Below are 70475 nucleotides of genomic sequence, written 5' to 3' on the forward strand. Positions count from 1 at the left end.
GGAGACTTACCCACCAGGCTGGAGTGTTGCCATCACTGTCCACCCCCACAACCCAGTCACCACATGCTCTCCCCTGCAGGGTCATCCTTCCTGCCTTTCCTGTCCCCGACCCGGTGCAGACATCACCAAGTTGTCTCCTGTTTGAACCCCCAGGCCCGTACTCACCAGTTTATTGGAAAACCAGCGCTCTGCTGCCCTGCACCTCGCTGGCTCCTCCAGCACTGGGCGGTGAGCTAGTTGTCCAGCGAGATGATAAAGATTTAGTGGTGCCTATGACGTCACTCATTGCAGAACTGCACAAAAGATGCTTTGAGCTCTGCTAGCTGGGCTGCGTCCATATGCAAAAAAAAAAAAAAAAAAGAAAGAAAGAAAGAAAAAAGAAAAACAGAAGAAGAACAAATTCCAAGGTTGTGTGTATGGCTGCATGTATACAGTCTCCTTTCTTCCTCCTACTTTGACTTCATCTCCTCTACTTGGGCTTTGTTATGCTTCTTTAGAATGGGCATAGCGAGGGCTCATCGGAGTGGGAAGTAGGCTGCACGGAGTGACGGCTGGCTCTGCAGCTGGCTATTTCTTGCTAACTCTGGGACTCCTACTCTATAAAACAGAGGTAACAACACAGATTCACAGATGAAAACCTACACACTGGTCCAGTTAGGTAGCTCAGTAGCAGGAACACTTAGACTGAGCCGTATCTCAGTTGGTAGAGCACTTGCCTTTTACGCATGAAGCCAAGAGTTTGAGCCCCAGCACACAAAACAGGTGTGGTGGTGCATACCTGTAATCAGGAACAAGAATCAGCAGGATCAAGAGTTCAAGGTCATCATCAACTCCTGGCTACACACACTTTGAGGCTAACCTGGACTTAATGAAGCCCTGTCTCAAATAAACTATAACATGCTAAGCACATAGAATAGAGCCTGGCCCAACCTTGCACCTTGTGGTACAGGCAAGGATCCAGGATGATGGGTGAATGTGATGGGGAGGCAGCTAGGATTGCAGCATAACCCACAGCATGCCCTCAGGGGACCACTGTTGACATCCAACATCCTTTCTATTCACAACAGGAAAGTGACTCTCCAGGTCTCCCTCCTTGTTAGGCTTCACCATGGGGTGGAGGTGGGAGGGGTGTGGGGATGTGGGGTGTGTCGTGTTTCACATCCAGCCCTTTTCATCCTCAGAGGCAGCACACCTCTTCTCTCGAATATTTATGGAGCAGAGCACAAAACCAATGCCCACCCACCAGAATGGCTATAGCACCAAACCAGACAGAACCAAGTGCTGACAAAGATGGAGACACACCGAAGCCGTTGTTGACCGCTGAGGAGAAGGCACCATGGGGTAGCCCCTCTGGAAAGCTATTTGGTGGTTTCTCTACAAGCTTAAACATACGTTTACACAATACCAGTAATTCCACGCTGAGTACTTGTTGCAGAGACATGAACAGATAGATGCGTGATCACGAATGTTGGCTCATATATCTTCTTCATCACAGCACTAGCGACCATGGCTCAGAAGTGAAAATATCAGGCCACGACCCCTCAGATAGACAGACACACGCGAGGCATCAGGATACCAGCTTAACGCACCACATGGATGAACCCTAAAACACATGCTGAGTAAAGCAAGTTAGATACAACAGCACCAACTTCACATGGTTTCATCTGCATGAAATGTCCAGAAGAGGCAACTATTTTAAAACACAAAGTAGATTAATGATGGGAGCTAAGGCTGGGGCAGGGATGAGAAATAGGGACACATTGAAAACAAAATAATCTTTCTGGGGTGGTGAAAATGGCATCCATCCCTGTGAATTTACTTTAAAAACTGACTTGTGAACTTAGTGTGTATGGATTTTGTGGTGTGTGAATTATATTGGTTAGTTCGTTAACAGGTTGCTGTGAGTGAGCCAAGTAGTTTTTATTGCTTCCGGGTTTGCATTTAATGAGAGATAAATAAAGACATCAATACTAAAAAGGAAGCTCCAGCCGGGCGATGGTGGCGCACGCCTTTAATCCCAGCACTCGGGAGGCAGAGGCAGGCGGATCTCTGTGAGTTCGAGACCAGCCTGGTCTACAGAGCTAGTTCCAGGACAGGCTCCAAAGCCACAGAGAAACCCTGTCTCGAAAAACCAAAAAAAAAATAAAAAAATAAAAAATAAATAAATAAATAAAAAGGAAGCTCCATCTCCTGGGGGCATTGGATGACCAAGAGATCTAGTTGGGAGTCAGGGTGGTGGGCCTGGTGGAGGAAGCCAGAGCCAGTGGATCTCGAGGGCCTCGTGGGCCCAGGGAAGGAACTGGATTGACCCCTGAGTGGAAGAAAGAACAGGCAACTGGGGACAGTGGCCCCACCCCCAGCAGATACTCCAGGGCAGTGGGAACACAGGTTCCAAACACTGGGGGGAGGGGAAGGCTGGGAGGGGCAGGCAGTAGGGCAGCACTCATGAACTGTCACTAAAATTCTCTGGTTTCCCCACTGCCCAGGGTCATGTCTATTTCTGGCTTGCATGGTGAATGAAGAAATGAAATAAAAGGGGGAGGATGTGACTACTCCTAAAGCATAGCGAGGGTTTTTATTGTCGAGGTAAAGGAGAAAGCAGGCAGGTGTGTGTGGGGGGGGGGGGGGGGGAATCCTGGTTGAACATGGCTTGGTAGACTAAACCAGACCACGAGAGGAGGGGTGGGGAGACAGAGAAAGAGAGGAGCCGCTGACCAAGAGACTGATGTAGCCAAAATGACTGCCTTATTCAGGAATCATGATGGGGAGAAGGGAAGCAGAAGCCCAGCCCCAGGTAGTGAGGTTTATGTTGGAGACCAGGCCAGGTGAGAAGAGCTGGGAGCAGCCACAAGTACTGAGGGATGATGGGAGAGCTGGGAGCAGCCACAAGTACTGAGATGCTGGGAGAGCTGAGAAGAGCCACAGGTACCAAGGGATACTGGGAGATCTTTTACTTTTTTTCTTTTTTCTTTTGAGACGGGGGTCTCACTATGTAACCCTACCTGTCCTGGAATTCACTGTATAGAGCAGGCTTGCTCTGAACACTCAGAGATCCACTCGCCCAAAGAGATAATTTGTGTGAACCAGTTCGTGCGCTCTGACCACTATGCTGTTGCTCATTGGAAGTTCTACTGTCTTGAGAAGAAGCTTGATTCTGACACCTGGCCCCATCAGAGATGCCCAGTGCCTGTCTTCTTCATGAAGTTCTCCTCTGTCCTCTCTCTTGTGGACTGGGGTGTACTTCTTCTCTTTCTCCAAATGAACCACAAGGTTTTCAAGATGTCCACTAAGCCGTAGGGGTCCTGCTTGGAAGGACCCCGCCCCACCCCATCTTTTCTGGGGGTCATCAAGAAAGCTTCTTGACCTCCCCCAAAATGAAGGTGGTCATCACTGCAGTATGGGGTGACTAGGGAAGACATTCCTCGTCCACCACAGAGCTGCAGGGGGAGTCTGTGATGGAGACTGCTCAAATCAGAATAGAGGTTCCCCAGGGCTGAAAGAGCAAACAGGCCACAGACTCTCATTGCTTTTGGCTCCCTCTGTTGCCATTGTGTCTGTGCAACCTGTCCTTTGGACAACAGACACCTGGCTGGATCAACAGCTTGTGTGAGCTGGGCAACTGTAACCTGTGCCAACAGCCTCACCTTCTCTGGAGGCTGAGGCAGGGTAATCACTTGAGTCCAGGAGTTCAAGCCCAACCTGGCTACTACCACACCTACTGTTAAAACATAAGGGAAAGGGGTTACCTGGGGACATAGCTCAACCATAGAGCACTAGCCTAGCAGGTGCAAAGCTCTGACACACACACACACACACACACACACACACACACACGCACCCGCGCACGCGCGCGCACACACACACACATACAGACACACGCGCGCACACACACACACACAGACACACACACACACAGGGGTGAGGCTACTCTTCTCGGGAGGGTTGTAGGAGTATGAAATGAGACAACTGGAAAGACGAGACACAGTTTGAAGCTGCATGCAGGTCAGTCCACAAAAGCCCTGCAACTCTCCAGCCTGCTTTCCGCCGTCAACTTGAATGCTGCCCTCTAGTGGTTCCAAAGAATGTTGGCAGGATCATGATGTCTCCTTCAGAAATGAAAATGCTCTTCCCTCAGAAGTTATTTCAGAGAAATACTCCAAAATCAGATCAGGATGGTGGTGATGCTCCTGAGCAGAAGCAAGCCTCTTCCTCATCTCCAGGAGTGTGGGGTTGCGCACAGCCTAGGCGGGCAGGTAGTTAGGACATAAGTGTCAGAAGCAGTAGGAGGCAAGCTGGGATGTATCAGGCAGGTATACTGGCCCCTAGTTCTTGACCTTCACTCTCTTCTTTGTACAAGGACACTGTTCTCTCCAGGTGCGGTCCTTCCCATGAGTGGTTTCTGTGATGGCTTTAGACCCGGATGCTCCTTGGGGGCATGGCAGACATATTCAATTCTACTCAATGGCCCTTGCCCCCAGAGGTGGATGCTACTTCTGAATTGTTCCTCCGTGAGTCCTTGAAATACGGACTGTCCCCCGGCCAGGACCTTTTCCCAAGTAGCCGGTGACCAGTGGGTTGAGCACCACACTCCAGGCCCCTGTGATGAGCCCCAACTTCCTCCAGGAGCCTCCTAAGTCTGGGTTTATGAAACTAGCCACATTGGAGGCATTGTAGGGCCCCAAGCAGAGCAGCAGTGTGAGAAGGGCTCCCCCAGCCACCCAAGCTGCCCTGAGCTTCCGCTTGTGGCTCAGGCCTGAGTGGGCCAGGGCCCGGAGGCAGCCCACGTAACAGAAGGCAGTGATGACCAAGGGCAGAAAGAAGAGCAGGATGGAGAAACTGAGGCGGGCAGGGCGGGCCGAGTTGGGATCCCAGGCTTCCAGGCAGACCGGGGAACCATTCACGGCTATGTTAATTCCCAGAGAACCGGTGGCATTGTTCAGCCAGCCTCCAGGAGCCTCCAAGCCAAAGACCAGGCCCAGGTGGCAGAGGACAAGGGCCCATATAGCCACACACACACCCCAGGAATAGCGGGGCCTCCGAATAGCTTGGTACCCGAAGGGGAAGGCAGCCCCCAGGTAGCGACCAGCACTGAGAGCTGCCAGGAAGCCTCCACCCGCATAGAGTGGAGCAAAGTGGGCCACGACAAAGACAGGGCAGAGGGGGAGTGGCAGTGGCCAGGCCCCAGAAGCCAGGGCCTCCACAGCCTTCAGGGGTAGAGTGATGGCCAGGAGGAGGTCAGAGCAGCTCAGGTGGAGCGCATAGACCAGGCTGGGGGTGAGACGCAGTCTTGCGTGGGCCACTGCACCTCGGATGGCCAACAAATTCAGCGGGAAGCCCAGAGCAAAAGCAGACACATAGAGGACAAAGGAGAGCTGTGGGGGCAGGGCCATGGAGCACGGTGCGATGGGTGCTGGCCTCTGTTGCTCCTGCTTACTGTTCTCAGTTCATCAGCAGAGGAAAGAAGGTTCTTGAACCTCACACTGGTGTCCCTACTGCCCAGAGCACCAGAAGTCAGTCCCAACGCCATTGATGATGCCAAGGACCACAAGAGGAAATGGGGGCTGGAGAGCCACAGCCCTAAGCAGAATCGAGGAGTCCTCTCAGTCCCCAGCTGTCCTCCACAGTACCGTCTCTTAAGGGGAAGATAATGATTCGGTGTAATAGGAAAAGATAGAAGGTTCCAGAGCTGAGGTGACTTCTGTTCTCATAGACTCTGGGAAGAGAGGAGCAGAAAGAGGTCAGAACCAGGCTGAATGCATGTCTACCTGAGTTGGAAAAAGGGGCAACAGAAAGAAGGGGCTGGAGAGATGGCTCAGTGGTTAAGAACATTGTCTGCTCTTCCAAACATCCTGTTTTCAATTCCTGGCAACCACATAATGACTCACAACCATCTGTAATGAAGTCTGGTGCCCTCTTCTGGCAACAGGAAGAAGGAGCTGGAGAGATGGTTCAGTGGTTAAGAGCATTGCCTGCCCTTCCAAAGGTCCTGAGTTCGATTCCTGACTACCACATAATGGCTCACAACCATCTGTAATGAGGTCTAGTGCAGACAAACACACAGAGAGAAATCAAAGAAACATCAGCTGCCATAGGGCTATAGGGCCATAAGGTGACTGAGTCCACAGAAAGCCTGAGAAAGCTTGGGAAAGAATAGAGTAAAGCATGTTTTCTTGGTAGCAGCAATTTCTCGGGTCTGCTCTGCTTGCCTGAGGCAAGCAAGTGCTCTCATCTAAGAGAGGCTTCCTGACTCAGCTTCAGCTGCAAAACCCTGCAGCTCTTAAGAGGTCCTGCCACGAAACACTTAAATGGTGTTGATAAAAGCTGCCTGAATGCTTGTTCGTTTTCAGCTGTAGCTGGAAAAAAAGTTGTGCTGTTTTAAAATGCCGGTTTTCTGGGCCATCCGGCCAGGGCAAACTCTGACTCTTTCAAGCAGGCAGTCCTGACTACAGAGCTTTTGAGTGTTGCTGAACACTGTTGCAGCGTGCTTGCTGGCAAGGACCCTGAAACACCATAGAGTTGTGGCAATAAAAATGGCTACAGCTGGTATCTCTGCAATGAGGCTGGAAAGCTAAGGAATGGGCTGGATCCAGCCGCCAAAGCCACAGCTTTAGTCCTACCATTAATGCTTGGTAAATTAAAGACTCATGTGGTCAAAAAAGAGACATATACAGTAAAAGAAAGATTCAAAGTTGAAGAAAACCTCTAAATGATTTACAGTGTGTTAAAAATATATGCAGGCGGGGCTGGAGAGATGGCTCAGAGGTTAAGAGCATTGCCTGCTCTTCCAAAGGTCCTGAGTTCAATTCCCAGCAACCACATGGTGGCTCACAACCATCTGTAATGAGGTCTGGTGCCCTCTTCTAGCCTGCAGACATACAAGCAAACAGAATATTGTATACATAATAAATAAATAAATATTTAAAAAAATATATGCAGGTTAAAAGTTAGTTTTTAAAGTAAAAAAACAAAAAAAAAAGGAAGAAAGAGAGTAGTTGGGTGTGGTAGTACACACCTTTAATCCCAACCTTTGGGAGGCAGAGGGAGATTGACCTCTGTGACTTCAAGATGTGGTAGCACACGCCTTTAATCCCAATGCCTGGGAGGCAGAGACAGACAGATCTCTGAGAGTTCAAGGACAGCCTGGTCTACAGAGTTATTCCAGGACAAAGATATACAGAGAACCTGTCTCAAAAAGTCAAAAAGTAAAAATAAACGAAATAGAGGTTAAAATAAAGCTGCACAAAAATGGAAAATTCACAGAGAGTCTGGATTATGTACATTGTGTTTTCTTTAAAATTTTTGAGTGTGAAGGAGCTAAGTACAGAGAGACATTTCATTATATGGGCTGCCAAGCTAGACCAGAATGGATATCGTAAGGGTATGATTTCAGAATTTGGATATAAGAACATGATGATTTGGAAAAGAGTTTCTTCTTTTGTTTTCACAGAGGATGAGATCCTGTGGATTGCTTCTATCCCAATATGGTATGATGGACCACACCCTCCTGAAGGGTTGCTGTGAACACCCTCAAAAAAATCACTTCACTTAACTGCCAACTGACATGAATCTAGCACACAGGTTACATCATAAAAGACCTGATTAACAATGCTCCCATACAGCAGGAAGCAGTTTCAAGAGGAAAAAACTGCGCCCATGTTCCCAAATATTGTTTATAAATGTTCTTTTACATTTAAAGGGGGATATGATAGAGATATGAATAATTTGCATTGATATGGCTTTGACTTTATTGATATAAATTTAAGGTCAATCTTGTTATATGTATTTGTATTTCTGACCTTGGCGAAGGTATTGTGATTGTGTAGTTCATTTAAAAATGTAATGTATATAGGTTGTTAATGGATAATCATTAATAATAGTCAACTTTGTAGTCATGTTAGTTAGATTTTCTAGATGTACGTAGATATATTTTAGATAGACATTTTTCATATCTTTCAAAGACTACAAAATATGGCATTTTTAAATGTTTTAATAACTTAGGGCTTTTCATGACAATGAGACACTCTGCTCCTGGCAGCACCAATCTACTTCAAGAGGAAGATGGGCATCGAAGAGGATCCTTATGGAGTTTGATAGCCATTTGGGCAAGAAACTGCTCTTGCCTGGACTATTGCATAAACTGGACACAGAGAACCCGCAGAGAGAGGACTGCTGAACTTGCCTAAAGGTGAGATGATCTATCGGGATTCCTGATTCATGAAAGAGTCTGCGAGACACTCTGCAGGACACAGCAGATAGTGACTGAACTGCCTTTGAAATTTCCTGCTTCATGGAAAAAGTCTGCTGGATACTATGGGCCTGTAGGTCGAAGATGGATACAGAGGAACTTTGGGTGACTGTCCAGGCAGCAAGATGTCTCTGTCATTTCTAGAGTTTTGAAAGTTGCTTACTTCTTGTTTACTTAGGTAATACTATATCCTTTTGGAGTCTTTGATGCAGTTGAAGAATAGATAGATAGTTATAGTTGTTTTCCTTTGTTATGATAAAAGATTAAATAGATATAAACATTGTAACTGTAAATACTGCTTGATAACTGTTTTGTTATATGTAATTTTGCTATGTTAAAGTTAAAGCCTTCCTTCCTTTTTGTTTAAACAGAAAAAGGGGAAATGATGGAGGAAGGTCATTGGTTAAATAAAGAAACTGCCTTGGCACTGATAGGACAGCAAATTAGGTAGGCGGAGTAAATAGAATAGAATGCTGGGAGGAAGAGGAAGTGAGCTCAGACTCAATAGCTCTTCTCTCTGGGGCAGACACGATGAAGCTCCAACCCAGGATGGATGTAGGCTAGAATCTTCCTGGTAAGTGCACCTTGGGGTGCTACACACATTAATAGACATGGGTAATTGAGATGTAAGAATTAGCCAGTAAGAAGCCAGAGCTAATGGACCAGGCAGTGTTTAAATGAATACAATTTGTGTGTTGTTATTTCGGGGCATAAGTTAGCCAGGCGGCCAGGAGACAGGCTGTGGGAAGAAGCCCGCAGCTCCCTCAACAGGGCCATAGGGCCTATGCCCAGCAGTGTATAACACCTCAGGGAACATCCTGGCACAGTCTCCCAGAGAAGAGAGTAGCCTTCAATAACAGGACTCACCTCTTGGTGCTGCCGAATTTCTCTGAGGCTCATGAGGTCCCTTGTAGGGCTATTAGATGATGCCCAGGATGGGCAGTGAGCTGGAAGGCAGAGAAGGGCGGGGCGGTCATTAGCAGGAGATCCTAGCAGCTTGGATGAGCAGCTGATGGAGCATCCTATGATGGTCTGCAGGAGGTGAGGGTGTCCAGAGGAGGGATGGGAGTATGACTGGCTTGGTTGAAGACCTTAAAGAGGCAGGGTTCATGAGGCACAACATTGTGCCCTTCTGACTCATTCACTGCCTGTTCAAACCCACCCACGCAGAGCGGGATCTGCCCCAGTGCCAGATGAACTGAGCTTTATAAATTCGCTCCTAGGTAAAATTAATTAATTAATTAAAAAGGCATTCTGATGACTTCAGTAACCAAAACAGGTGCAAGCTGTCATTCATAGGTTGACAGTAAAAGAATCACTTAGTGGCCTAAGCCTGGGCCTGGTGCTGTAACCTGTAATTCCAGTTGTTCTGGAAGTTGATGTAGGAGCATCACAAGTTCAAGACCAACCTGGGCTGCTGAGTGAGTTCAGGTTCAGCCTCGGGAACTTAATGACACTGTCTCTAAATAAAAACTGATGACAGAACTGGAGATATGGCTCTGTGGTTCACCACCTGCCTAGAATCCCCCAGTGAGGGGCTGGGGTGAGGCTCAGTGGTAGAGCCCCTGCCTAGAATCCCCCAGTGAGGGACTAGGAATGCGCTTCAGTGGTTGAGTACTTCCCTAGCTTACACAAGACCCAGTTTCCATCCACAAATCCATAATTTATTTTTAATTTCTGTTTCACCTATATACACACCTGGCAGTTCTGGTCTAAATTCTATGCAGCAACATTTTCAATGAGGGTTCACAATATTCCCCAAGCATCTCACTTGGTGGTCATTCAAGGTTCCTCTGGCTGTGTGACCCCATGTCTGCTATCTCTGCTAAAAGGCTGGCCTCATGAGTGCCAAGGTCTGCCTTGCCCAGGGCATGGTGCCCCATAGGTGCTCTGGCCTCAGGAGAATTGCTTGCTCTCAGGTGGAAGGCTGTAGTGTTCTGGAGTCCAGGCCTCTGGGCCTCCCGGCCACCTGCTCTTCACGCCTCAGCGGGGCTGTTGACGGCCACATCTCGTGGTCAATGGGTCATGAAGTAGCTTCATATCAGCAGCTGGGCTTGGGGACAGGATAAGCAGGTACCTGGTGGTTGCCGGGAAGCCTGATCCTGACCTCCTCAGCCTCAGGGCTGCCTTCTGCTCCTTAGAGAAGACCTTGCCCCAGGAGATCTTTGGAGACTCCTGGTTTGACTGACGTCCTCATGAGACTGGTTCTGGGTTATAATTCTTGCACCCCAACAATGATTTCTGCCAGATGTGGGTTTCTGCTTTATTGTTGTTGTTTTGTATTTTGAGATGAGGTCTCAAGCAGCCCAGGCTTGTCTCAGACTAGCTTTGCAGTGGAGGACGACCTTGAACTTCTGACCCTATGCCCTCTACCTCCTCTATGCTAAGATAGGATGGAGACACCCCAACACTTATGTAGAGTTGGGCATAGAACCCAGTAATTCATGCATAGGAGCAAACACTCTAACCTACTGAGCCAAATTTCCACACACCCCCAATTGCAAATTTAAATTCACCAAATGCTTGTCATACATATGAATAAATGGATTAGCTAGACTATTGCTGGAATTCACTGTGAGTGTAAGAGCCTCTAAAACTTTATTTCATTCATTTAAGGTTTTTTTTATTTAAATGTAAAAAAAAGTAAAAAAAAAAAATGGGGACATCCGGAGAAATAGCCTTGAAAAACATCAAGTATTCTTAATTGCTGAGATACCTCTCCAGTTCTCCCCTCAAATATTTATTTTACATTTGTGTGTGTGTGAGTGTGTGTGTGTGTGTGTGTGTGTGTGTGTGTGAGAAAGAGAGAGAGAGAGAGAGAGAGAGAGAGAGAGAGAGAGAGAGAGCCATAGTGTGCACATAAAGCTCTGAGGACAGCTTTTGGTGGAGTTGATGCTCTCTTTCCACCATGTGGGTCCTGGGAATCAAACTCAGGTTATCAGGTTCAGAGGCAGGTGCCTGTGACCACCGAGCCATCTACTCAGCCCTCCATTTAAATGGCATTTAAAGTTCCACTAGCCCCCCAAAGAAGTTAATGGTACTCACAGGAAGTCAGTTGAGGACTAGAGGAAACAAGTGCCATGCTCTGGCACTTGGAAGGATGAGAAGGGAGAAAGGAAAGGAACAGAACCCTTCCCTCAGTGACCACAGAGGGAAGCAATGTGCAACTCAGGGCACACCGGAGGGTCCCCCAAAGTGTGCTCAGTGACCACAGAGGGAAGCAATGTGCAACTCAGGGCACACCAGAGGGTCCCCCAAAGTGTGCTCAGTGACCACAGAGGGAAGCAATGTGCAACTCAGGGCACACCGGAGGGTCCCCCAAAGTGTGCTCAGAGCCTGCAGTGAACTGGGGAGGTCTGCGCTGTTCCTCTGGGTGGACTTGGGCTGTGGAAGAGTCTGACCGGCCCCCTGTTGAGAATGAATCCATTTCCTCTCATTTCTTCGTTGCTGTTTTTGAGGTTGCATCTATGTAGCCCGGCTGGCTCCTGTCTCCGTGTCTCTGCCCTCCCAGCTCTGGTTTACAGGACTGTAGCTCAGCACCTAATTCTTTCCCTTTTATCCACTCTTCAAGAAATGTAAAAGGTGGAATTTAAGGTTGAGGTTTTGGGAGATTTGCCTTCTACACTTGGCTTTAGTTTGTTGTTGTTATTTTTCAAGACAGGGTTTCTCTGTGTCAACAGTCTTGCCTGTCCTGGAATTTGCTCTGTAGCACAGGCTGGCCTCAAACTCCCAGGGATCCCCCTGCCTCTGCCTCCCAAGGGTTGGGATTAAAGCTGTGTGCCAGCATGGCCATCTGCCCATGACTTCAAAATGTTACTCCATCGAATATGAGACTGAACTTTCCTTCCTTGAGCCACATGTGTAGTAGAGGGTGACAGACATCTCTGTCATGGAGAAACTGAAGTGGTGGTAACGTTTATTGGTTTTTGTTAGAGTCTGCGAGAAGCCCCCAGAGAAGCCTAACATCCACGTTTGCAATATCAAGAGTGCTTTGTTGATTCCAACATTGGGCTGGCAATTCGCGACCCCTAAAGAAGATCATAAGCTCCTTTTAAGTGGAGTTAGGGGAATTCCAGAGAGGAGGGATTAATCTTGGGCTGATTGGTGGAGGAAAGATTAGTATGGGGGCTGATTGGTGGAAGGTCCTAGTGGTTAGGGACCTCCCAATGACAAGGTAGGGAAAGCTATCTTTAGCCTGCAGAAGTCTGGGGCGTGTCTGCTGAGCTAGCGGAGGGGCTTTGGGGGTGTTTGCTGACGGTCACCCATAAGTTGCAGTTTTTATGAGACCTGCTTGCTCAGCTCTGTCCCATTTTAGTGAGTGAAACTAAGATCTGGTCTGTACCAGGACTCTGCTCTACTGCCCCTCCTTCCACCCTTTTCATCCCCCTCCCCTCGAGTAGTGGGTCATCTCAAATCTTGGAGATGCTTTCTCTGGATCTGTAGGCTTGTACGGCTGTCTCAGAACCATCGGCGGAGCCATAGAGATCTGTGACGATCATCAGGTCCCCTGACCAGAAGAACCTGTGGGGCACAAGAGTTGATGTCTTCTCACAGACTGCACACAGCTGAGGCCAGAGTTGTTTCCACACCTGAGACAGAACTTGTAGGGAGGAAAGAAATCATTGGTCATCAAAGTCAGCCAGTAATTCTGCCCTAAGATTAGGCTGAGTGGGTGGTGACCTGATGTACGTGACCTCAAATGGGGTCAGGTCTAGGGTATAAGAAGAACCGCAAACCTTGTAGAGAGCAAAGGGGAGGAGAAACACCCAGTCACTGCCGGTCTCAGGGGTTAATTTGGTTAAGGTCTCCTTTAGCATCCAGTTTATCCGTTTTACCTGGCCTGAACATTGGGGACGATGAGCACAATGAAATTTCAGTTTAGTCCCCATAGCCTTTCCTAGTGTTTGTGTTACCTGGGAGATGAATGCAGGTCTGTTACCTGAGCCCTAGAGCACAGGAAGGCCCCACCTCGGAATAATCTCTTACAATAGCTTCTTGATCATCATGGCAGTGTCTTGTGCTTAGCTGAGAAAGTCTCAGTTCATCCTGAACAGGTATTTATAAAAACTAGCAAATACTTATAGTCATACAAGCCTGGATTTACCTCTGTGAAGTCAGTCAGCCAATTGGCGCCAAGTTTTTCTGCCTCCACTCTTTGCACTGACGAGACAGTTTGTGGGACATTGGCCTACAGCTTCTGCTGTTTTGGCCTTAAGGTCAAAGACCTTAAGAGGTGCTCTTCTCAAGAGGTCCTGCAGTTTTCCTTTTTCCCAAGTGAGTGCTTTGGTGTATTGATCAAACTAGTTGAGTGGCAAAGTCTGATAGGAGCATGATCCGTTTACCCAGGGTCCTAAGCCATCCTTCCTTTTTGTAAGTTTTTGTGCATAAGTGGATTTTTTTTTTTTTTGAGTTCTTGACCAGCGTAGGCTGGAAATTCTGGCAAAGTGGGTGTCACCATCTTTGGTATGGCCAGCAGGATGGCTGCTGTCTGGAGGGCAGCCTCCTTCGCTGCCTCGTCCACCCAACTGTTTACCCTTGAGATTGAGTCTTTTTTCCCTGGTGCCCAGAGCAGTGGATGACAGCTATGTCTTGGTAGCCAAATGGCCTGTAAGAGGTCTAAAATGTCCTGTTTGTTTTTAATAGTCTTCTGTAGTCAACAATCTCCTCTCCCTGTAGACGGCACCATGGACATGTAGCATGGCAAACATACTTGCTGTTGGTACAGACATTAAGTCTTTTTTTTACCCTTTCCCAACTGCATTGCATTTCTTAGAGTTATCAGTGCATATCTGATACCATGTAGATGAAGCTACTGCCATCTCTATACCATGTTACCTCAGCCCTTGACAAAGGAATGCCCTTGAGGTCTGGTCTGATCCCACGGAAATGGCTCAGGATGTCCAGACAATCGTGGAGAGGCTGATCCAGGTTCGGGTCTGGGAGCAGGATGGTAGGGTTCAAAGGCACCGCTGTGGGTGTATTTGATCCTGGGTGGGTTAAGAGCAAAGCCTGATCATGAGTCAGCCCAGCGTTAGGAAGCCATCTATCAGGAGGATGTTTAAGGACCCCCTTCATAGCATGGGGGTGTCCACTTTAAGTGTTAGTTTGTCTGGGTCTTTAACTCAAAAGCCGTTGTTGCGATTATGCAGAGGCAAGGAGGCTAACCAGAGGCCACTGGATCCAGCTTTTGGACAAGAAGGCCGCTAGCCATTTTTATGGCTTGCATCAATACCCCTTTGACTGTTCCCTTCTTTTCATCCATAAACACATAGAATGGTTTGGTGACATCTGGTAGATTTGGTAGTGCCAGAGCAGGTGTATTCGGTAGAGCTGCCTTAATTTCACTGAAGGCCTTTTCCATCTGTGGGGTCCAAACAAGGGGAGTCTTTCCCCTCCTTGTGGCCTCATACAGGGGCTGAGCTAATTCAACAAACCCAGGGATCCAGAGCCTACAGAATCCAGGAATTCTCTGACCTCTCAGTGGTTGCTGGGTCTGGAGACCCTCAGGATGGTCCCTTTAATTGACATGATGAGCATGTGCAGTGCTTTTGTTGTTCTTAATTCCTGTTTGTCCTATGGGGGTAAAGACGATTACGCAGGGAAAAGACACAGACACGCGGCGGTACCACGTGGTACACTTTTTAATGGGAGGGGAAAACACACTAGGAAAAGTGAAAGGAAGGGACAAAGGGAAGGGATAATAAAAGGGGCGAACTTGTGGCTTGTCCTTGCTTTTAACAGAGGATGCAAAGGCTTCTGGGAAATGTGTCCCGCGCTTGCCGTGCGCTGGAGTCCAGAGGGATGTTGGGAGTTGTAGTGTTGCAAGGGAACAACATTTCACCCTTTTGGTTTGATTAAAAAAAAAAATTGGGGGACCTTAAAGGGTAGGGAATGGGGGCGTAGTCCAGTCTCTCATGGCTGCTTCCTGCTGACTTTGGGCGTTGAGGGGTCCAGGGAATGTCCGATTATCTTGGCAATGTCCCATTGGCGTTTGAGGTCGCTGGTGTAGTTGGTCAATGATGTCCAGGGTTGCTGGCTGGTGTAGTTGGTCACTGATGTTTGAAGTCCTGGCTGTCGTCTGAGGTGGCTGATTGAAGAGATCTGTGTGGCTTTTCCTGAGTAGCTGGGTCATCATTAAGATGCTGGAAGGCAAAAGTTGCATTAGTAAAAGAAAAAAAATTAAAAGGGGGGGGATTTTGGGAGAGCTGGGGTGAAGGGGGGGGGAGAGGGTCTTAGGATGTCCGGGGTTAAGAAATGATAAAAAAAATTAAGTGATACTTATTCCTTTGTGTTTGATCCGTTGGGCTGGCATCCCGGAGCTTAAGGAAACTGTCTTAAAAGAAATAGATTCTAACCATACATCTCTTAACATTTCAGGGGCCGCTGCTGCAGTCAGCGGCTGACCTGTTACGTAAGAGCTTTGTAGAGGAGAATCTGCTTACCACTTGTCTTCGTATTTGTTGGGGGTACCTGTAACGACAGCTAGACGGTTATTTATGAATTTAAAGAAGGGAGGGTGTGTTAACACAGCGACGGATCGGGACCATTGTTGTCCTTAGACTGTAGTAGGGGGGCTGAATCCGGCGTCCTTTGGAACTTAAGAGTACAGGGTCCGGTTTGAGTCACCGTGTATGAAGGATTATCTTGAGCTGTGGAGATAAACGGTTTAAGATGTGACAGGTGAATCCAATGAGGAATTCCTTTAAGCTTGGCAGCTGTGGGAGTTAAAAGAATTACTTTGAAAGGGCCCTGCCATTTAGGGGAAAGGGGTGAAGGGCGCTGGCCTGGGGGTGAGAGTAATACCTCATCCCCTATTTTAACTGGCGGCGGACATGTATTAGCACATGGTCGAGGTAGTGAGTGATCTGTGAAGTCCCATAGTAGTGAGCGTAAGTGGAACAGGAGGGGAGTGAGCAGGTGGTCAGGAAGGGGGGAAGTCTCTGATGAAAAGCCGGGGGTTAAGACCAGCCGCCCATACATGAGTTCAAAGGGTGAGATGAGGAGGGGGCCCCTTGGAAGGGCTCGGAGTCGGAAAAGAGCTAAAGGCAGGAGCCTTACCCAGTTGAGGTGGAGTTCTTGTGACATCTTAATGAGGGCTTCCTTTAAAGAGCGGTTAGTTCGTTCTACCTTACCTGACGACTGAGGATGGTACGGTATATGAAAATTCCAGGGGATCCCGAGCGCTTTAGACAGATTTTGAGAAATCTGAGAAGTAAACTCTGGACCGTTATCTGACTGGAGAGAAGTTGGGAGTCCAAACCGAGGAATAATCTCTCGGAGGAGAATATCAGAGACTGTCTGGGCCCTCTTGTTAGAGGTGGGGAAGGCTTCAACCCACCCAGACATTGTATCCACCAGAACCAGGAGATATTTAATCCTCCTGACTGTGGGCATATGAGTAAAATCCAGCTGCCAATCAGTTCCCGGAAGGGAGCCCCTTGCTTGGTGGGTAGGGAAAGGGAAGCTACGATATTTAGTCCTGGGATCTGACTTTTGGCAGATCTGACAGGAGGCAATGGTGGCTTTTAGAAACCTGATGTCCTCAGGCGTGGGTTTGATATGTGTTTTTACAAAATGAAGCAGAGCTTTTTCATTAGGATGAAAAAGCTGGTGCAGGTAGGACAGGACCTGTTGAGTGTTAGGAAGTGTCTGTGAGGTTGTAGGCTGTGCTGTAAGTACTCCCTGAGGTAACTGAGGCAGGTCTGAGCTAAGAGCTGCTGTCTTAGCTGCTCTGTCAGCCCGATTATTTCCCTTGGAAACAATAGAACTGTCAGACTGATGAGACCGACAGTGAATAATTCCTATAGCTTTAGGTAGATAGGAGGCCCTCAGCAAGTCCATAATATACTCTGAGTTGGTAATAGACCCTCCCTTCGCTGTGAGAAGCCCGCGTTCCTTCCAGATGGCCACGTGGGACAACAGGATATGAAAAGCATATTTAGAATCTGTATAAACATTTAAAGATTGGCCGGCGGCTAACTGGAAGGCACGGGTGAGGGCTATCAGCTCAGCCTGCTGGTTGGTAGTATGAGCAGGGAGTGCCTTTGCCTCGACTATCTCTGTGTCTGACACTATGGCATAACCTGCTCTGCGTGTCCCGTCACATAGAAAGGAGCTGCCGTCCGTGTACCAGGTGTGAGTGGCCTGGGACAGACTGCCCTCCTGTATATGTGAGGGGTGGGGCAGTAGGTCCTCTAGGACCTCAATGCAGGAATGGGATGGGGAATCATTAGCACCAGGTTGAGGTAGAAGATTTGAAATGTTGAGAGGTGGGCAGCACTGGAATGTGAGACTAGTGTCTTCCACCAGCGCCACCTGAAGCGAAAGAACTCGAGAAGGAGGTAGGGTCTGTAGGCCTTTGTAAGTTAAGAGGTTAGACAAGTTATGATGGGAGAAAACCGTAGTAGGTGCTCCGAAGGTTAGCTTTTTTGACTCACGAATAAGAAGTTCCGCAGCTGACAAGGCCCGTATGCAGGGTGCCCAGCCCCGAGTGGTGAGGTCCATCTTCTTTGACAGGTAAGCTACAGGTGCGAAGGAAGGTCCCAGTTGATGGCCTAGAACTCCCAGGGCATACGGCACCAAAATGTTGTTCTTAATTCCTGTTTGTCCTATGGGGGTAAAGACGATTACGCAGGGAAAAGACACAGACACGCGGCGGTACCACGTGGTACACTTTTTAATGGGAGGGGAAAACACACTAGGAAAAGTGAAAGGAAGGGACAAAGGGAAGGGATAATAAAAGGGGCGAACTTGTGGCTTGTCCTTGCTTTTAACAGAGGATGCAAAGGCTTCTGGGAAATGTGTCCCGCGCTTGCCGTGCGCTGGAGTCCAGAGGGATGTTGGGAGTTGTAGTGTTGCAAGGGAACAACAGCTTTCCCTTTGATCAGTTGTTGATACTCCAATCTGATCAAAATGGATGTAGGCTCCCATCTTAGTTAATAAGACTTTTCCAAACAGTAGGTATGGTGTTGGGGACCAGCCACAACAAAAATACCTCTCACCAGGGTAAAGGCATGGGGATTAGAAATAAAGTAAAGAATATGAAGAGGCGAATGAAAATAATAAAACAGAGAAGCATATAGGATAGTATTGGGAGGGAATTCCAGTGAGTACTGAAAATTCACCCGTGTTTAATTTCCAACTGCTTAAAATACCCCTGACCCAAAAGTTAGGAGTAAGACAAAAGACTGCATTAACATGATACAAGGAAATGAACATAGCAATAGAAAGTCTGTTACTAGAACAAAACAAGTCACCGAGTCACGCTCCTGCCCTAGAGCAAACTCTGTAGGCAAACCACTCCCTGGGTGGAATCCCAAATTATTTTCATAAAGGGAAGTGGAACTTAGTTGAGTCCTTAGACTTTTGTTTGAGGTGGGAACAGATCTACTTCTCTATTCCTGGATCACAAGGGCTGGCAGTTAGCCACACCTGTAGACAATCACCTGGAGAGAGCAGAACTCTCTGGTCAGCATCTAGGTGGGGCCTTCGTCTGAGGTAGAAGCACAGTAGCCTTGAAGGAACTTGAAGAGGTAAGCCCAACTCTCTGACCTTTGGTGGAAATAGGCTCCTAATTTCGGGCCTCCACAGTATGGGCACTCAGGCATGACCATAAAAGAGTGCGTTACCCAGTCCCATTTTATGTCCACTATCTTTGAGTTGTCCATGAGTACTGGTTCATCCCCGGAGCCCCTGGCACCCAGTATCATTTTGGTGGCATTTTGCCTAGGGTTTGCTTTAGAGTGAAGTGTTGTATTCCTGTTTCCAGCAGAAAATCTATGGATTTCCCCTCTGGCTTTAGGGTTACTCAAGGCTTGGGGAAGGGCTCCCCTTTAATCATTTGTTTATTTTTTTCAGTTTTAATACCTTTGTTTTTGAACCTTGTCATTTAGGGCATTTATTTTTTCAGTGGCCCGACTTTTTACAGTAGGCACATTGGTCTTTTTGCAGACTAGGTCTATTGCACAGTCTCTGCTTTAGGCCTTTCCCTTTACCTGGTGAGTCTCCAAAGGCCAATGCCTGTGTTTTAACCTCTGGGCCGCCTGATGCAGCTACAAGGGCTTTGGTGAGCCCCTGTACCTGTCTGTCTTCTGGGATCTTCCTATTATTGATACTAGCTCCGCAACCGCAGTGAGTTCGGCCAACCTCTTACCCTTAAAACCTTCTCTGTAACTTACGGCAGCTATCTGGTGCTAACTGATTGACAAAAGCCAGGCTGGCTGCAGACCAATTCTCTGGTGCTTCCCGATCCAAGGGTGTATAGGTCTTATGAGCTTCATTCAACCCTCTAGGAATGCTCCTGGTGTTTCTTCAGGCCCCTGGCATACCTGATTAACTTTAAACAAATTTGTGAGCCACCACGCAGCAGCCAGAAAGCCCCCAGTTAGAGTCTGGTGGTAGACTTTCAGCCTCTCCCTACCTTTCTCTGTGTTGAAATCCCAATTGGGTCACATCACAGGAAACCCAACATTTATGAGGTCTATATTGGTGGCTGGACTTCCTTTTGGGCCTGGAACCAGTTTCCAAGCCTCTGTTCTAATCCAGTCCCTCTCCTCATTAGTGAAGAGGACCTGGAGCCCTTGGAAACAATCATCCCATGTGGTCTGGTGAGTGAAAAGAACAGACTCCATCAGGTCAACTAGCCTTGCAGGCTTCTCAGAAAACTTAGGATTTTGTAATTTTTAATTATAAAGCTTGCTAATGTCAAAGGACCAATGGCCTAGCTGCTGCCTGCCCTCAGCATCAGGTTGGTCCAAAGTGCAATATGGAAGGACCATGGAGTTAGCTCCGGCTGGCAGCTCCTCCCCTGAGAATGTGTGCCTATGTGGGGGGCTCCTCCACTCCTCCCCTTCTGCCCTCCAGTGCCTCTCATCCTGGGAGTGGGGTGGTGGCATAGAAAAGAACTCCTCCTCCAAGTCGCGTGGAGAAGGAAAGACAGGGTACAGGGGTGCAGCAGGCAGTGGTATATCCTCCTCTCTCCTTTAAAGAGTATGACACAACTTTTTGTGGTGAATTAGCTTTGTTTTCCTTTTTTAATGAAGAAAACCAACTAGAATTAGCATAACATGCTCAAATCTCATCCCTGCTTTGGCCTTTTACAACTTACTCTACTCCTTAGTTCCTATCGTTGCCCCTCTTGTTCAGCCAGACATTTTTACTTTAGACAACTTCCCCCCCCTCTTTTCTTTATTATTTTAGTTTACCATCTTTTTTTCTTTTTAAAAACAACATGAAAACTTTTATCAAAGTCCCTTTTGTGATTTTCTTTAGTAGTCTAGAATATTGTATGGGTATAGTACTTTAAACAAGAACAGAAACATACATATACTGTAACAGAAATAACGCTACATAAAAACCTGTACCAACAAGAAACATCTGAGACTAGCAGTTTTTTTCTCTTACCCTAAACAATGATAATTTGTAACCAACCGCTATAATGATGACAAATATTTATAACCCATTGGATCAGAATGAACGAAAACTACACTTTTTGTGGAAACGAAAGCGTAGTTTAGTTAGGCTGTGTCAGAACAGGAAGGATAAGGGGAGTAACTGGCAGTGAGGATCTTGGTCCACAGTGGAGAATTTGACTCAGGAAGGAAGGGAGGGGGAAGCACAGAAGCTACTCCCAGGGGCAGCTTGCAGGTACAAAGCACCTGCCTGGCAGTCAGTATCCTACAACAACAACAAAAAAAAAAAAAAAAAAAAAGAGGGAGGGGAAGAGGCTCAGCGTAATCTCATGATCAAATTGGGGTACCATTGCCATGAAGTGTTGGTATTGAACTTAGGGCTTCATGAGTTCCAGGCAAATATCCTAGTGCCTCACCCCAACCCTTTACTGTGGGATTCTAGTAAGAGATCTACCACTGAAACCACGCCCCCAGCCCCTCACTGGGGGATTCTAGGCAGGTGCTCTACCACTGAACCACACCCCAGCCCCTCACTGGGGGATTCTAGGCAGGGGCTCTACCACTGAACCACACCCCAGCCCCTCACTGGGGGATTCTAGGCAGATGCTCTACCACTGAACCATGCCCCCAGCCCCTCACTGGGGGATTCTAGGCAGGGACTCTACCACTGAGCCACACCCCAGGCCCTCACTGGGGGATTCTAGGCAGGTGCTCTACTACTGACCACTGCCTCTTCCCCTCCCTCCAAGTTCCAAAAAACCATTCCCACCACAGGTTTCCAGTAGTCACCAGTGGGGAAGAATTCATGTGACATCTGTGCTATTTTTATTATGAAGCACTTAGTGGATTATACATAGGTCCATGTCGTCCTGCCTGGTCAGTGCCCAGGACCCCAGAGGGAAGGCACCATCTCCACAGAAGGCCTGACTTACTGGTAGACATATTTGTAGAGGAAAAGCCAGCTGAGGACACTGCCTCTCGCTCCCTTGGTTCTACATTTCTTAGGGATTTCTCTCCAGGGCCAAAAACTGGGTAATAAGATTAGTGAGTGCAGGTGGAGTATTCAGGGGACAGAGAAGAAGAAATGTTGCTGACAATCCCAGCTGATCACAGCAGGAACACATCTAGTGGAAGTGAGGCTCGAGATGAAGTGGATGGTGGCAGATGGCTGAGTTTGGAGAAGCCGGCATTGTACATGTGGGTGATCATCATCACTGCGGAGAAGGCTGACTGGCTCTGGCCAGACCCAAGATTTTAAATGATTGTGCAGGCCGGCATACCCATGTGTGTGCCCAGGGAGCTGCCTTGGAAGTTATAGGTGACTTAGCAGCTGAGCCGCAGCGGATAATGAAGTTATAGGTCTTCCTTGAGCTCCAGAACCTTCTACTGCAGCTACTCCCAACATCAGTGCTTGAGGGTCACATATTCTACATCTTCCTTTGCCTCAGGCCGCTTCCCAGCCCCAAACTGAACCAACTCTGAGTAGTGGATGCTGTCATCCTCAGGGCAGCTTGGAGTCACATTCTCATAGTCACCCTGCAGAACAGATGAAAGTAAGCCAGGTCTCACGTGACCAACCTCTGTGCAGTCTCTTCCAATGCCTTCTCTCATTGGTTTCCCACTGCAGGGGGCCCAAATGTACAGATGGGGTCATCTTGTCTATAAACGGCTATGCTCTGTCCCTTAGACACCTGTCTTGGCTCCCAGCCCAGCTCTCTGCCTGAACTGCTGTGGTCTGAATGCCTGCCCCTTGAGTTTTCTGTGTCAGATACGCACAGATTGTGGGATCTGTAGAAGGCGATTAGATTGATGGATTAATAGATAATCAATGTAGAGACTTTTTTTTTTTTAGAAAGTTGCCCCTCTGACATATGCCCCCTGGCATGAATGTTTTGTGTTACCTCAGGACTCTGCCATGAACAGATATAGCTCTTTGATCTTAGATTTCCAGATCCAACCATAAGCCAAAATAAACCTCGTTCCTTTATAAACCACCAGGGGTAGTCAAGTGTAGCAATGGAAAATGGACTGAAGACAGCCACCCTTCCCAACTTCACTATCTGCCAAGCGTGTCCCCCGAGGGAGGAGCTCTTCATTGAGGCCCCAGGTCCCCTAGCTTTCCATAGCTCTGCCTCCTTACCACGTGACGTTTCTGTATCACCGAGTAAGTGACCGTGTCATTGTTGTTTGGAGGAGAACCCTGTGTATCTGAGGTCCCTGCATCACTGAGAGAGAAAGAAGAGGTCTACACATGAGCTCTCGCTAGCAGCAGCACCTGGACTTCAACCCTTGGGGGGAAACACCTTGTCTCTTGTGTGCACAGCACCATGGCAGCTGCCAATGAAAACAGGCCTGTGAATGCATCATGCAGCCGGGCTCGGGCACCCACTGCTGATCTAAGGAAACAGGTCCCGTTGTCACGGAGCGAGAATGATGCAATGAGTGTCTGGTGGTGACTGGCACGGGCTTAGCACAAGAGGGCAGGCAGGGAAGCAAGGTTTTCCCCCCACACTCCCCCTAAATCGCAGGTACCAAACTCCAGTATCCTCCGTACCCAGCTCTAGGTGCGCCAGTCTCTGGAAAGCGCAAGATGGCATAGCTAACGCTGTCATCCATCATCGGGTTGTGGCAACCCTGGGACTGGGGGCCTTCTGAGAGAGGGGTCCTTCTAGCCTGGAAGACACAGGTTGCAGCTGTCACCCTCCCTCCCGATCATTTCTTTCTCCTGGCCTTTGACCCCCAACAACTCCCTGGAGGTTTTTGGTTTGTTTGTTTCCAACAGGATTTTACAAAGTGTAACCCAAGCTGACCTCAAATTCGCCCTTCCCCTGCCTTATCTTCTCCATCACTGAGATCTCGGATGCCCATGTACCCTCAGCCTTTCCTCACCTCTTGTTTTCAAAGGCTACTCTGGGTTCACCTACCTCCCGTCTTAACTTCTGTTTGTTGAGACAGGTTTTCTCTGTGTAGCCCTGTCGGTCCTGGAACTCGCTCTGTAGACCAGGCTGGCTTTGGACTCACAGAGATCCACCTGCCTCTGCCTCCCGAGTACTGGGATTAAGGGCATGCCCCCCCACACCACCATCAGGTTCCATCTTCCCATCTTACCTTTTTATTCCTTACAAAAAAGCTCTGGCCACTGGAATTTTCCTGAAGCCCCTGCTGGCTCTGATTATGCTTCCATCTAAGGATCAAGGATGTGTGAGGGTAGGTGGGATGACCCAGCAGGCTAAGGGCTGGGGGTGGGTGGGATGACCCAGCAGGCTAAGGGCTGGGGGTGGGTGGGGATGACCCAGCAGGCTAAGGGCTGGGGGTGGGTGGGGATGACCCAGCAGGCTAAGGGCTGGGGGTGGGTGGGGATGACCCAGAAGGCTAAGGGCTGGGGGTGGGTGGGGATGACCCAGAAGGCTAAGGGCCGGGGGCGGGGGGGGGGGGAGGCGGAGGGAGGAGGGACAGCGGACAGCTCACTTTTTCTGGAGTTTCATCCCCCAGATAGTCAGGATACAGACAGCGAGGCAGAACCCTAGTCCCAAGGCAACCCGCTTGCCGATGGTCTCTGGGCTATCTGATGAAGAAAGAGATAATGGCTCACCCCACCTTGTAAAGACGGTGATGCGCAGAGCATCCTCCCGTCCCCCTTCACAAAGCCTACTCCTTCTTGTCTGCAGTTCTATGGTAGAGTGTTGTGGAGAGAAGGCCCAATTCTTTGTCCTAGTAAGAGCTATTTCCCAGACAGGTCACAAACAAAGTCTGTGACCCTTGCCCTAGAGCAGTTTGATCAGACCGTCAGAACTTCAAGGGCACCCAAGCAGACCCAGCTCCCCAGGAGACTGTGCCACACTCGTCCTTGCAGGCTTGCCCAGAGCAAGAGGCTCAGCAGTTCTCTGCCTGAAGAGGGTGCTAGAGAGATGGGATGGGCTACAGTCATTTAAAAGAGGCAGGGCACAAACCTAGCATGGTGACTCATCTCTGCAATCCCAACACCCAGGAGGCTGAGGCAGGGGGATTGCCTGGAGTTCAAGACCAACCTGGGGTGCATAGCAAGACCCCAATATCAAACAAACAGAAAGAGTATGGGCAGGTTTCCTAGAGGACAGAGATGGGGTTGTTTTGTTTTTGAGGCAGTTTTTTCTACATAGCCCAGGCTAGCCCTGTAGTTTCGGTGATATCCCTACTTCAGTCTCTCAAACGTCTAGGTTCAGTTTCCTCTTTGTTCTTGAAACCGTTTTTAAAAACCATGCACTTGTATTATCTTGTTTAAAACACTAAAATATCACAAGATAAACGAGGATCTTAGTCATCAAGGAGGAGATACACACATAGAAGGAAGAAGCGAAGGAAGGCAACAGAGAGACGAGGAGCGCCCAGAGCTTCTGCAAGGCAGGCCTCTTGAGGGAAGAAGGAAGCCAGGCCCGTGGAGCAGGACAGGGTGACCTTCCAGCCAGGAGCTACTGGTTGGTCACAGGGTGTGCCTGGGCTGAGCTGGACATGGGAGGGGTGGGGGAAGAGGGCTGTAGCCTCCAGGACAGAGGAGGGAACTAAGAGAGGATGGGAACTTACAGTAGACAGTGAGGGTACTGGGCGGCGACACGTCCTTGCCCAGCATGTTGCTCCCTTGGCAGCGGTAAGAGCCCGTGTGTTGGACCTTCAGCGGTTCCAGCCTCAGCTTCTGGCCCGAGACGTGGAGGTCTTGGTTACTGGGGTCAAACCAGACATACTGCGAGACGGGTGGGTTGGCATCACTCTCGCAGGACAGAGTGGCCTGTTTCCCTTCCATTATGCTGTCCCCGGGGCTAATAGACACGCGCAGCCTCCGAGGGGCATCTGTGAAGGGGAAACCGAGTCAGGCCAGGACTGCCGGTCACCTCACGTTCATTGCACGTGGCCCCCAGTTCCAGCCACTCACACAGCACGCGGAGGTACCAGGTCTGCGACGGGGTCTCTCCGATGGAGTTGTTGACTAAGCAGTTGTAATTTCCAGAATCCTCTGGGGAGATGGGGCTGAAGCTCAGGTTTCTCCCCTCCTGCACAAGATTCCCGTTCTTCTTCCAGAAGAAGCGGACCTCTGCTGGGTGGCTACTCAAGAATTCACATCGGAGGAGGACGGGCTCCCCAGCACGGATTTCTGATGACTGGGGCCTCACTTTCCGGACCCACACTTCTCTGGGGGCATCTGCAGGGCCACAACCTTGGGTGAGGTTTTCATTTCCTAACCTTCTTGATGTCTCCCCAAAATGTCCTGTTCCTTTGATTAGGACTTCCTACACATTTGTTTGGTGTTCCTGTTCCCGAGGATCAGGACTTTCTGTCCTGAGTCCTACACCAATCCTCTCTCCCGACCTGTAGTCCAGGTTCCCAACCCCTCACCCTTCCTTCCCCATTTCTCAGTGTATCCACCTCCTGGTCACCCCTTGCCCTGTCACTCACAGTGGACATTCAGGCTGACGGGGGAGGCCCACGAACACCACTCGTTACAGGCAGCACAGCTGATGGGCTCGGAGTTCCACTTGACTTTCTGAATCCTCAGCATTCCAGTTGTGACCTCATTCCCAGAACCTGGAGGATTCCACTTATAGTAGGTGACTTTAGGATTGCTAGAGTTGTAGTGACAGGCCACGGTCACGCTGTCTCCTTCCCGAATTTGTATAGAATTTTGAATAACTGTGGTTACCGCCTTGGGGGCATCTAGGAGAGTGGAGAGGTGAGAAAGTGTGGGCCCTGTTGTTCCCCTTTGCAGTGCCAGAGAACAAACTCATGGCCTTGTACGAGCTACGCAAGAACTCTGCCACTGAACCACATTGCTCCCAGGCCAGAGAACAAACTCGTGACCTTGAAAAGCTAGGCAAGAACTCTGCCATTGAACCACGTCGCTCACCCTACCCTATTTTTATTTTTATTTTTGAGCTGGGATCTTGTGTATTTGTACCGGCCAGCCTTGAATTGTGATCACCCCTCCTTAGCCTCCTGCATAGCTGAAATGGTTGGGCATCCACCACCCTGAGCCATTTGCAAGACTGGTTTTCATTAAAGCCTTTGCACACTGTTCCCCAAATGAAACCTCTCCTGCATCCCAATTGCAGCTCTGAGGTACAGGGCTGGAGCCCATGCTGTTTAAAGCTGTGTGACTGTGGGCTGCAGGCCTCCATCTACTCATCTGTTGAGTGGGGGACCACCAAGCTCTTCCTAAGGAATGCCAAACAATGGCGGGATAGCTCAGCATCCCTTCTGGCTCTCACATCTTTCAGTATTTCTTCAGGGCCTCTCCTGATGTTGTCTCCAAGTCCCTGTGAGGCCCCTAGCATTAGCCCAGGTGGGCCTCGAACTTGCTATATAGCCAAGATGACCTTGAGTTTATGATGCTCCACCTTCAGGTCTAAGCATTCCACCTACTGAGCCACGCTCCCTGCCCCTCACTGGGGGATTCTAGACAGGGGCTCTACCACTCACTGAGCCACACCCCAGCTCTCACTGGGGGATTCTAGACAAGTGTTTGGTTGCTGAGCCATGCTGCCAGTCCCTTCCTAGTATGTTGTATGAAAGTATTCTGTCACTGAACTGCATCATGGGTCCTTTCTACTTTTGAGACCGTCTTGCTAAGTGGCCTAGGCTGACCTTGAACTCACTCTGGAGCCCAGACAGTTCTCACGTTTGTGATTCTTCTGCCTTAGCTTCTTCAGGAGCTAGGATGACAGATTTGGGACACCAGGCTGGTGACATTCATTCTTTCATTCAACAAACATCTACTAAGTAACTACCACAAGCCAAGGCTCTGGTCTGCACATCTAGAATGCAGCTATGACCTCCAGTTCCCTAGTTTTCTGTTTGTCTTCCTTTACACCCCCACAATCCTTACACCCCCATACCTCCTGCACCCCACACCTCCTAAACCCCCACACCTCCTGCACCCCCACACCTCCTGTACCCCACACCTCCTGCACCCCCACACTCCCTACACCCCACACCTTCTACACCCCCACACCTTCTACACCCCACATCTCTTGCACCCCACACATCCTGCACCCACACACGTCCCGCACCCTCACAACCCCTACACTCCCATACTTCCTGTACCCCCACACCTCCTGCACACCACACCTTTTGCACCCCATACCTTCTGCACCTCATACCTCCTGAACCCCCACAACCCCTACACCCCCATACCTCCTACACTCCCACACCTCCTACACTCCACACCTCCTGCACCCCCACACCTCCTACATCCCCATACCTCCTACACCCCCACACCTCCTGAACCCCCATACCTCCTGAATCCCCACACCTCCTGCACCCCATACCTCCTGCACCCCCATACCTCATGTACCACCACACATCCTATACCCCCACACCTCCTGCACCCCCACAGCCCCTACACAATGTTTTCCTTCCTTCTCTATTTCCTTCTTTCCTCCAAGAACCAGAAGTCAGTTGGCTGCTCACACTGGACATCCAGTTCAGCTTCCTCTTTTTCCTGTCCACGACCCAGGCGGTTCTCTGCCAAGCAAGAATAAGTCCCAGCATGCCTCAGGGAGACTTTAGGGATCAAGAGCTTCTCCTGTGTCTCTCCAGGCACTTCTTTTCCATTGTGGTACCAGGTATAGTTTGTCGCTCTTGGGCTGGCCAGTGAGTCACAAACCAGCTCAATTGACTGCTCCTCTTTAGCTGGTGGGTGGTAGATGTGAACCCTGGAAGGTTCTGGAGGAACTGGAAGAAGTCACAGAGGCAAACGGGCAGGTGAGCAGAGCCCGCAAACCCAGGCAGGCAGGCAGGTACCAGTGCCTCCATTATCATCCCTCGAGGATTGATTATCCCACCTCCCCTGCCAGCTTCAAGGGAACTCACACAGCACTGTGAGGGCCACTTCTTCCGACAGTCCTTGGCCCAAGTCGTTTAAAGCCTGGCAGCGGTATTTCCCACTCACGTCCTTGGTCACTTTACTCAAAGTTAGTGTGGGTGTCTGTTCCTGCAGGCGGTCCCCATTCTTGACCCAGGACACCAGCCTGTGTTCTGGGTTGCTGCTGGTGACTTGGCATGTCATGGTCACAGAGCCGCCCTCCATGACCTCTGTAGCACTGACCTTGATCATGAGCTGCGGCACGTCTGTGGGAACAGAGGAGCAGTGGGGGAAAGGACAGGGAATTCTCGGCGGCTCCTTTCATTCGGGTGGCAGCAGCTTGCACATCTCTGGTTCCTTTGTCCACCCAGGTAACTGTCACAGCCCCTCACTCGTTTCCCTGCTCCCCTTTCTCCTCTACCACCTTGTCTCCGCCACCACCCATAGCGCTGTCAGAGAGTGACACCAAAGCTGGCTGCTGGGCTCTAGGAGACCCAGTGTCCTACTTCCTCTCTTACCTCAAAAGGGGCTTGGTCCTCGGACACTGCCGTGAGCACACTACACTTGCACCTCAGCCCCTTTCCACTTGTTCTTCCCCCTCCTTAGAATCTTCTTTGCCTGCCTTAGTCCCTCTGCCTCGTCAGCCAGGGTCTTCACCTTCTTCACAGAAGTCTCCATCCATCACCCCGCTTTCTTTTTAACTTTTGGAGGTATTTGTGGGTTCCCAAGTGGATATGGAGGTCAGAGGACGACTTTGGGTATTGTGCTTCAGGAGCTGCCCATCTTGATTTTACATTTTTTGAGACGGGGTTTTCTACTGACCTGGAGCTCATCAGTTAGACTAGATTGGTTGGCTAGTACATCCCGAGGATCCATCGGGACCTGCCTTCCCAGTGCCGAGACCACAAGCTCATGCCACCGCTCAATTTACATTTTGTTGTTCTTCCTACCCCTCCTCTTCCTCCTTCTCTTCTTCTCCTTCTTCTTCCAGATAGGGTTTCTCTGTGTAGCCCTGGCTGTCCTGGAACCCACTCTGTAGACCAGGTTTGTCTTGAACTCAGAGACCCGCCTGCCTCTACCTCCCCAGTGCTGGGATTAAAGGTGTGTGCCACCATGCCCAGCTTACATTGAATATTTGAATGTGAGTTCTGGGTATCAAACTCAAGTCCTCATTCTTGTCAGTCAGAACATTTTAACAAAGATTTGTTTTCTTTGTGTATGTTCGTGCTGGAAGGGCTTGAGGCTTCAGAGCCTGTGAATCTGGAATGCCAGGTAGTTGTCAGCTGTCTGATATGGGTGCTAGTAATTGAATTCTTGAATTCTGCAAGAGCAGTAAGTGCTTTTAACCACTGAGCCATCCCTCCAATAAAGAAACAAAAACCAGAACTGTAACATAGAGGCTGGAGAGATGGCTCAGCAGGTGAGAGCTCTCACTGCTTTTCGGGAGGACTCAGATTCAATTACCAGCACCCACATGGAGGCTCACAGCGTTTGTAACTCCAGTCCTAGGAGTCCAACTTCCCCTTCTGGCCTCCAGGGAAACCATGCATGCAATATGTCTGTACATATATGCAGGCAGAACACCCACACACATAAAAATGAAAGTTAAAAAATATTTTAAAAATTTATGTAGTACTAAGTTTTTGGTTTGTGTGCGTTTTTTTTTTTTAACTATTAAGAAAAGGATTTATTAGGTTGGCTAGAAATGCTCTGAATTATCTACCCAACCCTCATTTTCTTTTAATATATACATCTCCTTCCGGCATTTCTGTTCTGTATTTATTGACTAATATGTTTCTCATGTGTCTATTCCATTGCAACGCGTACTCCACACAGACAAAACCTGGCTCAGTGCTGTGTTCTCTTCTCCACCTAAGTTGGCATCCAAGACAAGACCTGGCGCCTAATCAGTTCAGAGTTTTCTTTTTTGTTTTTAGGTAGGGTATAACCATCTCCTAGATTCACTACTTAGATCAGGCTGGCCTCAATCTCACAGAGCTCCACCTACCTCTGCCTCATGAGTGCTGGGTTTAAAAGCGTGTGCCACCACGCCAGGCTCCACAGTAAATATTCATTGCATGGATTAATGACTAAATGAATGAACGGGGCATAAAATAACGCAGTGCAAACTTCCTTGTGTGGAAAACAGAGAAACCTAACCAGATGATCCCCAAAGTGTGCTATGGCGTGAGAATTGATTGATACACTGAGTGGTCCTGGAGGTTAGGCAAGCACTGTACCCCTGGGATACATCCCCAGCCCTTAGGTTTCTGAGACAGTCTCTCACCATGTAGCTCAGGCTATCCTCAAACTCAAGAGTCCCCTGCCTTGTCCTCCTGAATACCCATTTCCAGGCCTATATCTTCATACTCAACTAGATTACTTTATTTTTTAGGTCAAGGCAGAGACTAAAACGAATCTGTGTCTTGAGACAGGACTGACAGAGGAGACAGTGGAGGAGCCTGTGCCAACGCTAGAAACAGGTGATTGATAGCTGAACCTTCCATGGACACAGACTCCTCTTACCTTAGTGGGGCGCAATAGGATTTAGGAAGAAGGTGACAAAGTAGTGTCCTTCCACATAGAGACTCACGTTTAACATCCAGGCGCACTGTGTTCTCGGAGAGCACATCCGTATGGTGCAAGACTCGGCATGTCACGTTCCTTCCGTGGTCCGTCCATTTTGGTTGGAAGGTGAGCTTACTCTCTGTGTAGACATTCTTAACGGAATAGCTGACAACGGTGTTTTCGGGCTCTTTCAGGGACCACTCCAAGCGAATGGGGTACCGAGGGCAGGCATAATTCAGTGTACAGGTCAGAGTGACGCTTTGGAATGCCTGGATTTCTTCTGATGGCAGCTTGATATAAGGTGAGAAGGGTGTCTCTGGAAGAAAAAAAAAAGAGGAGGCCTGGGAGCTGGAAGTAGGGCACAGACTAACCCTTCCACCCCTGGCTTCAGGCATCCTAAAAGCTGGGGAACCGGGTGCCCGTTAGCATTTGACTGCTGGCTACAGGCATCCTTTGCGAGGCCATTCTATTCCCATTCAGTTCAACTTCTCTGTGGAAGGCCTTGGGGGACACTAAGCAAGCTAGGAAATTGTATTTTATATTTACTCTGTTTTTTACTTCCTCCTTTTGTTTACTTTCTAAATGGCCTCAGGATCACCCAGGGTGAAATTCTTTGGTTTGGTTCTGCACGCATGCTAAGCGTTGGTGTCCGTGCCTGTGCTTGTTTGGCAGCCTCCTTATTGGAGTCAGCCAAGCAGACCTCCCTATGGTGGGGTGATCCTGAGACCCAGGACTCAGACCTCCACCAGGCTAGCCCACCCCACTGACATGATGTTAAGATACATAGCCCTGGCAGCTCTAGTATGGACTAATGATACTACCTAGGGTTGAGGCCCCTGGCTGTTGTCAGCCATGTCTGAGCCCTGTGCTCTTGTCATCCAGCCTAAAAACCAAGCCTTAGACTTGGTCACTAACAGGCTAAGAGATCTGAAAATCCAAACCTCTATCTTCTTTGGAAAGAAATATTAAAAAAAAAAAATGCTTGTGCTGCCATTGATCTCAGTGCCATCAACATCTCCTATTTGAGTGAAAAAGAGAAATAAATAGGAAAGGATATGACAGTTCCCAGGTATGTATGGTGGAGGGGAGGGAGAGCAGAGTCAGAGGCAGAGAGACCTGGGAGAGTCCAGAGTGAACAGGACCCTGAGCCATGTGAGAGGGAGATGGGGAGAGAGGGGGCACAGAGGGGAACCAGGTGCAGCATCCAAGAGGGCAGAAGGCAAAAAGGTGAGTAACCAAAATGCCTGAGTTTTTAGGAAAGGGCCTGGGCGAGGGAGGGGGGAATGATGACAGCTCAGCAGCTGGGCTGGAGAGTTCAGGGTAGTGGGTGGGGTTTGCTGGCCACACCCTGTAGATGTGACTGGTAGAGATTGAGGGGGACAGACGCAGGGAGAACCTGGCGGCCATTTCCACTTAGATCTGTTAGTAGGCACCTTGCTTGGCCATTGGTCCCAGGGTTTGAGACTTCACAGTGAGCAGGCAACTCAGTACTCCCACCTCCCTCTTTGCCTCTGCCAGAATTGGGTGTGGTGTGCATTTACTGGGCTCAGTGCCCCGCGTGCACTCACTGGGTGCAGTGCCCCGCGTGCACTCACTGGGCGCAGCACCTTGCGTACACTCACTGGGTGCAGTGTCCCCCGTGCACTCACTGGGTGCAGTGTCCCCCGTGCACCCACTGGGTGCAGTGCCCCGCGTGCACTCACTGGGTGCAGTGCCCCGCGTGCACTCACTGGCGCAGTGTCCCCCGTGCACCCACTGGGTGCAGTGTCCCCCGTGCACCCACTGGGCGCAGTGCCCCGCGTGCACTCACTGGGCGCAGTGCCCCGCGTGCACTCACTGGGCGCAGTGTCCCCCGTGCACTCACTGGGCGCAGTGTCCCCGGTGCACTCACTGGGCGCAGTGTCCCCGGTGCACTCACTGGGTGCAGTGTCCCCGGTGCACTTACTGGAGATGTTGAGGTAAATGTGCTCCATCCACTTGTCATCACCCGATATCATTCTCAACCCCAGCGGCCCTCGGTCACTCTCGCGTATCTCGAGGATTTCCAGGGTACAGTTAGAGTTGCTGTTTCCCAAGAATGTTACCCTTTCATCCTTAGAAGGGGATGAAGCAATCTTTGTGCTGTTATAGAGGACAGTCCCGATGAAGTCCTTGGTCTTATTGTCAAACTCGTATTTCTGATACAAGAGGATCTTGAGCTGTCTGGCACCGGAACCTGACATTTTGTATGTGCAAGGAATCCAGATGCAGGCTCCCTCCCAGGCGAAGAGGGTTTGGGGATGCTCAACCACCCATGTCTGTGATGAGTCAAACAAAGCCACGTATCCTAAAGAACAAAGCACTGGTGAGAAACTATTATTGAGGGGTGAGAACTTTCACAGGCAGTAGGAGGGGGAGGAGGAGCTTGGCACCTCTGTGTGCACCACCTTCCAGCAGTTCCCCTCATGCCCCAGATCCATTCCCTTTCATTGTCCACTGACCTCTCCAAAGCCAGGTGCTAGTGTAGGTCTTACCTAGAATCAGGAGGAGCCACAGGCAGTGGACATTCATGGTGTCACGTCTGGGTGGCACCTAAGGATAAAAGAGTTAGTCTGTAAACTGGGTGTGTTCGTGTGTGACTATCATCCCAGCATTCAGAAAGTTGAGGCAGGAGTGCTGTGGGACAATGGTCTTATACCCTGTTACTTATATTGCATTGTTTTAATAAAACACTGATTGGATAGTAGCCAGGCAGGAAGTAGAGGCAGGACAATGAGAACAGGAGAATTCTGGGAAGAGGAAAAAGTCAGTCTGCAGTAGTCACCCAGACCAAGAGAAAGCAAGGTGAAAATGTCTCACTGATAAAGAGTACAAAGCCACATGGCTGACACAGACGAGAATTATGGGCTAATGTAAGTTATAAGCGGTAGTAAGAAGCCTGAGCTAATAGGTCACCCAGTTTATAATTAATGTAGACCTCTGTGTATTTATTTGGAAGTGAGTGGCTGCGGTACTGGGTGGGACAGAAACCTCTGTCAACACAGGAGAATTGCTACAAGTTTGAGGCCAGCCTGGGCTCTATTCTGAGGCCTGTCTGAACAACAACAACAACAAAATTGCCTTTGAGCAACCAGGCTGCTTTTGTTCCATCCTCTGAACTCTGATCCTTTTTTTCTGATTCTGGGTTGGGGGGCGCCGTACCCGGTTATAGGATGGAGATGTTTGGGGTGCTCATAGTGCCTTTTCTGGGTATACTATACTTCTTCAAGCAGAGACCTTTCTTTCCTTTCTTTTTTCTCTACCTCTCCTATCTATTTATTTGATTTTAACTTTTACTTTATATTATTTGTGTGTGTATGTGTGATGTATGGGGCATGTGCAAGCTATACTACATGTGTGGAGATCAAGGACACCTTGGTGGAGGATTTTGTGGAGCTGAATCTTTCCTTCCACCTTTGAGTGGGTCCCAGGAACCTGACTCAGATGGTCAGGCTTACGCAGCAAACACATTCTCCCACTGAGCCGTCTCACTGGCTTTTCTAACTACTACAACTCCTTATCCTGTTTTTATGCTCTGTGGTGCCAGACTGTTGTATGCCTTCATGCCAGGCCCTGGAAACAAGGATCTTCCAGGCTAATGGTGCAAGATTTTACATAGAAGACAGAGAGATGTGAAAGACTTGGGCGGGGGAAATCACATTAAACCAAATTTGAGCCAAGTGACTTAGGCCTGGAATTCTAGATGCTCCAGAAGCTAAGGCTAAACAATTGCAAGTTTAAGGTCAGCTTAACTACAAAGCAAGTTCAAGTCCAGTTTATTAACTTAATAAAACCTTGTCTCTAAACAAAGAGTAAAAAGAGGGCTGGGGGTTTATCACTGTGATAGAGGAATCTTCCAGTGGGGAAGTAAGTATGTGGTTCAGCAGTAGAGCCCCTGCCTAGAATCCCCCAGTGAGGGGCTGGGGTGCAGCTCAGTGGTAGAGCCCCTGCCTAGAATCACTCAGTGAGGGGTTGGGGTGTGGCTCAGTGGTAGAGCCCCTGCCTAGAATCCCCCAGTGAGGGGTTGGGGTGTGGCTCAGTGGTAGAGCCCCTGCCTGGAATCCCGCAGTGAGAGGCTGGGGTGTGGCTCAGTGGTAGAGCCCCTGCCTAGAATCCCCCAGTGAGGGGCTGAGGTGGGCTCAGTGGTAGAGCCCCTGCCTTGAATCTCCCAGTGGCTCACTGGTGGATCACTAGTCTAGGTGTGGTCCCTAGGTTTAATCCCTTGTACTATCCCAAAAAGTAAAACTAAACTCATAGTGAAGTATGACCTCAGGAGAACATTTTGAGGCAGTTAGAAAGCCTTAGAAACAGAGGATGCTTCAAAGGACGCCCTTCTGACAGGAGACAGGGCAAAGGTACTCCTTTTCTAACAGCACCAGCCAGTTGTTAGCAGGGTGGCATGGAACCTCCCGTTGTCCAGCCATCCACTGTTCGCCATAAGGAAGAAGGCAGATGGTCATGAAATAATACATAGGACCAGCTATGGTGGTGTACACCTAGAGAATATGAGTTTGATGCTGATCTGGCCTCCCAAGCCAGACCCTGTCTCAAAAAATCTAAACAACAGAAATATGGAGTGCTGATCTGACAGAACTTAACTGTGTATTTAGGGGCTACCGATTTACAGCTGGTACCCATTCTCTATCTATCTATCTATCCATCTATCTATCTATCTATCTATCCATCCATCTATCCATCCATCTATCTATCATCTATCTATCTATCTATCCATCCATCCATCCATCTATCCATCTATCTATCATCTATCGATCGATCTATTATCTATCTATCTATCTATCTATCCATCTATCCATCCATCTATCTATCATCTATCTATCTATCCATCCATCCATCCATCTATCCATCTATCTATCATCTATCTATCGATCTATTATCTATCTATCTATCTATCTATCATCTATCTATCTATCTATCTATCTATCTATCATCTATCTATCTATCTATCATCTATCTATCTATTATCTATCTATCTATCTATCATCTATCTATCTATCTATCTATCTATCTATCTATCTATCTATCTCTGAAATGAGTTTACCCCCCACCGCCACCATCCTGCACTTTACATAGAGTTAAATTTAACTCTATTGGCGTGGCTGTGACCTGTGTCAGCCCCCAGGGATCTTGCAGGATGTGCCAACCGAGTGTGTCTCCGGTGTCAGGGCAGAGCTGCGTCCCTTCCTCCCACCCTACCTCACACAGCCTCAGCACCTCCTCAACGATTTCCCTCCCAGGCAGCAGGGCACAGGTGGGGAGAGCTGTTGGGTGACAGGAGCAGGTATAGGGAACGCTAGCCCTCTGCCTGAAAGCCGGCTGGCTCCTATCCCCAGTGCAGTGTTGGCCTGGCCTGGGTGTGTGAGAGGTGAGGGGGCAGAGGCTGGGGCAGGTCATCGGAGGCAGAACTGCTTGTGGGTTTCCAGGTTCAGGGAATCGTCAAGGTCACAGTCCCTTGGGAAAAGCCAAGTTCAACTGAGGTTTACTGTGGGACTTTCCATGCTCTGTATGTGACACATGTCACTAGACGTGGAGTAGACAGGCAATTCCCCTTACTTCCTAGGCCGTGAGTCTCTTAACCCTTTGCAGCACAAGCTCTGCAGGGGTGTTAGCTCTGCTCCGAGGGACTCACATTGAGGCCCTCGGGGATGTTACAAGGGTTGTGGCAACAATCAGGCCCGGGTGCTGGGCCACTGTGCCTCCCTGGCAGCACCTCCAGCTACACCCTCAGCAAGGCTTGACTGGAGAACTTGATCAAGAAGGGGGCAGCTCCAGAGCAAAGCGACCTGACCACAGGATTTCCAGCAGTCATCATAGCACCAGAAGCAGGGACCTGAGCCTGGGGGCTGGATGAATAAGGAGGTAGCGTGGGGTAGGGCATCAACAGTTACTAAGTCCAGAAACTTAGAAGAGGACCACACTGTTGAGACCTATGATCCACTCAGTTCAGACCTGCTGAGAGTCTTGGGGGTTGGCTTCCTGGCCCCACCATTCCCTCCTGGGCAGCCAACAGCTTCTTCCACCTCAGAGGACCCAGAAAACCTGGCTAAAGGGATGCTGTGCCTATTGTACATTAGGAAAACAGGAACAGCTGGTCTGCATGGCCAGCCCACAAAGGCTGCTCCATATTTACTTGCTGACAACAAGAAAAAAGATTAAAATGGTGTTTACCTGTCTCCTCGTGCACTCTTCAGGGTCCCCAGCAGCCTCTGAGAGTAAAAGAAAGTGAAGTCTCCCGAGCTTGGCCACACCCCCTTCCTCTCTGTGGCTCTGAGACCAGCAGATGGGTGATTGGCGAGTGGGGAGGGAAGAGAGGCCATGGCGGAGAACAAATTGGAAGGGATGTTTGACTCTGCAGTCAGGTCTTAGTTTGTGGATCTGCTGGGTCTGTTGAGCCTCCAAGCCTCTATGAAAGCTCGCTCTTGAGAGCTCCCACCAACTGCGAAGGAACAAGTCTTCTTGAAGGTGGTGTTAGTTTGTTGATAGCATCTCACTGCCATCAAAGGCAGGAACAGGGAATCTGGCCCTGGGCCTGGATGCCTTAGCATCTCCACAAGCTGGGGAAGAACCAGAGCTCTGGGGAAGGAGGGGTTGCTGGATGGAAGTCTTTTCTGCTTGACATTTATCTATCTATCTATCTATCTATCTGTCTATCTATCTATCTATCTATCTATCTATCTTGGAACTTTTAAGGCAGGGTTTCTCTGCATAACTCTGGCTGCCCTGGAACTCACTCTGTAGGCCAGGCTGGCCTCGAACTTACAGAGATCCACCTGCCTCTGCCTCCCAAGTACTGGGATTAAAGACATGTGCCAACATGCCTGGCGCTTGATTTTTATTTCTTTGAAATGGTATATAGGCACTTGTATATGTTTGTGTGTGTGTGTGTTATGTGTTGTAGGTGTGTTTGTATGTTGTAGTATGTGTTTGTGTGTTGTGTATATTGTTTGGAAATGTGTGTGTTTGTATTTGTGTGTTTTGTGTGGTATTTGTATGTGGGGTGTGTGTGTATGTGTGTGTGTGTGTTTGCACCTTCGCTTATGTAGAAGTCAAAGGAGAACTTGTGGTCAGTCTCCCCTTCCACCTTTATGTGAGTTTCAGGGGTGAAACTTGGGTTGCCCAGCTTGCCCACACCCACTGTCACCCACTGTAAGTGGGAAAGTCTTGAGCCTGAAATCTCATCACTTGTATGCTGCTTCTCCAGCAGTCAGCAGAGCGGTGCAGGGACGGGTGACATCAGAGGCAGAGCTGACCTCAGCAGTCAGCAGAGCGGTGCAGGGACAGGTGACATCAGAGGCAGAGCTGACCTCAGCAGTTAGCAGAGCGGTGCAGGGACGGGTGACATCAGAGGCAGAGCTGACCTCAGTCTTTTCCAGGCACAGGGACTGTGCTGCACAAAAATGTCTTCAAGGTCACGGCTGGTTGGGAAAAGAAGGCCATGGTTGTGGGGAGTGGGGGTGGGAGAGGATTGTGTCCCTGCAAGCCTCACGGTAGGTCGGCAGGAAATCAAACCACAAATCGTCAATAAACTCTTTGCAAAGTACACGCGCCTGTGAAGGTGGATTCTATAGCTTAAAGGCCTAGGAGCTGGTGCAGCCTCTGATTGAGAAAGCAGAGAGGTCAGCGGGGCATAAAGTACATGCGACGTCTTCCCCAAGGACGGGTTCTAGTAACTGAGAACTGAGGAGGGGGAGTCTGGGATAGACAACCTGAGGGATTTGAAGATGTGTGCCTCTACAGAGAGCAAAGGTCACCAGGATGTTATATATAACATCCACTCCTAGTTGTCTGGGTGGGAAACAGGAGACACCCCTGCGTGATTAACATTCCTGGTTGCTCTGGGGTTACCTGTGATGACCTGAAGACCTCGTATCCTCTCCTCATCAGGAGGCTCTACTGGGGGCCTTCTCACGCTATCTAAAGAACTCTACATGGGGTACATGTCACAGGCATGGCTCTACATGTGATACATGTCACAGGCATGGCTCTACACGTGATATGTGTTACAGGCATGGCTCTACACGTGATATGTGTTACAGGCATGGCTCTACATGTGATGTGTGTCACTAGGCGTGGGAGTAGCCTGAGAATAGCCAGCCACGCAAACAGAATCAGAAAGGGTTAAGGAGAACTGCAAAAGATAGTGATCGGTGGTGGGAGTGGCCACAGAACTGTCTTTAAAATTATTCAGGAAGTTGAAACAGGAAGATCAAAAAATCAAGGTCAACCTAGGTTCCAGAGTAATTTCACAAGACCAGTCTCACCAATTTAATGAGACCTTGTCTTGAAATAAAAAATGGGAGCCTGGGGGCTGGAGAGATGTCTCAGAGGTTAAGAGCACTAGCTGCTCTTCCAGGGGTCCTGAGTTCAATTCCCAGCAACCACATGGTGGCTCACAACCATCTATAGTGAGATCTGGTGCCTCTTCTGGTGTATTTATGCTAACAGAACATTGTATGCATAATAAATAAATAAATCTTTTTAAAAAATGGGAGGCTGGGAGTGTGGTAGAAGAGTAGAATCTTCTACCTGCCTAAAATCCCCCAGTGAGAGGCTGGGGCGTGGCTCAGTGATAGAGCCCCTGCCTAAAATCCCCCAGTGAGAGGCTGGGGCGTGGCTCAGTGGTAGAGCCCCTGCCTAAAATCCCCCAGTGAGAGGCTGGGGCGTGGCTCAGTGGTAGAGCCCCTACCTAGAATCCCCCAGTGAGAGGCTGGGGTTGGCTCAGTGGTAGAGCACTTTCTAGTGGGTATGAGGACCTACTTTTAGCCCCCAGTACTGCCTCTCCCAAAAGTAGTAATATAGCAGGGACATAACCAAGGTGGAGAAACTTCACAAATCAACTGCAAATACCTGGATTTAATCCCTGACAAGAACTATGCTTGAGCCTGGAGGTGGTGGCGCACGCTTTTAATCCCAGCACTCGGGAGGCAGAGGCAGGTGGATTTCCCTGAGTCCAAAAAAAAAAAAAAAAGGAACTGTGCTTGAAAAGGAGGAAATAACTGGGCATGGTGATTAACAACCAGGGACTTTTCCGGAGGTGAAGCCTCATGTGCCCCTCCCCATCAGGCTAGATTCTAATTATATTTTTGTCTCACTATGTAGCCCTGGCTGTCCTGGAGCTCACTCTGTAGACCAGGCTGGCTTCTAACTCACAGAGATCTGCCTCCCGTGTGCTGGGCCTTACAACATTTTTGACTCATGTGTGGCCGAGTCCATAGATTCCAAAGTGAGGAATGTGGAAAACTTTTTTTTTTTTTTTTTTTTTGGTTTTTCGAGACAGGGTTTCTCTGTGGTTTTGGAGCCTGTCCTGGAACTAGCTCTTGTAGACCAGGCTGGTCTCGAACTCACAGAGATCCGCCTGCCTCTGCCTCCCAAGTGCTGGGGTTAAAGGCGTGCGCCACCACCGCCCGGCAATGGAAAACTACCTTTTTCCATATTTCTCCTGCTAAGTACAACTAAAAACCCCCAGCCCTTATTTAAAAAGAAAAAAAAAGCACAGGAAGGCTCAGAGGAGCAGAGAGAAGGCTCACGCCAGTTAGAAACCCTGAGTGTTGGCCAAGCAGTGGTAGCATAGCCTTTATTTTTATTTTTATTTTTTTTTTTTGGTTTTTCGAGACAGGGTTTCTCTGTGGTTTTGGAGCCTGTCCTGGAACTAGCTCTTGTAGACCAGGTAGCATAGCCTTTAATCCCAGCACTTCGGCAGCAGAAGTAGGAAGAGCTCTGAGTTCAAGGCCAACCTGGTCTACAGAGTGAGTTCCAGGATATCCAGGGCTACCCAGAGAAACCCTGTCTCAAAAAGCTAAAGGAGGGGAGGGGGAAGACGAGGAAAATGAAAACTCTGAGCCCCAGGGAATAGTACAGCAGTTACTTCCCTGGCTCTTCGCTTCTTTTCTTGTACTTCAGGCTGACCCCAAACTTGCTATGTAGTCAAGAATGTTCTTGAACTTCTGATCCTTATACCTCCACTTCCCAATGCTGTAATTAGAAGTGGAAGCCAGCACCCCTGCTTTCATGTGGGATTGTGGCTTGAGCCCAGGGCTTTCCACATGCTGGGGAACCACTCTACTAACTAGGTCACAGGTGCAGTGCTCTCTCTGCCTCGTCGATACCAGACCACATGCTGGTGAAGCTAACACATGGACAAAAAGCTCCAGCAAAACTCTGCTTTTTCAGTCAAAACGCAAAAAAAAAAAGGGACACCCTCAGGGTCAGAACCCTGCATCAGCAACTTCTGTGGGTCAGCCAAGGAGTACAGGAAACCCCAACAGTGAATTATTCATTTGTGTCTGTGCTGGAGAAGGTCCTGTGTGGGTCTCAACCTTTACCTCTACCAGGCCAGAACAAATATTCAAGAAAACTCTCCACACTCTCCAAGTGGCAGGAATATAAAAGGGGGATATGGAAATGATAGAACAAAAGGGTAGATCATTAAATCTACTTTAATCCAAAAATCAACTATTAATCTTAAATATTTCACAATGGTATAGATTTTGGTTTATTGATACAAATTTAAAGTTAATTTTGTTATACTGTATGTGTGTTTCTACTCTTGTTTGGGGTATTGTGCTTATGCAACTCTTTTAAAATGCAATGTATAATTAAAAATACAGATTATTTAGTCATCTATAATAGTCAAACTTATAGTCATGTTAGGTGAGTTTTCAAGGTCATACACAGATATTTAGATAGATAGATAGATAGATAGATAGATAGATAGATAGTCTTCAAACACTTCAAAGATCAACAAAATATGGCATTGAATATGTTTAATAACTTAAGACTTTTCATGACAGTAAGACATGTCTGTTCCTGGCAGCACAATATACTACAAAGAAGATGATGGGCATCAAAGAAACTCTGATGGAGTTTGTTTTCTTTATGGCAAAAGCTAGCCATGTAGACAAAGAAACTGTCCTTGCCTTAATTGCTGGCAATATACTATCCAAACTGGGCCAGCAGGACACAAAAAAAAGGCAATTGCCAAACTTTGCCAAGACAACATAGGTCATTACTTCAAATTTCCCTGCTTCACAGGAAAGTCTGTTAGATATACTAGAGCTGTAGGCCAGAGTTGGATACCCCAACGATACAGAGGAACTTTGGGCAACCAGATGTCCCTGTCATTAGCTAACATTTCACCCTTCTGAGGTCATTGGTAGAGTTGAAGACTAGATATTTATAAAGTTTTCCTTAGTTATGAAAGTAAATTAGGTATAAACCTTTAGACTCACAAAGATAGATAACATATTTCCTCAATTTTGCTAAATACAAATAAATTAGGTATTGTAATTCTTACTTGAAAATTGTTTTTCTGTATAGAATTTTACTATGTTAAAGTTAAAACCTTCCTTTTTTAATTAGACAAAAGGGGTAAATGCTTTAAAATAATTCTTCTATACACTATGTGAATATATATTTCTATGACTGGTTTAATAAGCAAGCTGATTGGCCAATAGCTGAACAGGATAAAGTTAGGCAAGAAAGCCAAACTGAGAATGATGGGATGAGGAAGGACAGAGTCAGAGGAATCGCCAGCCAGATGGAGAATGAGTCAGACACACAAAGTGGGCTAGAGTTAAAAGCCATGAGCCTCAGCACAGCGCAAAAATTAATAGAAATGGGTTAAGTTGTAAGAGTTAGTTAGTAACAAGCCTGAGCTATTGGCAAAGCATTTATATTAAGTCTCTGAGTCAGTTATTTGGGAAGAGGCTACTGGTCATTTGGGAGCAAGCAGTCAGGAGAGAAATTTTCACTTACAGTGTGCTGCTTCTTTGGAGCAATTGGGAGGGGATGATGACTGCTAATAAGACCCCAGTGCTTACAATGCTGAGAGCTGCTCATCATAGCAAGACAAGGAAATCTCAGGCCAAGAGAGAAAAAACTTTACAGATGCCGGTGTCAGGATAGCAATGGAGCTGAATTATCTAATGTCAGGGTGTTTTGTGTTGCGTGAGTCAGTCAAAGAAAGAGGTCACTCCAGCAGGAATTATTTTTAAAGATTTATTTATTTTCAAGTTTATCTTCAAGGGAAAAAAAAAGATGTATTTATTATGTATGCAGTATTCTGCCTGCATGTACCCCTGCACACCAGAAGAGGGCGTCAGATCCTATTACAGATGGTTGAGAGCCACCATGTGGCTGCTGGGAATTGAGCTCAGGACCTCTAGAAGAGCAGCCAGTGCTCTTAACCTCTGAGCCATCTCTCCAGCTCTCCAAAATGAAATTTTAAGGCCCATGTGGACTGAACCTTGAACAGCTGTACAAAGATATTTTTAATGATTGCTACCAAAAGTTGTTTTTCGGGTAAAGTATTTCCTCATACTGAGGTCCCTGATCTATATGTCTCTCTAAAGGAAAGCATCACAGCCCCTCATGACTTTAGTCCTTTACTGTGTATTGATAGCAGAACACAATAATCCAAGAGTCTCAGGGGTGCCAGAGGCGTCTTGTGGCGAAAGTCATAAAAAGGCTGTAACTCCCCGTCAGAAAAACAAGTCCACAAATCACAGAAAATAATCTCTATTTTCCACAACGATTCTTCCAGGCCAAAGTACTTCCAGAAAATGACAATGCGCTCCAATGTTTACCCTGGATACAGTTGACTCTGCTAGATTCCTACAACAGTCTGATAAAGATTTCAAAGATAAAGATTTCAAAGATAAAGATTTTAAAAGAGCTTCGAGGAGCATCATGCCCTGACCAGGCTGAGGCGAGAAGGTGGCTGGCTGTCTTGACACTTTCGTGGCAGTGTCAAAGCCCCGAGACCAGAAGCAACTCAGGAAGAGTTAGGTGTGGTTTAAGGTCCCAAGGGAGAGGTCGTAATGGTGGAGGAGACACAGCAGCCGGGAACTGGAGGCTGGAGCAAGAACGTGCTTGCAAAAACACATCTTCAGCCAGAGAGAACCTCCTGGAAGTGGGACGAGGCTCTGAATTCCCAAAGCCCACCCCCCTCCAGTGACATGCTTCCTCCAGCTGAGTTGCACTTCTTATGGCTCCATAACAAGGATCCTAAACAGAGCTACCAACTGGAGACCCGGTGGTCAGATACCTGAGCCTAAACATATTTGAGGAAATAATGGTAGCAAATTTTCTCCATTTGACAACATCCTGCACGATACAGCTGCAGCAGATTCAGGAAGTCGAGTGAAGTGAGATAAATCTCCAACAACATACCAAGACACCTCATAGTCAAATTTCTAAAAGTATCTCTAGATTTAAGAGAGTTCTAGGAAAAATATAATCTTTTTTTTAATATTTATTTATTATGTATACAATATTCTGTCTGTGTGTATGCCTGCAAGCCAGAAGAGGGCACAAGATCTCATTACAGATGGTTGTGAGCCACCATGTGGTTGCTGGGAATTGAACTCAGGACCTTAGGAAGAGCAGGCAATGCTCTTAACCTCTGAGCCATCTCTCCAGCCCCCAGAAAAATATAATCTTAAAAGCAAAAGAGAAGTAACACCTCAGTGGGAAAATCGCACACACAGTGTTGAGGTTTTTGTAAAAGCTGTAGCAGCTGTAGGGAGGTGGCAGAGGGCTCAGTGGCTAAGAGTGCATATGGTCTTGCAGAAGACCCGGGTTCAATTCCCAGGACCCACACGATGGGTCACAACCATCTGTAACTCCAGCTCCAAGGGATCTGACGCCCTCTGCTAGACTCCAAGGGTACCATGTACATGGTGTACATATATCAGGCAAAACACATATACACATATGATTTTTTAAAAGCAATCTTATTTAAGGATTACTATAAAGCGGGACTGGAGAGGTAGCTCAGCAGTTAAAAAGCACCGAGAACTTTTCCAGGGAGTCTGGATTTGATTCCCAGCACCTACACAGCTGCTCACAACCACCTGTAACTCCACCTCCAGGGGATTTGATGCCCTCTTCTAGGCTCTGAAGAGGCTGCACGAATGTGGCATATACCCATATAGACACACACACATGCATACAAATAAAAATAACAGCTGGAGAGATGGCTCAGAGGTTAAGAGCATTGCCTGCTCTTCCAAAGGTCCTGAGTTCAGTTCCCAGCAACCACATGGTGGCTCACAACCATCTGTAATGGGGTCTGGTGCCCCCTTCTGGCCTGCAGGCATATGCACAGACAGAATACTGTATACATCATAAATAAATAAATATTTTGCCGGGCGGTGGTGGCGCACGCCTTTAATCCCAGCACTCGGGAGGCAGAGGCAGGCGGATCTCTGTGAGTTCGACACCAGCCTGGTCTACAAGAGCTAGTTCCAGGACAGGCTCCAAAGCCACAGAGAAACCCTGTCTCGAAAGACCAAAAAAAAAAAATAAATAACAAATAGAACTCTTATATTAAAAGAAGAAGAAAGAAAGAAAAGGCAAAAGTACTCTCAAGAACCAGGCAGGGCATGCTCATCTATCATCCTAGCACTGGGTAAGCAAAGGTGGGGTTGCCAGAAGTTTGAAACCAGCCTGGACTACGTAGTAAGTTCTAGGTCAGCCAGAACTACACATGAAAGCCTTGTCTACACACAGACACACACATTCACACATTAAACATTAAAAACTCAATGTAAGCCTGGTGTGGTAGCTAATATGCCAGCATTTGGAAGGCTGAGGGCAACAGGCTTTCCATGAGTTCAAGGCCAGCCTGGACTACATCATGAGACCCCCCTGTCTCAAATGCTGACTTGTAAATTATCCCACCCCCGCATCCTGCCCCTGTACTCCAGGGCTGAAGCAGGAGGGTTACAAATTCAACACTGGTTTACCGAGAGAGAGAGAGAGAGAGAGAGAGAGAGAGAGAGAGAGAGGTGGTGTGGTGGCGCACATCTTTAAACCCTGCATTTGGGAGGCAGAGGCAGGTGGACCTCTGAATTTGCAGAAAACCTGGTTTACAGAGCAAGCTCCAGGACAGCCAGGGCTGCACAGAGAAACCCTGTCTCAAAAAAGAAATGAGATTTTGTGGGGGGCTAGAGAGATAGTTCAGGGGTTGAGAGCACTGGCTACTCTTCCGGAGGACCTGGGTTCAATTCCCAGCACCCACATGGCAGCTCAACTGTAACTCCAGTTCCAGGGTACCTTGACACCCTCACACAGACATACACACAGGCAAAACACCAATGCAAATAAAAATAAATAAACCTTTTTTTAAAATGAGGGTTTGTGCCTGGTCTTGTCCCTTGCTATGCTGTGTTTGGTTGATGACCCCAGGAGGCCTGCTCTTTTCAGAAGGAGCGCTGGGTCTGCGAGAGAGGGGAAATGGGGCCGCGGCAGGGGCATTGGGAAGAGTGGAGGGAGGAGAAACTGCAGTTGGGAAGTAATATATGAGAGAAGAATAAATTAAATAGAAAGAAAGAGAATGTTTCGTTCAGGGATGAGGGGACAGGTTCATGGTACAGCAATTGCGCAGCAAGCCCCAGTTCTGCTAACAAAACAGGAAGAAAGCAATACTTGGTTTAAAAGCGGTGGTGGCGCATGCCTTTAATCCCAGCACTCGGGAGGCAGAGGCAGGTGGATCTCTGTGAGTTCGAGACCAGCCTGGTCTACAAGAGCTAGTTCCAGGACAGGCTCCAAAGCCACAGAGAAACCCTGTCTTGAAAAAAACACAAAAAAAAAAACATCATAAGAAAATTGTTAAGGGTGGGATGTGGCTCAGTTGATAGTGTCTGCCTAGCATTCAGGAAACACTAGGTTTCATCCCAAAACACTGCATAGTCTAGGTGCGCTGAAATTTCCTGAAATCTCAGCTCTCAAGGTGGGGACAGAGTTTCCAAGTCATTCTTGACTGCCCAGCCAGTTCAAGGTCAGCAGCCTGGGCGAGGCGAGACCAGGGGGAGAGTGGTCAACGGAGAAAGGCCCTGGTCACTAGCCTTTAGGAAATGAAAATGGAGTGTCACCAGAACACACTGATTAAAAACCACCAAAACAAGAAGTGGTAGGCATATGAAAAGCTGGAGAGCTTGAGCAAAAATGACAGGTTTTATATGTGGCTAGTGTGAACATAAAATGGTCCCAGCACTCACTTCAAAACAGTTGTTCAGAGATGAAGCAGGGAGCTGCTGCTCCTCCCCCCTCCCCCCCCCCACCGGCTAGGCATATAAGAGAAGTGAGAATGTGCCCACCCAGAAACGCATTGCACGCTGTGGCGGTGTTACTCATGAAAGGCAAAGGGTAGGAACAGCCAGGTGTCGTCCATCAAGCGAGACTGAAGGAACAAAAACATGGCATATCCAGACCCTGGAATATTCTTTGACAATGAAAAAGGAGCGAAGCCCTGAAAATAAAGCAACAATCTGAATGAACTTTGAATGCAGTACAGGAAAGACACCAAGCACACGATACCACATATTCAGGATGCCAGTAATGTCAGAAGTCCAGAAAAGGAATGCAGATTCAGTGGTTAGCTGGGGGAGGGGTGGGGAGCAATGAGAGGAAATGGGGAACGGATGCTAATGGGACAGGATTGTTTAGGGGTGATCGAATGTTCTAAACTTGGAGATGGTGTTACTTTCACAACTCCATTTATATACTTTAAACCACTGAACTGGGGCTGGAGAGACGGCTCAGTGGTTAAGAGCACTGGCTGATCTTGCAGAGGAAGGTTCTATTCCCAGCACCCACATGGCATCTCACGACCATCTGTAACTCCAGCCCTGGGGATTTCAGTGCCCTCTTCTGACCTCTGAGGGCACCATATGTGCTTATAGCACATAGACACACAAACAGACAAAATACCCACACATAAAATAAATACAAAAATCCATGTACATTGCCACCAACGTGTCCTTTTTAAATGGATGTAATGTATGGTCCATGACTCGTTAAGTCAACCCAGTCAGGAAATGAGCAAATGACTTGAGACCTTTCACTGAGGAAGATGCACAGATGGTCCATCAGCACCAGGAAGGACATTCAGCACCATTAGGCATTAGGCAAATGCACACCAGGATGTGACAAGCTATCAGAACAGCTCAAAGAAAAAAAAAATTACTGAACTTTTGAGCTGGGCTTGGAGGAACAATGTGCAATCCCAGCACTTGGGAGATGAGGGTAGAAGGATTGGGTCATGAGTTCAGGCCTGCTGCATAGTGAGACATTGTCTCACAACAACAGTAATAATGTTGATACATAGTCTCATTTATTCAAGATTGACTTTAAGCCTGTTATGTAGGGGAGGATGACCTTGAACTCCTGATCCTCCTGGCTCTACCTCACAAGGGCTGGGGAACAGCCCTGAACTACTATGCCAGGATGATGATGAAGATGACTATGATGACAATGATGTCAACGCTGTCGATGATGATGGTGGTGGTGATGATGGTGATGGTGGTGATGATGATGGTGATGGTGGTGATGATGGTGATGGCGGTGATGATGGTGATGGTGGTGATGATGGTGATGGTGGTGATGATGATGGTGATGATGATGGTGGTGGTGATGATGGTGATGGTGGTGATGATGATGATGATGGTGGTGATGATGATGATGGTGGTGATGATGATGGTGATGATGGTGATGATGATGGTGGTGGTGATGATGGTGATGGTGGTGATGATGATGGTGGTGATGATGATGGTGATGATGGTGATGATGATGGTGGTGGTGATGATGGTGATGGTGGTGATGATGATGGTGGTGATGATGATGGTGATGATGGTGATGATGATGGTGGTGGTGATGATGGTGATGGTGGTGATGATGGTGATGGTGGTGATGATGGTGATGGTGGTGATGATGATGGTGATGGTGGTGATGATGGTGATGGTGGTGATGATGATGGTGATGGTGGTGATGATGGTGATGGTGGTGATGATGATGATGGTGGTGATGATGGTGATGGTGGTGATGATGGTGGTGGTGATGATGGTGATGGTGGTGGTGATGATGGTGATGGTGGTGATGATGATGGTGATGATGATGATGGTGGTGGTGATGATGATGGTGGTGATGATGATGGTGGTGATGATGATGGTGGTGGTGGTGATGATGATGGTGATGATGATGGTGATGATGATGATGATGGTGGTGATGATGATGATGGTGGTGGTGATGATGATGGTGGTGATGGTGATGGTGGTGATGATGATGATGATGGTGGTGATGATGATGATGGTGGTGGTGATGATGATGATGGTGGTGATGATGATGATGGTGGTGGTGATGATGATGGTGATGGTGGTGGTGATGACAATGGTATCAAACACTGTTGAGGATGCAGAAGTCTGGATCATTCATACACTGCAGATGGAATTGTATACTGCTACAAGCCACCCCAGATGATGGTTTGTCAGTTTCTTGAAAGGCTGAATGAAATGTACCTGTCATTGACATAGTCATTATATTCCTAGGCATTTTGTTCTCAATAAAGAAGACAACTATGCCTATGTAGAGAAACCTTTGTAAATTACTTATTGCTACTTTCTTTGTGGCAGCCAAACACTGGGAAGAAGGAATACGCCTTTTGATGGATGGGAAATTAAACAAACCCAGTTGCATCCGTAGCATGGCATACAGCCAACCCTTATTATCTGTGACAACTGGGCCAGGGTCCTCTGCAGGAAGTCAAGTCTTCCAATGCTGATGTTGATTGTATAAACACTTTGTATACAACTTATGCACATCCCCTTATTGTATAGATTTTTGTCAATTTCACTTTTTTATTTCACTGTGGTCCTAGGAATTAACCCCACGGCCTCATACATGCTTGACCACTGAGTTATACCACCCTCCACTGCCTGCTTTAATTAAATTATTCCATTATAATATAGAACATGCTGTAAATGCTAGGTAAATTGTTATTGGCCTGTGGTGGCACATTCCTTTAATACCAGCACTCAGGAAGCAAAGGCAGGCAGATCTCTGTGAGTACAAGGCCAGCCTGGTCTACAGAGTGAGATCCAGAACAGAACAAAATAAGCAAAACAAACTCAAATAGTTATCAAAGCCAATTGTTAGGGAGCAATGACACAGACTATGCTTACACAGTTTTAGCATCCCTGCCTGCAATTTTTATTTGTTTGTTTATTTTTGGGTTTTTGAAACAGGGTTTCTTAGTACTCAGTGTAGCCCTGGCTGTCCCGAAACTTGCTCTGTAGACCAGGCTGGCCTTGAACTCACAGAGATTCACCTCAAGTGCTAGGATTAAAGGTGTGTACTACCACAGCCTGGCTTCTGTTTTTCTTTTTTAAAAAATTGTTGGTTTTTTTTTTTTTGAGATAATCTGTGTAGAGCCAGGTTGCCCTGGAATTCACCTGGAATCCTCCTCCCTCAGCCTCTCAAGTACTATGATTACAGGTGTGCACCACCTTCCCTGACTTTTTCAAATGTTTTTAATCCACGGTTTGTTGTTGACTCTGTGGCTGTGGAATTTGCAGATACAGAGGTTGTACCTTGAAGCAATAAAAACTGGGTGTGGTGACCCAGGCCTTTAATCACAGCAGAAGCAGGGGTCTCTCAGTGAGTTCAAGGCCAGCCTGGTCTACACAGCAAATTCTATCCAGCCCAGGATTACACCGTGAGAGTTTGTCTCAAAAACCAAAACAGCATGCTGGGTAGAGATGGTGCATGGTTTTAATCCTAGCACTCTGGAGGCAGAGGCAGATGGATTTCTGTGAGTGCAAAGCCAAGCCTGGTCTACAGAGTGAGTAGACAGCCAGGGCTACATAAAGAAACACTGTTTCAAAAAATACAAAACAAGGGCTGGAGAGATAGCTCAGTGGTTAAGAGCACTGGCTGCTCTTCCAGAGGTCCTGAGTTCAATTCCTGGCAACCACATGGTGGCTCACAACCATCTGTAATGAGATCTGGCGCCCTCTTCTGGTGTGCGGGCATACATGGAGGCAGAATGTTGTATACATAATAAATAAATCTTTAAAAAAAATACAAAACAATAACAAAAAATATTTTAATTATATGTATATGAGTATTTTGTCTGCATGTATATATGTGTACCACATGCATACAGACCTTCAGAGACCAGAAGATGATGTTGGATCTCCTGGAACTAGAGTTACAGATGGTTGTGAGCCATGATGCAGGTGCTGGGAAATGAACCCAGGTCCTCTGCAAGAGGAGGCAAGTGCTCTTAACTGCTAAGCCATCGCTCCAGCTCTAAAAAGTGATTGGGGGGAGGGGGCGGGGAGGATATGCATTGAGTTGTGAGGATTTGGGTAGAGGACACAGGAGTTGGAGAGATGACTTGGCCAATATACAGCCTATAAATGTATAAGACTTTCAAAGACTGAGCACAGTTTTTTAAGATGAGACATTGTGAGAATGAAAAGCTCTGGTAATTCTGAAGGTCTTTTACAGAGTGGGAGTCGGCCTCAAAGGGCCACAGTGATAGCAGAATGGTGGAGATGCAGGTGAGACAGCTGGTTGCCAGGGCGCCAGGGCGCTAGGACTGGGGCGAAGGAGGGTTGAGCACCGGGGGCAGGGGTCTTTGTGGTCACAGCGTGACTCTGTCTCTTGACTGTGCTGTGCACACACCTCACCACCATGAGGTCCCTGCTGTGGATACTGTACTGCAATTATGTAAATCAGGTGACTGGCACACCGATCTCCAGGCTCTACAGTTGCAACTTCCTCTATCTATAATTACCTTAAAATAGAAAGTTAAAAGAAAAAAAGAGCTCGGTGGTGCAGGTGCCGAGGCAGAAGAATCACAAATTCAAGGACCACTTGGGCAGCAAAGTAAGTTCAAAGCCATCCTGAGTAACAGACTGCCACAAAATTTAAACATTTAAAAGTAGACTTTGGGTGTAGCTCAACAATAGCATGTTTTCCTAGAATCTGCCAGTCCCAGTGAGGGGCTGGGGCGTAGCTCAGTGGTAGAGCCCCTGCCTAGAATCCCCCAGTGAGGGGCTGGGGTGTGGCTCAGTGGTAGAGCCCCTGCCTAGAATCCCCCAGTGAGGGGCTGGGCTGTGGCTCAGTGGTAGAGCCCCTGCCTAGGATCCCCCAGTTAGGGGCTGGGAGTGTGGCTCAGTGGTGGAACCCCTGCCTAGAATCCCCCAGTGAGGGGCTGGGGTGTGGCTCAGTGGTAGAGCCCCTGCCTAGAATCCCCCAGTGAGGGGCTGGGATGTGGCTCAGTGGTAGAGCCCTGCCTAGAATCCCCCAGTGAGGGGCTGGGGTGTGGCTCAGTGGTAGAGCCCCCACCTAGACTCTCTCAATTTGGCAATGAGATGGTAAGGTGTGGCTCTTCTGAGAAGTCACTAGTGAGGGGCTGGGAATGTGGCTCTGTGGTAGCATACTTGCGTTGCTTGTAAGGGGTCCTAGGTTTAATATCCCAATTAAGAGAGAGGCAAAGAAAGGGAGAAAAATAATAATAAAACGAAACCCTGATTTTAGAGTGGAGCCCAGGTACTCGGGTCACAACCTCCTCAGGGAGACCCTTGGAACTGAACCCATCTCGGGCCCTGGCAGGAAATCTGGGCCTTCTGCCTCCCAGGGTGCTGAGACTGTGCACAGTCCTGTCACCAGAGGAAATTAGGCGACAGGTCGTGGATGCTTCATGGTAGCCAAGGGCTACTAGAGAATTCCAGGGCATGGAGGCAGGACTCCCAGGAACAGCAGCTTTGATATCATCGCTTTTCCTTCCAATGAGATAAATGGTCTCCACTGAAGGTGAAGGTGTCGGTTCCTCCCCCAGGGAAGCCATGGAGCCAGGCAAGTGAGAGAGCACAGGATGTCTCTCCAGAGCTGGTAGGGAGCCCCAAGCCCCTGGGCAGGACTTTGGGATGGGAATAATGTCGGTGCCCACCCACCCAGGGTTTACAAAATCATGCATGTGGCATGCTCCACAACATAGAGAGAGCAGCACATGCGTGTGGCAAACAGACCAGGGTTTAGATTCCACTCTCCATCTGCCTGCTGTGACATCCCTGTATCTGGTCTAAGGACAATGCTGATGTTAGTGTGATCAATCTCACAGGAGTGTTTCGTGGTCACCCTTTCCAAATCACAAGCGTGTGAACCACTTTCCTTGTGTCTGTTGTCACTTTGTACGGATGCTCTGGAGAAGGGAGCTGTCGCTGCTGTGAATGTTGCCACCTGCTGTGCTGACTGTCACTTCGTGGTACCTGTTATGTCACCACAGGCTCATATTTTCAACACCCAGTCTCCAGTTTATGGTGCTATTTTGAGAGGCCATGCCCGGAGCTTTAAGGAGATGGGGTCTGATGGGCAGAAGCAGGACACTAGAGGTGGGTCTTGAAGGTTGCAACCAAGCCCTCCAACAACGCCACACCTTCCCCACCATGATGCACTGGAATCTCTTTGAAACTATCAGCAAAGCAACACTTTCCTCCCTTGTGCTGTTTCTGTGGGTATTTGCTCACAATGACAGCTCACACCTGTAATCGGACATTTCCTGTCCTGACTGCCTGTTTCCAATACCTGGCAGCGGCTCCCCAAATTACCACATAGAGGCTTATATTAACTATAAATGCTAGGCTAATAGCACAGGCTTATTACTAACTAGCTCTTATATTTTAAGTTAACTAATATTCTTTATTTATGCTCTGCCACATGGCAGTACCTTTATTAGCATGACATGTCCATCTCCTGCTCCCTGTACATCTGGCTGGCAAGTCTCTGACTCTGCCCTTCCTCTTCCCAGAATTCTCCTGGTCTGGCTCTTGAACTCAGTCTCTTCTTGCCTATCTATTGGCCAATCAACTTTTCATTAACAATGAGTATAATCCACAGCACACACCTCTGACTACTGAGTTGGATAGAAAGACCCTTAAGAATAAAACATTGCTTCCCATTCACTTCCCAGGGAAGATAGTTCAGGGAGATTGAACTTTGGGGTGATGAGGGAACTCCTCCCTGCCTGCTGCCCTGCCTGTGAGGGGAGGTGACCACCTCTTGTATAGGAAGCAGATGAATCTAAGAGTGGGGATGATGGGGATGAATGGATGTGGGTACTTCTTGACTGTGAGTCTTCATCCCACCCCATTGTTGCCAGAGCCCAGCTCTGCTTAGCCATCCTATCCCAGGGAAAGTTCTAGATGTAGACATTGGTGGCCTGTAGCCTTCTTAAAGGCGAGAGTAGCTGAGGTGCCTGCCTGGGTCCCGTATCTAGGATAGGGGCAGGTCAGGGATGAATTGCACCGTCTCAACCCAATGTAGCTCGGGAGATATGACATTAGAATCCAGACTATTCTGCTGCTCAGACCACAGCACCTGCAGTTCTTCTGCTCTCAGAGACACCCACAGGCAGCGCGGCGACTGTCTGAGGATCTCCGGTGAACAGACTTCCAGGTGTTCGGATCCTTCATTTGGGAAGTGAGTTTACATCAAATCAGGTACAGCCAGCCACACATTCTGCTCCCCACCTCTCCCCTCCTTCTGGCTGCCTGGGAATCAGAGGTCCTGGCTGCGGGGTTGTACTGTGAAGCCCGCTTCCTCAGAAAGCTATGATAAGGTATGTGGGTCTGATTCCTCTCTTCGGAGATTCCAGTGTGTTGTCTATCTCTCACTTGGGAGCCTGAACTCAGAGTCCCTGATGTTGTCTGTCTGTCTATTCATGGCATTAAGCCCTTCTAATAAACTTCTTACCCATGATAATCCATCTCAGTGTACATCTTGAACTTGTGTCCAGGACCTATCAAGTGGGGCCAGAGGCACGAAGAGGCCCGTGCCATAACCAAGGTTTGGCACTGAGTGTCCTCTGTCTAGGACATGCAGTTCGGGCTTCCCAGTCTCTGAGACCAAGAGACCTCCTTGGTCAGCCCCTCCTCCAGTCAGCCCCGCCTCATCCCTGGCTAGGTCTAGGGCTGTAAGTCAATGTGCTCTGGTTTCCACTCCTGTTCGCCAGCTTCCTCTCCTGTCCCCAGATATGGCCCAGACATGGCCAGAGGAAACCACTCAACCCCATTCCTCTCTTTCTTAGCATCCAAGGAAGCAGCAGGGGCCATTCTGGACTGCTCTCACATCTCGCGGGCATTCTGGGTCCCATTGGTTCCTCCTCCATGAGTCCTGACCCCCTTGTTCCCTTTCTCCACCAATGACCATGAACTCTCAAACTCTCTGTCCACATCTGCCAGTCGATCTTCAAAACCCTCAGAACATTCTCCCAAGTATCCTGATCTGCCCATCCTGCTCATAGTTAAATGTTCATCCTGCCCATGACCTTCACCGTTCCCACTGTTCTGATCCCCTTGAACAGTCTCCATCTCTCTGCTCAGACACATGATTCCCGTCTTCCACAACTACAACGACATTCTGGCCGTGAGACTTTGCCCTTGGCTGTGGCTCTCCTTAGAACTTCCTTTTCCAAAAATGAGATACGCTGCCTCTATCTTTCCTCCCAGGCTCCACGTGGACGGCCCCTCTCCCTAAAAGTTCAGCCCTCTGTGACACACCTGACCTTGTATCATTTTGGCACCACGTCCGTGTCCTCATTATCTGTAAAAGAGCCGAGGGGCAGCTGCTCATTACAATGTCAGCTTCCAGAGGTTGGGAGGGGCTGTTTGGGGGCCTGGCACTGGCTCACTAATCACGTGTGACACTCTTCTGGGCTTCAAGAGATGTGTGGAGGAAGTCCCAGGCCTGACTTCTGGTCCTGCTAGGGCATCTCATGGGACATCAGCCTCCTGAGAGATGGCCTTAGGGCGTGAATGTGAAAACTCTCCCACGGGCTCCGGTGTTTGTTTATCAATTTTATTCTTGTTTTTTGTTTTAGGATCATGTGTTTGAACACTCTCTCCCCAGCTGTTGGCACTCTTTTTGGAAGGATATGGAACCTTCGAAGTGCCGACCCAGCTATCAGAAGTGCCTCCTGTGGTCTCTCAGGCAACGCTTGAAGGTTTGTTTCTGGTTCAGGTCCACGCTGTCTGGTTCCTGGTCTCCACCATGTGCCCGCGCCGTGACAAGCATGGCCCCGCCTTCCCTGCCATGACATTCTGAAACTGAGCCGAAAGAAGCCCTTCTGCCCTTACAGTGCTTCTGCCAGGGGTTTGCCACAGCTCTGAAAGAAGTAACTGATACAGGTGATTTTTTTGTTTAACTTTGGAAGTTTCTTCACAGCCTTCATCTCTTCAGCCGAGTCCATAGATGACCTGAAATGTTTCCATTTATTATGTTTTTGTTGTTTTAAACCAAATCACATGAGGGGCAGGAGAGATGGCACAGCAGTTAAGGGCACATACTGATTTTGCAGTGGATTTGAGTTTAGTTCCCAGCACCCAGCTTAGGTAGCTCACAACTACCTGCAGCTCCAGCCCCAGGAGCACTGACCACCTCTTCTGGCCTCCGTGGGTATACATACAGACAAGCAGGCAAGCACACAGACATATCAAAGCAAACCAGTCCTTTAAAAATTCAACTCTGGGCTCCTTCAGTGCAGACCTGGTGCCTCTTTTGTGAAGCGGCAGCTGAGGAGACTCTGACGTGGCGCCACGGCCGACCAGACACCCAAGGAAGGAGTCAAGACCGAGAACAACGACCATATTAATCTGAAGGTGGCGGGGCAGGATAGGAGAGGCATACACCACTTAGTAAATTAATGAAAGCCTATTGTGAACGACAGGGTTTGTCAATGAGGCAGATCAGATTCCGGTTTGATGGGCAGTCAATCAATGAAACAGACACACCTGCACAGTTGGAAATGGAGGATGAAGATACGATTGATGTGTTCCAGCAGCAGACAGGAGGTGTCTACTAAAAAGGGAACCTGCAACTTTACTCCAGAATTTTGTCATAGACCAAGAATACATTGGCAATTAGAAAGCCGCAGTTTGCCTCCACCACATCCTGACTACTACACTAGAGTTTTCTCTGTTCTTTCATTTCCCTGTCCCCATTTCTTTTTTTTTAAAGATTTTTTTTAAGATTAATTTATTTATTATGTATTCAGTGTTCTGAATGCGTGTATCCCTGCAGGCCAGAAGATGGCACCAAATCTCATTACAGATGGTTGTGAGCACATGTGGTCGCTGGGAATTGAACTCATGACCTTTGAAAGAGCAGGCAAAGCTCTTAACCACTAAGCCAAATCTCCAGCCCCCCCATTTCTTTATTGTACATAAAGTAACCGGTGTATGTGCACAAGCATATTGTGCTTTTCTTTCTTTTTTCATTTTTAAACTAAATGGCCCATGTTCTGTTTTGATTGACAGCAGATGGAGGTGGTCTGGGGTTAAGTATGGCTCTGTGAAAATATCCCCCTGCTCCATTAGTGGCATGCTCATTCAGCTCTTATCTTTATATTCCAGTAAGTTATTTTGCTCTCAATGTTTTAACAAAAGAACCCAACCACAAAATCCTTGCACACTTTGTTCAATTGGAGAATTTTAATGTTTTTCATTTATCATTGTAAAACCAAGGACAATTTTATAACTTTTTTGTATGTAGCTGTTACATGTAGGGCAATCTGTCTTTAAGGAGGGATAAATTACTCTTGAACAAAATGATCCTAGATAGTTTTCCCTTCAAGTCAAGCATCTTGTTGTTTAAATAAACTTGTTTAAAACGAAAAAAATTCAACTCTGTATTGTATTGTAACACCATCTTACTACACAGCCCGGCTTGACTTCGAGTTCAAGTCCTCCTGCCTCAGCGCCCTGAGTGTTTGGATGACTAGAACGCACCACTACACCCAATTTTCTTTTGGTTTGGTTTTAACTTTTCTTTTTTTCTATTTGTTTGTCTTATTTGATGTATATGAGTGTTTTGCCTGAATGTGTGTCTATATCCCCTGGAACTGAAGTTACGGATGGTTTGACCTGTGCCCCTGCCATGGGTGCTGGGAACCCAGGTCCTCTGCCTGAGCAGCTAGTGCTCTTAATCACTTAGCCATCTCTCCAGCCCCTTAACCTTTCTTTCTTAACTGGGTCTCTTCCTGTGCGTTTATTGCTAAAGCAATCACTGGTTCAGCGTGCTGCTTTTGTTCCGGCAGACGCTAAATGAGGCAGCAACAAGGACATCCTTTCTAGATTATCTCCCAAACTAGCAGGGCTCGAGACCAGTGGTTCTCAGCCTGTGGATCAGACCTCTTTGTGGGGTCAAATGACCCTTTCCCTGGGGTGGCATATCTGGTATCCTGTGTATCCGATATTTACGATTCATAACAGCAGCAAGATTACAGTTATAAAGCAGCGACCAGATAATTTTATGGTTTGGGGTAACCACAGCATGAGGGGCTTATTAAAGGGCCGCAGCATTAGGAAGGTTGAAAACCACAAAAGCGGCCTTAAGGGAAGTTGAGAACCACAGGCCCAGACTGCAGCTGCTAGGGCAGAGGCTATCCCGCTAACTCTACTTATTGATATGGCTCTTTTCCCAAGGGCAAAGTCCTCAGGATGCCACTTTACCAAGCCAGACCAGCTGGAGCCAGGGTCTGTTGGTAAGGTGTGTCAGGGTGTGCCCACTAGTGTATGCTGTGCTTGTGGGAATTGGAGCAAACGTCCACGCCAGCTGTCTCAAAAGACGCTGGTTTATTCTCAGACTCACCTTGCCACGCTGCCCTTGTTTTAACTCCTGGTGTTGGAGTTGAGACAGGGTCTTCTTATGTAGTCCAGCTGGCCTCAGACACACTTTGTAGTTTGAGGTTAGACACAAACTCATGGTGATCCTCCTGCCTCAGCTTCTGAGAGCTGGGATTGTAAGTATGTGGCACCACAGCCGGTGTAGAGCCTGAGATTTTACAAGCTGTCCTACCGCTTGTGGGGAAGGGTCTTGACAAAGATGGAACTCTCTCCTACAGGGACCCTGGCCCCTAAAACCCCAAGTCTCACTTGGGTCCTGTGCTCCGAAAGTTCCACATGTCTCCTTACATCCAAGTCCGTTGAGCTGCAGTTCAGTCTTGTGTCTGAGCCTGGTCCCTCCGTGTCTTTGATCCTGAAAGACTAAGCCATAGGGGAGCGGGGAAGACCCAGGACCCTGTGCATTGCTAGTGGTTCAAACCAAAGTGTCAGGGTAGCCCAGTGGTGATAGAGTGGCCAAAGACACAGAGCTTGTGACTCAAAACTGGACTCTACAGGTACCAACGAATGGGGAGATTCAAAGAAGCTACTTAAACCTCCCAGGCTCAGATACTCCTGCTCTTCCAACACCGGAGACCATCAGCTTTCGCAGAGAGCAGCCACGTTTGAGTCTTACAGTAGGGGTAGGGAAGGGGATGAATTTGCCTTTCTAATAAGTTCCCAAATCCAAATGCTGCTGGCTTTCCGAGCCCCCTCCCCCCAAGGTTATAGAGCAGTAGCAGCTGTTGGGGAGAGGAGACTCTCTGCCCAGTCATGCTGCCTCCAAGTCTTGAGACAATCCAGCTTTTGTGAGACACGGCCTGTGCTGGGATGGATTGTTCAGGGGTGCAGTTGTCTTTGAGTAACTCGATTCACTGAGCTGGGGTCAGATCATTTGGTCTGTCCCGGCCGCCCTATCGAGGGTGTATAAATGTCTGCCTGCATCTCCCCATAAATAGTCACACACATTTCACAGCCCTTTTCCTGGGGGTCTCAGCCCTTCTCAGCACAGCCCTGTCTTTGTAAAGGGGTTCAGTATACAACTGGGACCTAACATTTGTTTGGAAAGCTGAAGGCTTGAAGTGCAGTGTAGTGGTGAGGGACCTCAGTGCAGCCAACACACACCTGTGAGATGCTAGGTCTGTCTATGGTTCCCACCTTAACTGCAAGGGCCACAGAGTAAGGGAGGGTTAGGTAAAGCCAGCAGGGTGCTGGCTGCCAGGAGTGGTGGGGACTGAGGCATATGGGGAGCCTGCATGATCCTTAGATGACATCCAGGCGGCAGACCAGGACGAGTCTGTGGCTTGCCAGTTGTGAGCTCAGGATCTTGCCCCCACACAGGGCCCAGAAGAGAGAAAAGAAAAGCTCTGAGATCATTCCAGACACAAGATGGCCGATGCCCATGGTGGTTCCTCTTCAATGTCAGCGTGACTCGCTTTAGAATCGCCTAGGAGACACACCTCTAGATAGAGCTACGAGGAATTCCCAGAAGGTTTAACCGAGGGGGGACAACCTACCCTGAATGTGATAGCGTCACACCGTGGGTTGTGGTCCTGGGCTGGATGAAAAGAAACTGCTTCCTGACCGACTGTAATATGAGCAGCCACCTCGGGTTCCCACTGCCGTGCCTTCCCTGCCATGATGGACTGTACCCTCAAACCAGGAGCCAAAATAACTTTAAGCTGCTGGGGTGATGTGAATGAAAACAGTTCCCCATAGGCTCATGGACTTGGACACTTGGTCCCCAGTTGGTGATGCTGTTTGTGGAGGTGATGGAGAGCCTTAGTGGAGCCTTGCCCCACTTCCTGTTGTCACTCTCTCTCCGTTTCCTGTGTGTGGAAAACAATGTGACCAGCCAGCTTCCTGCTCCTGCCATCATGTCTGCTGCCAAGTGTCTCTTACCATGATGAACTCTATGCTGGAACCATAAGCCAAAAGAAGCCCTTTCTTGGGGCTAGAGAGATGGCTCAGTGGTTAAGAGCACTCACTGCTCATCTAGAGGACCCAGGTTCAATTCCCAGCACACACACCACAGCTCACAATTGCCTGTGACTCCAGTTCAGGGGGGATTTGATGGCCTCTTCTGACTCTGCAGACCCCACATACACACATGTAAAACACACATACACATAAAATGAAGATGAATAAAGCTTTCAAAGCAAATAAAAGAACAAACCCTTTTTTCCCTAAGTTGCTTTTGGTCATGAGATTCTCTCACAGTTGCAGAAACGTAACTACCAAAGTTGTTTTTGCCTAGTATTTTGCTGCTGTCATGGGAAAAAGAACTGATACACCCTTTCCTCCAAAGGATGGGTCTAGACTGGTATGCGACATTAGGACATTTATTTTATGTCCCTTTTGTACAGGTCCCAGGGCTAGGTAGGGGAACAGGAGACAAGGAAAGGGACTGCAATAAATAACATGGACAGACAGAACACCCCTCTAAACAGCTGAGGTTAAAAGGGGGGTAGAGGGGAGCTGTAATATGGGCATGGTATGTTGACATGGAGGAACAGCTGGGAAGGAGGGGGAGGCCAGACTCCCAGGACCTCACTATCTCCTGCCCTGCCCCTTCCTGCCCTCACCCCTACCACTTTCAAGAGGAAGGGAGCCCACAGCCAGTGGGGGCCAGCGAAGGTCCTGATGAGGGGGTGAGCCACAGGGCCAGCCCCCCAGCTTCACTTGACTCGGATTTCGGCGTACTCAGCCAGTTCCTCTGTCAGGGTGTAGCTGTCCTTGGTGGGCTGTTTACCCAGGTCTGAGTGGGAATAACTGAGGTCCAGCTCTGGGGGCTCCCCCCGAAGGCCCAGCAGCCTCCTCCCAGATCCCAGGCGCCTCTTGCTCTATGGAGGGGAGAAGATAGTCATCAGCAGAGTTCTTTCTGACTTCCCCATGCAAAGCCTGGGGCCCTGGCACCCCTTTCTTCAGGGCCACCAGCTCAGGGAGTTCCACAGTCACAGAGTCCCATTCAGGGTAGGGGCCTTTGCAAGCACCGGCACCTCCTAACACTGCTATCTTCTGATTGCGAACCTTGACATTCGCCTAGGAATTCCAGGCTCCAGGAAGCCCTCTTTGAGAAAGTAACCTTAGGGTGCAGGATTTAACCCAGAACACCTCTCTAGATTATATCTTGGTGGGACCACCCTTATGGGAAGTTTCCAAGTTGCTCTATGGAGGGGAGAAGATAAATCTTTATCTCTGTGGATGTGGCATGAGGTCTCCTCATTGAGGAGATCCTGAGGGTGTGACCCCCCACTTCCCCAGCTCTCTACTCCCACCCCATCAGCATCTAGACACACAGTAGGACAGTGGCCACAGACAGAAAAAAGGAAAACAGCGGAGGGACAGACTAGACAAGGCCAGGGCTGCTGAGCGAGGCTGGGATTAACCAAAGAGCGCCACAGATGCCTGACTGGGACACACACACAAGCACACCAGCCCGAAGTCCCGGTTAGGGCCCAGAGGCTGACACACTGAGGCCCCTGGAACCTACCTCCTGGGGCTCTCAGTGACTTTCCCGGGTAGAGACCTCTCTGGACTATTGAAGAAGGAAATGAAGTCACAGGCACAGGCCAGGAGGGCGAGGCTACCCAGGCCCCACCTCTCCAGCCCTCTGGAGCCTCCAAGGTACCTCCTCCCCTCCAAACCAGCCCTCCAAACACCGCCCATGAGGCTGGCCTCCCTTCTGCTCTGACTTCACCGCCCCTCCCCCCCCCAACCTTGGCAACCTCGACATTGTGACATTCCCTAGCTAACCAGGAGCCACAGCGGTGTGGCTCTCACCTCATACTTATCAGGTGCCCCAGAGATTCGGAATTCGGGGGTGTACAGGACGTGAGGGTTGTCCCCCGCCGAGAAGCTGGGGTTCTCTGTGACGTTCTTTCTGCAGGGAGGCGTGACACATCAGTTTTACTGGGGACTCCTGGGTCACCCTCTCCCCACACTCGAGTGCCTCCCTTTCTAGCTGCTTCCAGGGTGCCTGGGCTTGCTCACAGGCGGAGAGCTTCAAACAGGCCAGGAGGCTGCAGCATACAACATGGCCGAGCATCCCTGGGAGACTTCCCAGTACAGCATCTGTCCTGCCCACGCACACAGAACTACCTGGCTTGCTCATCCCAGCCTCCCACAGTCTCCCCCGACCCTGCCTGGAGTCTCCACGTCTCCAGACCAGCGTACTCACTTTCTGCGGGTCTGGGTGATATAGCACACAATGGCAATCAGGATGGCAAAGGCGACCACGGCACCCACGGGCCCGATTTTGGCCCACATCAGTCGGTCTAGGGACAGAGAAGGGGCAAGAACTCTCAGGCCTATGGATAGACCTGAGGATGCCTGGGCTGTCAGGACACCCCAGGGAGTCAGAGACCAAACTTTTAGGCAGCCTCTGCTCACCGGATACAAAGTGAGCTTTCTTAGTACTGGAGTTTGAACTCCATGTACACCCAAGTATTAAGCAAATGCTTGCTCCTTGGGCCCCAACCCTTCACTGGGGGATTCTAGGCAGGGGCTCTACCACTGAGCCAAGCCCCCAGCCCCTCACTGGAGGATTCTAGGCACATGCTCTACCCCCGAGCCACTTGCAATCTTAGTAAGTTGCCTAAGCAAGCTTAGAACTCATAATCCTTTGACTCGGCCTCCCAATAGCTGGGGTGACAAGTCTGGATAACATCTTTTGCTGTTTTATCAGTCTACATGATTGGCCCATGGTTAACGGCCTGATCATCAGCAGGAATTGGAGTGGGGCAGATCCAAGAGGCCCAGCCCTGTGGCTCCCACTCCCAGATCACATCACTCACGTGCTCCCTGGAAGGGCAGCTCTAAGCTCTGGGTGCCATAGAGGTTCCTGGAGGTGCAGATGACCCGGGGTGGGGCCTGGGCCTGCCCCCTTAGCGTAAGGATGCTGGTGAGTAGGAGGCCGCTGCGTTCCGAATACACGAACTCCCTCTCCGTCTCATTCACAGTCACGTTCCGGGAAGGCAACTCAAATGCCACGGAGGGTTCTGGGTTCGATTTCACCACACACAGGCACTGCACTGTGTCTCTGGCCGCGGCACAGTGGGACTCCAGAAGGATTATGGGAGCAACTGCAAGATTAAAAACCAAGGCTGAGGGTGAGACCAGGCCTCCAGAACGCCTTGGTAGGGGCAAGTCCAGGGTGTCCAAAGGTGGGCGGGCTAGCTCTGTGTAGTCCTGGCCTAGAAACATGGACTCTCAATCCCTCTGTAACCCTGCCCACTACAAGTTGTCCCTTCAGACTGAACACGATCCAGCAGCAACATGGGATTTCACAGCCCCTGGCAAAGTCCTTAGATTGTCCCGAAGCGCTGAAATATACTAACCAGAGCTGGGTATGATAGTGCATGCCTGCCTTTAATTCCAATACTGGCGAGGCAGAGGCAGGTGGACCTCAGTAAGTTCGAGGCCAGCCTGGCCTACTTAGAGAGTTCCAGACCAGCCAGGGCTCTAGAGTGAGACCCTGCCTCAAACAAGCAAGTACACCAGTCTAAACCAACATCCCCACACTGTACACACCATCAGACCTCCTGTGCTTGATGACAGTCATGGGGAGATTTAAGAGAGAGATAGAGAGTCGAGTCTGAAATGGCAGGCACCTCAGAAGGATACTCGTTTCTCACTCTGCACACTATGGGGGGTCATAGCCCCCTCCCCCGCACACAAGTTCTCCTAATAGATACCTTACATGGACCACCATAAAATCCAAGGACTCCTTCTTGGGAATCTGGACCCATATTAGCCCGGGTGTTTGAGATATTCCCTGTGAGACCCTCCTGTCTCTACCTTTGACCTTTGAGGTGACTCCAGCCTTGGTATAGGGACAGAACAGCCATGTTCTCCCACCTGCGCCATCTCTAACTTTGGCCATGGACTCTCATCGTGGTTGGGGGGTGAAGTTTTCCAAAAGGGACCTATGGGCTCTGGCTATTTGACCCCTCCAAGCTACAGCGTCCTTCGGCAGCTTTCCTCCCTTTCCCCTGGCCCTGATGATGCTCCCCAACTTGCTTCCTCACCTGGAGACTCCTTGAATCCCCATCCCCTTTCTCATTACCACCAACAACCCTCTCCTCCCAAGCTTACATGGTTGAGCCTTGCTTCCATAGCTCTGATTCCACATTTAGTCTAGGGTGGTTTTTTTTTTTCCTTTCATTTTTTCAGAATAGAAGTTATACTAGAACATTGAGTAATGCTTTTTACTCGTTTGTTTTCATTTTGTTTTGTTTTGTTTTGAGACAGAGCCTTGTTATGTAACTCTGAATAGCCTGGAATTCGCTGTGGTTTTCCATCTCCCAAGTGCTGGGATTGCCAGGCTTGTGTCACCATGACCAGTTAAATGATGCAGTTAAATGAACTCTGTGAGTTCGAGGCCAGCCTGGTCTACAGAGTGAGTTCCAGGACAGGCTCCAAAGCCACAGAGAAACCCTGTCGAGGAAAACAAAACAAACAAAAAGAACGAATACTGGAGGTCACCAATTGGCCACCAAGTCCCTGGACTCCTCCTGTCTCTGCTTCCAGTAGTAAGATTGCAGGAGCCTGCCTTGGCTTTCTTCTTCTTCTTCTTCTTCTTCTTCTTCTTCTTCTTCTTCTTCTTCTTCTTTCATGAACTCAGGTCCTCACGCTTGTACAGAAAGCATATAACACACCAAGCCATCTCCCCGGCCCCTAAAGTATGCTTTTAAAACTATGCTCATCCAGGGCCTGGAGAGATGACTCAGTTAAGAGCAATGGCTGCTCTCCTAGAGGTCCTGGGTCCAATTTCCAGCACCCGCACAACAGCTCATAACTGTCTGTAACTCAAGTTCCAGGCGATCCAGTACCCTCACACATACATACATACATGTAGCAACCAATGTACATCAAATAAAAATAAAATAAATCATTAACAAAAGCCAAAGAATTAGAAAAAGAAAAAACTATGTTCATCTGTCATGAACTATCTGACACCTCTCTGCTGGTTCTAGACCAAGTGCTGGTACTGAGTGACTTCTGACCCAAATCTGTTCACACAGGCAAAAGACCTTCAGCTCACTGACTCCGCCCATTCCCAAACCTAGAGGAGTGGGCCAGTAACAGCAATGGGCAGAAAGTCACAGGAGCAGATGGATCTGCACCGGAGACGGGTCCTTCCAGCTGGAGCCTCACTGCGCATGTCTCTAAGCCTGCAATGCTACAGCCAAGCCCGGTCCACACTCTGCTCGCTGATCAATAGCTCAGCCCAGAGGAAATGAGTGACACCGAACCTGAACTAAAGGAACGTTTCTGAAATGCTGGCGTTCGGGACATCACAGCCAACACGCTGCCGACAAGTGCCCACTCCAGACGCCAGAGTGCCGGCACCCTAACAGTGTGTGTGTTCACTCTCTTTTCAGCTCCTCAAAAGTTTCAGAATAACTGTATGAGCCTTGGGGGTGCGTGGCTTTGGCAACGCAATTCTGCCATCTACTGGCTGTGTGTGGCCAGGGAGCCTTCGAGATGGGAAAGTAAAGATGGAGGGGGAACTTAGGTGTCAGGGTTTGGGTTTTTGAGTCAGAATCCTGGGTACCCCAGTGTGATAGTGGTCAGCACTGTGGAATTACCTGGGCGGGAGTCTCAGTGAGGGCCTGTCTAGAGTAAGCTGGCCTGTGGGCATGACTCGAAAGCGAACAACATCGGTTCAAGGGGTCATCCATGCCCTGACACACACTGAATGAACAGCAGAGAGAGAACTGAGCTTGGCGTTAACTCATCGCTCTCTGCTCTTGACTGTGGATGTGTCGGGACCAGCTCCTTCAAGTTCCTGTTAACATGATAGCCCCGCAATGACCGGCTGTAGCCTGGAAACACAAGCTAAACAAACATGTCTCCCCTAACTTGCTTTCAGGAGAGTATTGTATCAACACACAAACACACACACACACACACACACACACACACACACACACACAAACTAAGATATCCAGGCTGGCCTCAGGCTCCCTAGGTAGCCAAGGGTAACTTCTGATTCTTCTCCCTCCACCTCCTGACTGCTGGAATTGGGGGTGGGATGCCAACCTACCTGGCTTATGCAGCACTGGGGATGCAACCCAGGGCTTCATACATGCTCACCAAGTGTGCTACCAATGGAGCTACATCCCCAGTCCCTGGAGAAGGAGAGGTGCTGTTTGCTCACAAGAGGCTATGGGACTCCAAAGACAGGTAAGCGAATGAGCAGGAATGAAGTTCTTAGCATCCCAGCCAAGTGCTCACATCTGTATAGATAAAGCATCTAGCAGAGGAAGCATGCAAAGCTTTGGCTGCAGTCCCAGGCTTGAGTCCCGAGGAAGAGCCAATGGGACAAGACAGTGATATCTAGGAGTGCATTGGACACATTCCTTTCATCCTCAGTCATCTTAGCTATGAGGTGTTTTTGTTGTCTCTTTTTGCAGAAGGAGCTTTGGGCATGGAGGTGTGGTTCAGTGGTAGAGCCCCTGCCTAGAATCCCCCAGTGGGGGGCTAGGGGTGTGGTTCAGTGGTAGAGCCCCTGCCTAGAATCTACCAGTTGGGGGGCTGGGAGCAATTGGTCAGTGGTAGAGCCTCTGCCTAGAATCCCCCAGTGGGGGACTGGGGGCATTGCTCCACAAGCATAAGGCCCTGGGGTCCGTCCTCAGCACTGTTAAAGAGGTACAGTTTAGAGGTCAGTTCTATAAGTCACGCAAAGCTGAGGAAGAAACTTGGGAACTGGAACAAGAACATGGCCTCTGGGGGGCTGGAGAGATGGCTCAGAGGTTAAGAGCATTGCCTGCTCTTCCAAAAGTCCTGAGTTCAATTCCCAGCAACCACATGGTGGCTCACAACCATCTGTGACAGGGTCTGGTGCCCTCTTCTGGCCTGCGGTCATACACACAGACAGAATATTGTATACATAATAAGTAAATAAATATTTTAAAAAAAAAAGAACATGGCCTCTGTTGTTGGGAAATTCTTGGAAAGCAGGAGGAAGAGGTGTCAAACCTGGGATTTGGCTGCTACCTCCTATAGTGAAGACAGGCATAGGATTGGGCGGAGTGGGGGAAGCGGTCCTCAGTGAAGTCAGGCCAGGTGCTAGTTGGCTGTGTAATAATTACTTTCACTCTCAAGACATTAGCTAACAAGGTTGTGGGGGAAAGGGAACACTTCTGCATTACTGGTGGGAATGCAAGCTGGTACAACCCCTTTGGATGTCAGTGTGGTGATTTCTCAGAAAATTAGGAAACAAACTTCCTCAAGACCCAGTAATACCACTTTTTGGTATATATCCAAAGGATGCTCAATCGCGCCACAAGGACATGTGTTCAACTATGTTCATGGCAGCTTTGTTTGTCATAGCCAGAACCTGGAAACAACCTAAATGCCCCTCGATCAAAGAATGGATAAGAAAAATGTGGTACATTTACACAATGGAGTACTACACAGCAGAAAAAATAACGACAGCTTGAATTTTGCAGGAAAATGGATGGAGCTAGAAAACATTATTTTGAGTGAGGTAACCCAGACACAGAAAGACAATTATCACATGTACTCACTCATAGGTGGTTTTTAAACACAAAGCAAAGAAAGCCAGCCTATAAACCACAATCCCAGAGAACTTAGATAACAATGCGGACACTAAGAGAGACTTACATAGATCTAATCTACATGAGAACTAGAAAGTAGAAAAAGATAAGATCTCCTGAGTAAATTGGGAGCATGGGGACCTTGGGGGAGGATTGAAGGGGGGAGGGGAGAGGCAGGGAGGGGAGCAGAGAAAAATGTAGAGCTCAATAAATATCAATAAAAAAAAAAGAGGAATCCCAGCACTCGGGAGGCAGAGGCAGGCCGATCTCTGTGAGTTCGAGACCAGCCTGGTCTACAGAGCTAGTTCCAGGACAGGCTCCAAAGCCACAGAGAAACCCTGTCTCGAAAAACCAAAAAAAAAAAAAAAAAAAAAAAAGAGGAAAAAAAGAAAAAAAAAGGCATTGGCTTATACACGTGTCCTTAGCATCCCCCTGCCTGTGCTGTGTCTGCTAATAAGCTTGGCGGCTCCCTGTCCCCATCCCCCGCCACTCCAGCGCACATTGCAACAGCTCAGTCGGTGCATGAGCTCAGGGCAGTAGAGCCTAAGCAGTGCCGAGTAGAGCAAGGCTGCCTCGGTCTGATTCTCAAAATCTGCTCTTTCTTAGCTGCATGGCCTTGGGCAAGTGTCCTAATCTCTCCGGGCCTCAGTTTCCTTCTCTGTAAGGTGGGCATTGATGTCATGAAAATGAAATGGAACCCTGCACAAAGCATCTCCAACAATGTCTGGTACCTAGCAATACTCTCCAACGGACAAATTGCAGAGTTACCATTTTAATTGTACAGATGGGCAGTGACCACAAGATACTGAACCTCGCCCTTGGTCAAAAGCTCCTCCCCCTACTCCCAGAATGCAGTTAGCATGGATTCAGCTTCCCTGCCGTTCCCCATCCTTCTCAGGGAGCAGGGTCAGGCAAAGCAGGCCCTGGTGGGATGCATGGGTGCCTCCCAATCACCCAGGTGTCCCCACTGAGCCCTGTGGTGGAAGCCGTGGGGGAGGGGCACTCACACTCCACAGACAGGTTGAAGGCAGTGGCTGTCTGGCCGTACTGGTTCTCAGCCACACACCAGTACTCGCCGTCGTCCTCGGGCGTCACTGCAGGGAGTTCCAGCTGCAGCTGACTTTCATAGATGACTGTGGCCAGGATCTGCTTCTCTTTGAAGATGGTGAGAATGGGGTCCGGGTTGCTCTGTGTGGAGCACAGGATGGAGACCGTCTCCCCTTCTACGGCCACCACCGTCCCATTCACTGTGGGCTTCCAAGGTGCATCTGGGGGGAGACAAAATACCAGAACCCATGGGAACTCTTCTATTTGCTGGCCAGTTCCCACCACTAAATGTGACCGGTGACACCTCAGATCTACAGCATCCATTCCTGGCTGTCTTATTTACATGAATTGCCGTTCTGTATGCAGAGAACCTGTACCTTTTTAATTTTTTTAAAAAATGCTGTTTATTTATTCATTTGCTTTTGAGACAGGCTCTTGCCCTAGCTGGCCTTTTACCTCACTATATAGTCCAGGTTGGCCTTGAATTTAGGGCAATTTTCCTGTCTCCGCCTCCTGAACGTTGGAATTACATTTGTGACCTGGGAGTTTGTCGTTGGATGCTAGCACTACCTACTCCTTCCCAGCAATGCAGACTCGTATCTTAACTCTGGGACTCACTTTTCCCATCTTGAAGATGAGCTTAGGAATTCCAGCTTCATAGAACAGGGGTGAACATCTACATGGGATGAGACCCTTACGAGTGCCAGGCACTGCCGAGCAAGGCCCTTGTGGGAAGGTGCTGTGTAAGGAAATCAGGCACATTTTCAGCCAGAGGACTTGGGCTTAAAAAGCAAATGCTTACGGAGGAGGAATCAGAGGGCCATGGTTCTAAGGAGGATGGGGAAGAAAGGCTTGAGGGAGCTGAGCAGAAGGCGTAGGGGATGCCAGGGCAAAGAGCATGTGTATGAAGCAGCCAGGAAGTGCTGAGTGAACATTGGCTGGCACTGTCTTTATTATCCCCAGCCCTGGGCACTGTGCCCCAATACATATTTGTGAATGAATGAATGAAGACATGCGCGAATGACCTGTGCTTGCTTCCCAGTTGAGTGGCCCGCTCTAACGGTGTCCATCTCTTATCACAACCAGGTCCATGCCATGGGCTGATTGACACCTGGGGTCCCCTCAGTCTTCCCATTAAACTACAACCGGGGCCAGCCAGATGGCTCAGCCAGTAAGGAAGCTTGCAGTCAAGCCTGCTGGATGACCTGAGCTGAATCCCTGGGACCCATATGATAGAAGACCAGGACTGAACCTCCACACGATAGACATCCCGGCATGTACGAGCTACCCACCCCCACGCACACACAAATAAAAATTAAATTCATGTTA

At 48.7% G+C, this 70475-nt stretch overlaps 3 protein-coding genes and 1 pseudogene across 5 annotated transcripts in view; 1 reads left to right on the forward strand and 3 right to left on the reverse strand.

Moving 5' to 3' along the window:
• Nucleotides 1-4487: 4487 nt before the first annotated feature.
• On the reverse strand, nucleotides 4488-5390 carry LOC121449027 (free fatty acid receptor 1-like). Its single transcript, XM_041653227.1, has one exon. The coding sequence runs from the start codon at nucleotides 5388-5390 to the stop codon at nucleotides 4488-4490; it is 903 nt and encodes a 300-aa protein (XP_041509161.1).
• Nucleotides 5391-21966: 16576 nt separating this feature from the next.
• Cd22 (CD22 molecule) lies at nucleotides 21967-37275 on the reverse strand. The gene is made up of 14 exons (XM_041654209.1): nucleotides 37259-37275; nucleotides 33568-33625; nucleotides 33000-33380; nucleotides 31080-31370; nucleotides 28495-28752; nucleotides 28093-28356; nucleotides 26083-26340; nucleotides 25562-25828; nucleotides 25216-25479; nucleotides 24124-24220; nucleotides 23764-23839; nucleotides 23210-23328; nucleotides 22796-22880; nucleotides 21967-22191 (listed from the first exon to the last, which is right to left on the reverse strand). Exons 2-14 carry the CDS (start codon nucleotides 33602-33604, stop codon nucleotides 22060-22062), a joined length of 2529 nt encoding a protein of 842 aa, XP_041510143.1. The 5' UTR covers nucleotides 33605-33625; nucleotides 37259-37275; the 3' UTR covers nucleotides 21967-22059.
• Nucleotides 37276-56460: 19185 nt separating this feature from the next.
• LOC121449971 lies at nucleotides 56461-56735 on the forward strand (annotated as a pseudogene).
• A 4129-nt stretch (nucleotides 56736-60864) lies between these two features.
• Mag (myelin associated glycoprotein) overlaps nucleotides 60865-70475 on the reverse strand; it is a 15957-nt gene continuing 6346 nt past the window's right edge. For 2 of the 3 annotated variants that reach the window (XM_041653234.1, XM_041653233.1), the window contains exons 7-11: nucleotides 69107-69367; nucleotides 63330-63617; nucleotides 62714-62810; nucleotides 62317-62416; nucleotides 60865-61376 (exon numbers count right to left, since the gene is read on the reverse strand). In XM_041653234.1, the coding sequence (XP_041509168.1) occupies nucleotides 61212-61376; nucleotides 62317-62416; nucleotides 62714-62810; nucleotides 63330-63617; nucleotides 69107-69367 (911 nt within the window). In that variant the 3' untranslated portion in view covers nucleotides 60865-61211. Of the gene's footprint in view, nucleotides 61377-62026; nucleotides 62072-62316; nucleotides 62417-62713; nucleotides 62811-63329; nucleotides 63618-69106; nucleotides 69368-70475 lie in introns of all 3 variants that reach the window. The other variant, XM_041653235.1, reaches the window with a different exon arrangement.

This window comes from Microtus oregoni, unplaced genomic scaffold (assembly GCF_018167655.1).
Source record: "Microtus oregoni isolate MIOR12 unplaced genomic scaffold, Mior012 000006F_ref0000085, whole genome shotgun sequence".
Lineage (NCBI taxonomy): Eukaryota > Metazoa > Chordata > Mammalia > Rodentia > Cricetidae > Microtus > Microtus oregoni.

What these genes read in the sequence shown, in the direction of transcription:
- LOC121449027 (XM_041653227.1), bottom strand. Translation starts at nt 5,390, where the DNA reads ATGGCCCTGCCCCCACAGCTCTCCTTTGTCCTCTATGTGTCTGCTTTT.
- Cd22 (XM_041654209.1), bottom strand. Translation starts at nt 33,604, where the DNA reads ATGAATGTCCACTGCCTGTGGCTCCTCCTGATTCTAG. An exon ending in CATTTACCTCAACATCTCCA is followed by an intron (nt 31,371 to 32,999) that starts GTAAGTGCACCG and finishes TTTTTCTTCCAG; the next exon opens with AGACACCCTTCTCACCTTAT. An exon ending in CGTCAGCCTGAATGTCCACT is followed by an intron (nt 25,829 to 26,082) that starts GTGAGTGACAGG and finishes GTGGCCCTGCAG; the next exon opens with ATGCCCCCAGAGAAGTGTGG.